The 72,089-nt window shown below is 39.0% G+C and overlaps 2 protein-coding genes across 3 annotated transcripts in view; one reads left to right on the forward strand and one right to left on the reverse strand.

Annotated features, from left to right (window-relative positions):
* The first annotated feature begins 8,431 nt into the window (after nt 1–8,431).
* Nucleotides 8,432–35,765, forward strand: RLIM (ring finger protein, LIM domain interacting). Of its 2 annotated transcripts, XM_039224371.1 has the most exons (5): nt 8,432–8,632; nt 10,434–10,497; nt 25,418–25,610; nt 27,089–27,172; nt 28,704–35,765. In XM_039224371.1, the coding sequence occupies exons 3-5, from the start codon at nt 25,442–25,444 to the stop codon at nt 30,320–30,322; spliced, it is 1,872 nt and encodes a 623-aa protein (XP_039080302.1). In that variant the 5' UTR covers nt 8,432–8,632; nt 10,434–10,497; nt 25,418–25,441; the 3' UTR covers nt 30,323–35,765. The 2 variants fall into 2 exon arrangements, with proteins under 2 accessions (XP_039080302.1, XP_039080301.1); XM_039224370.1 differs by lacking the exon at nt 10,434–10,497.
* Nucleotides 35,766–65,528: 29,763 nt separating this feature from the next.
* Nucleotides 65,529–72,089, reverse strand: part of SLC16A2 (solute carrier family 16 member 2) — a 14,861-nt gene continuing 8,300 nt past the window's right edge. The window contains exons 5-6 of the mRNA XM_039224373.1: nt 69,712–69,940; nt 65,529–68,096 (exon numbers count right to left, since the gene is read on the reverse strand). Of these exons, the coding sequence (XP_039080304.1) occupies nt 67,876–68,096; nt 69,712–69,940 (450 nt within the window). The 3' untranslated portion in view covers nt 65,529–67,875. The remainder of the gene's footprint in view (nt 68,097–69,711; nt 69,941–72,089) is intronic.

Here is a 72,089-nt window from a genome sequence, read left to right on the forward strand (position 1 = left end):
CAGATGTTTAACCGACTGAGCCACACAGGTGCCCCAATATATTTACATTTTAAAAGGTGAGTCAATTTAGAGGAGAAAATCACTGACAGCAAGGAATGTAACAGAACTTTTGAATATGGTTAGAAATAACTAAAGTTGGCTAAGCACTGACAACTTGGTGATTGGAAACCTAGTTGGGGGAGCAATGCTGAAGGGACAACCACAATCGTTTTGTCTATCTGGCAGCTTTGCTCAAGATCAGAAATAACACCAACTACATTAGTGTCTTTTAGATTCCTCACTTCATCTTGTTTTGGCTTTTACTGCATTTATTCAACTGGCATGATGAGTCAAACTATACAATTTCAACTTTACCCCAATTGGAAAGTAATCAGTCCAGCTACACTGCTATCAAAGTCTGATGTTCTATTTATGACTGAAGGCTTCTTGCTTCTTGTTGAATCAAGTTCTGGACCAGAGAAGAGAATAGGAAATCGAGTTATATGTCTTAGTATGATGATATCTACATATTTTTGTAAAAGATTTTCTTCATAAATGGATTGTAATTCAAGACTCTGGCATCCAGTACCAGAGAAATGAAGATTCCTTACTCTGCTCTTAAAGACACAGGCTCACCTTTGTCAAGAAGGAGAGTTTATAGGCATTGATAATCAGGCAGATTTAAGGAATAATTCTTCCTTTGAATGTGGATGTGTGCCTTCCAGTATGGAGATAACTAAGAGCCCCGATGGCGAAGATTGTACACTAAATGAAAAGAAACACGGGGTATTTCCTCATCTCTGCTCAGCACTCAAACCAGTGCAAGTCTGCTACCACCCAACATGAAGGGGCTCTAAGGGGAATGGGCACTTCACATGTAAGAAATGGATGCATCTGCTGGTCCAGTGCTCCATGGAGAAAACAAAAGCATCCAAAATAAAAATACTCCCTTTCACTCCTTATTCTGAATCATGTGACTGTGTCTTTAATAACTCACTTGGAGTTCTTTTTCTGTCTAAAGGTGCTATTTTTCTGAAAGGTTGGTTTGTGGAGGTTTGATAGAGGGATTAAGTAGATAACCTGGACTCTACAGTCACACAGGCTTGGTTTGTATCCCTGGCTTCTCCATTTACTAGTTGCATTACTTGATAGTTACTTTAAACTTTAATTTCCCCAGCTTTAATATAGGTATAATAAAACATACATCACAGGTTTATGGTGAACCTTAAATAAAAGGACTGCTTAGTGTTAGTCCTGACACTTTTTAAGTACACAATAAATATTTTATTATTTATTTAAATATGTAAGTAGTATGGCAAATTTTTAAACACCATTTTATTTCTCCTTGAAATACAGAGTTATGGAAGATTGATAGCAATTTTTTCACAGCTGGATTACCTTGAGTGTTTAGAAGCAGATGAGTACTGACCAGGTTTTCCTGAAGTCAGAGATTTCAACCTTTTTCTAGGTATTTCCAAGTGCTTTTGTCCTGCCGAAAAGAAAAAAAAGAAATTAACCTAGCCAAAGAAATAAGTGACTTTAGCAGAGTTTTGCAATATACACATAGAGAGAGGTAGGTAAGAAGGGAGAAACAGAGAGAACTTTTGTTTGACCAAAAATAAAAAAAATTAAAAAAAAAACTGTTCAAGATCTTTAGTATTATAAGATATATAGAATTTTTAAGAATAACATTTCTAGCAGAGCTGGGAAATACGTTTTCAATCACTTTTAAGAACATACTTTTTAAGTGGTGCCTGGGTGGCTCAGTCAGTTAAGCAACAGACTCTTGATTTTGGCTCAGGTCATAGAGATTGAGCCCCGCTGGGATTCTTTCTCTTCCTCTCTCTGCCCCTTCTCCCACTTGTGCTTTCTCTCTCAAAAAATAAACAAATAAACAAACAAACATCTTTTAAAAAATAAAATACTTTTTAAAATTTATCATTCACTTGAACCCTGGTTTAGGAGCTAGGAGATAGGGGTTGTTAGAAGCACCATGCACTTAGAGTGCAAACCTATCTCCATTATTTACAATTGTAAGATCTCATGCAAATTTTGGTTTTGCTTCTTTGAGCTTCATTTTCCTTAACTATAAAATGCTCCTAACATCTTTCAAGGGTTTTTGTGTGTGTGTATGAGAGAGTTAAATGAGGTGATGTGCATAATGTTCTTGGCACATAGTAGGGACACAGTGAAGGATAACTATTGTTGTTTTAAATAAGTCCATCTTTTAAGCACTTGTCTGCAGATAACCTGCATCTGAATCTTCTGGAGAGTCTATTTGAAATGAAGAAGATTCCTCAGTTGTACCCTAAAACGTCTGAACCAGAATGGTAGGGTGAGACCTGGGAATCTACATTTTAATTAGGTGCCCCTCCCATCTCTCCTTCTGGATTTGAGATACGAAGACTTTCCTAGGAAAAACAGTCTGCACTTGGGGTTTTTTTCCAGTGAATCTTGGGGGAGGGGAGGTCTTTTGGAAGCTGGTACTTCTAGTCAAAGTGCTAAGGATAGACCTTTCTACAGAGACTAAGAAAACAGGGGTATGTGCTAGTATTGAATGCATGGTTTCAGAGGGCTCGGTGGAAAGTGTTGAGGGGGTGCAAAACAGTGGAGATGGAGATGCAAGTGGATTTACAGCTGACCTCTATGGAGATGAAAGTTTAGGTGGGTGCGAGACCAGATGGGCTTGTGGCTTTTACGGTGACTGAGGAGGATGGAAATAAGAAGCAGGGACAGAATCATCCTGTCTCCACAGAGAAGTTGTTTGATGCCAAAGACAGTGCATAGTCGATCTTGTCTACTTTAAACAATTTATTCTTCACAGTTTAAATAATTAAATGACAACGCATTCATTAAAATAGATTGCTAATTGGGAGATAAGATGGGTATTTCTTCTCTGATCCAAGCCTTCTGTCTTCTCCCTGCTATATTGCACTTAATTTGTTAAAGAAAAATTGCATTCTGGTTGTTTTGGTATGATTTAGAAAAATGCTCTGTGCTTTCTATAACAGAGCATCTGAAACCTTCATGTTTGATACATAAGGTGCTTGATATTGCTTCCTTAGGCAGGTTGTTTTTATATTCCCAGAAAGCATAAGATGTAGAAAGATCTTTTCACTGCTGCTGTAATAGCTGGAAAAAAGGCATTAGACAAAATCTACTGAGTTCCCCTACTAGTAACATAGTTAACCGGGCATTAGTACATATTTTATATCTACTGTGTTTGAATATTTGCAATTATACTTCCTATATCTAGAGTATATTTTGCTGGAGGAGAACAACCCCAGTTAGTTCATTACAAAGCATTTGTAGGAGAAACAATATCCATCACCTTTTTCGAAGAAAGAAACTGAGTTAGAGAGGAACTAGGTTTTCAGTAGCAATACTAGTATAAACATAGCATCGTGCTGCTAGGAATGAAAACAATTGTAATCTTTTCTACAAGCCTAAGGTGAATATATAAGGTGTCATTCTTAAGTCATTTAGGTTAATAATAACTTTTACTGATGGTAAGGAATAAAGGGGCTTTTTACTTTTACACTTTCTGTGCTTCACTCCCTAATCTTTCATTTATTTTTAAGTCCTCTAACATTCTATGAATACAAATTTGTGGGTGACTTTCTAGAAAGTGTTTCCTGGGCCCCTACAGTGAAACCAACACATCAGCTTTAGCTTCTACATATTTTTACAAATTGACTGTAGATGAAACTACATCCTACCTCTTTTCTTGTGGACTGTGAATTTTCTCAGGACATGACTGTATCTTTTATATCTATAGCCCCAAGTCCTAGGGCAGTGCCATGGCACATAATAAATATTGTTGAATGAGTGACTTAACTGAGTGAATGGATGAATTACTAATTACCTTCCACTTATCCCTTCCCATCCTGCTATTCTCTTCCTCAGGGCAAGGTGAAGAAAACATTTAGAATTCATTTTATATCTTGAACCCCTGGAACCACTAAGAAGCAGACATCGGTTTCTGGTTGAATTAATGTTGGCCAGTAGTTATCGTTCAAAAGATTTTTAAAAACCTCCTTAGACACTACAGGTAGTATTTAACTAAATAAATAGATATTTTGTGGGTGTCATTTGTTTAAAACAAAATCTGTACAGTTTCTGAAAGGAATTTGGAATCTTAAAATAGTAAGTATATCCACTAGAAAGAAAATGCAATCTTGAGCATATGGTAGTCATAAAGCTCTTTAAAAATTTTTTTAAACGTTTATTTTTGAGAGAGAGACTGAGCGTGAGTGGGGGAGGGGCAGAGAGAGAGAGAGGAAACACAGAATCTGAAGCAGGCTCCAGGCTCTGAGCTGTCAGCACAGAGCCCGACGCGGGGCTCGAACCCACGAACCGTGAGATCGTGACCTGAGCCTAAGTCAGACGCTTAACCAACTGAGCCACCCAGGTGCCCCTAAAATCTTTTCTCAGATAATTTTTATTTAGTTTTTTAATGTTTTTTATTTATTTCTGAGAGAGAGAGAGAGACAGACAGACAGACAGACAGCAGGGGAGGGTCAGAGAGAGAGAGAGGGAGATACAGAATCTGAAGCAGGCTCCAGGCTCTGAGCTGGCTGTCAGCCCAGAGCCCGACACGGGGCTTGAACCCACGAACCAAGAGATCATGACCTGAGCCGAAGGCAGACGCTTAACCAACCGACTGAGCCACCCAGGCGCTCCTCAGATAATTTGTAAACGATCTGTTTTTAAAACTCTTAACAATTTCCCATTGCTCTTAAGATCGGAAATCTCTAATATGAGCTACACGCTTGATTCTTTCAAGAAATATCGATTACCTATTACATATTGCTCAGAAAATATGGCAGTGTAGTAGTGGGACAAAGCCTCAGACCCCATGGAATTTAATACTGGGGCCAGGCTAAGTGGGAAGACTGACAGGCTAGAAACATAGACATACAAATAGCAAACAACATAAACAAATAGACAAGATAAATTCTGGCATGATGAATGCTAAGAAAAAAATTACACAGAGCGATTTTTTTTTAAAGAAAATGAACTATTCTTTCAGTTCTCCATTTTCTCACCCCAGGAAATTTGTACAGATCATTCCCTCTTCCAAGGCTCCTCCTTAATCTTTTTTTCCCTCCCTAATTGTCATTCTTATTTCAGCTCAGGTCTTGGCTAAAAGTGGCAACTTCTCTAAATTAAATGTTCCTTTGTACCCACATGTCTCTTTTGTAATGTTCATTACATTTATTAGCATTTGTTCAATGTATCTTGCCACAAGGTTAAGGTCTTTCTGTCTGTGGTCTACTGATCTATTCCCAGCAACCAGCATATAGTGAATGATCAATATATTTTGTTGAATAAATGAACACAAGAAAGTTTGGGAAATTATTTTTTTTCCTGTTAATGGACATCTTACCAGGAAGGGGAAAAATCATTTGAACATCACACATTATGTAAGTAGTGCATGGGAGAGAAATGCAATTATACTGAATGGGAACTGAATGAAAATTACTCAGTTGTTTCCTTGGGTTCTTGGGTGGTGCTGAATGCCATCACAGGATAAACTGTTTTGAGAAGTCACTTCCAAGATATTGAAAGTAAGCAGCTCCTTGCTTATAAAACAGCATGGAAGAATACATGGAAGAGAGGAAGAGAAAAAGAAAAGGACAGAAGTAAAAAGAGAGAAAGGGCATATTAAATGATGCATAGGGAAAAATAGGTGGGTGGAAGATACTTTTTTTTCGGATTCAGATGTGTCTTTCAAAATGAAAATGGCTTCTTCTCCAAATACCAAGTAATACACGAACATTGCAAAATATTTAAGACAATGCGAAAAGAGGTAAAAAAGAAAGGTGACTAATAATCCCTTCTCATTTTATTTGCATGTATACACATCTAGACTTTTTAAAGTGCATATTTATACCTATTTTAATATAAAAATAGAATCATGCATGCTATTTATAAAATAAAATATAATATAAAAATGTAACCTGAACATATTTCCAGATCTAGCTAATGTTAATGGCTATGTAAAAGTCCATTATGTACATGTACTGTAAAGTATTTAACTATTATTGAATAGTTATTTTCCTGATTTTTCAGCATTTCAATATCATAAGCCTCACTATGATTAAAATCTTTGTACATTCATTATATACATCTTTGTAAATGTGTCCACTTCTTTTACTTATAATAAATTTCTGTATGTTGACTTGTTTTTCAAAGTTATCTTGAGGCTTTTGATATGTATTGCCAAGTTGCCTAAAACATCTTATACCAATTTGTACCAGCAGCATACAGGTGTGCCTATTTCATAAGATCTTCATCAACACTTAATATTATCAAATTTTTAATCTCTGACACTATAAGACGAAAAAAGAAATTACTCTTTTTATTTTCATTTTTGGTTACTAGTGAGGTTGGACCTATTATGATTTGCTTATTAGGCAAATATTTTCTCCTTTTTTGAATTGCTTATTTATTGTCCATTGCACATTTGTAAATTGGGGTATTTCTTTTTTAAAAAAAATCAATTTATGATAGCTTTGTACAGACTAGTGGTATTTGTCATATATGTTTATCATATATGTAGCATTTTACCAATTTGTCATTTGTCTTTTCGTTTTATTAAAGACTAGTATTACCCCTTAGCTGTCTTTTGTCATGTTGAAATTATTTTTTCAGTTTGTCATTTCTCTTTTAACTTGACTCACCTTGTGTTTTGACATTCAGAAGCTTTTATTATGAAGTCTTACTTAACAGCAATTCCTTTAAAAATGTTTTGTCATGTTTAGAAAGTCCTTCCACATCCCCAAAGCTGTAAACATATTTTTCACTTAACACTTTCTCTTATGATTGTAAATTTCACCTTAAGCCAGGTTTGCCTCAAGAGTATGTCAAGGAGTGTCTAATGTTATTACCAGAAGCTCAATACTGGGCTTATTAGCAATCGTAGGCCACTGAAGACTTCATTTCACATATTTTAGGTAAAAGTTCTGATACATGATTATTTAATATAAGATAAAAACTGAGTAGAGCCACAACACCTAAATTATGTACATATACATAAAAAAATGACAATGTCAAGTCCCCTGGGAAGGTAAGCAGGAAATATGAGAAGGTTTTTCTAACTGCTTGGAGTGAAATACTTATATCCCAGGCTGATAAAATAGTCATCATGCTGAGGGGGACATTCTCTCAAAAAATATTTGATGGCCTACTATGAGCTCACTCGGGTTATAACAATAAAAACAACAATGAGATTTTCTGCTCTTAAAGGGTGGAGCAAACAAATAAATAATATACTCTCATATTAAGTGCTTTAAATAAAATTAAGCAGTAAGGAGATGGTAAAACTATTTTAGATAGCATGGTTAAGGAAGTCTCCTCTGAGGAGATGACGACTGAGAACAGGCTTGGTCGAAAGAGCAAAGATATGAAGAGAAACTATTCTAGCCTATGTAAAGTTGTAGAGGTGGGAACTTTTGGTTTGTTAGAAGAGCCAGTGTAGCTAGAGTGTTAACTGGAAACAGAGAAAACAGGAAAATGGAAAAAGAAACACGGAAAAACCCTAAAAACTTGGGTAACGTCGTTTTTCTAAATTAACTGTGAAAACAGGAGTTGGATGCCTTGTGGGTGGTTCCCTAAGTTCCTTCAGGCATCACTATCTAAGAAAGGCCTTCCTTAAATGTCCTTTTACAAATTCCAACGTTATCAGATTTTCCCACTCTTTACAATCATTGTCTCTTTTTACGTATTTCAGAAAATTACCATCTCAGAGAGACCAACTCTGACCACTTTTGAAAACCACAATTCCCGTTTGCCCCCACCGGGCACGCTCCCACCCCATCCCACCCCTTTCCTCTGCATTTTCTCCCTAGCATTTATCACCAACTATATAGATATAGATATATAGTAATTATTGTCCCTCCACCAAGTAAAAAGAATCCTGAGAAAGTAGAATATAAAGAACGGTGAGAACTGGGATCTAGGGTCTGTTTTAATTTCCACTTTATCCCCTACATCGACAACAATGCTTCATATACAGTTGGCACTCAATATATGCTGAATAAAAGGTAAGATGCTGTATAAACTAGTCTGGACTAATTGTGTGAATTGACGTCAGGTTGGACTAATACCGCATTTCTCGCTCTCTGAATAAGGCTTCAAGCGGTCAGAGGGTGACGTTCTTCAGTTTTCAGAACGGGAAAGCAAAGGTTCCCACAGTTCTCAGAACGCGAATTTCTCGCCACAATTCAAAATGGCGGAGGAGGGTGGGGCCTGTCACATGGTGGGCGTCACAGCAGCTCTCCTTTTCCAGACCGCGGACCGCCTTGCCGCGTAGTCGGCTGCCCTCTTCTTCCTCCCGCCGAGCTTTTTCGAGGAATCGCCTGGGATTGGCTAATAGGCTGGGAGTACGGCTGCGGGACCGGAACGCGGCATCATCACTTCCTGTTGTGGGCAGTCGTTTCCTGTCGCTGCTTGGTAACAATGGGGAAGATAATGGCTGCCTGAGCAACGTCTCCGAGCAGGCGCTGGGCTAGAGGCGGGTCTCAACCAGCGACTCATCGGAGGCGGGCTTGAGAGCAGCGGCAGGGGAGGCGCGCAGGAGCCTCGGCGGTGGCGACGGCGACGGCGGCGGCAGCCGAACCGATAGAGTCGGACCCGACACTATAACCGAGTAAGTGAAGCCTTGGGAAACCTCTTGAGAAATGGATGGAGCGCGAGAGGAAGACAGCGGAGCTGCGGCCGGCTGCCTGGTCTCTCAAAATGGCCTGTGTGTCGTGTAGTGGCGGACGCTCAGCGCCGCCTCCGGACCCCAGGCGCTGATTGCTGCGGGGGGCTCCGTGGCGTAGTCGCCGCTGCCATTTTAGTTGGGTGTATAGTCACAGTCTCTTGAAGAAGGGGAAGGAGGTGGGTAGTACTTCCTCTTCGTGGCGGTGCAAGCTAAAGCCAGGGCCCTCCACAGTCTTAAGAATTTGGGGGAGGCGATTTTTGAGTGTTGGCCTCCGGCGTGAGAATCTTTGATCGTCTTAGGGTTTTTTCTCTTTGGTTCTCTGGAGGCGCCCCTCGCCTCCCTACCCCTCTTTTATATGGCGGGCTTGGGAAAAGGGGGAAAAAAACAGGCTGCTCCAAGTCAGATGCTGGGAACTCTTGGGCCTTTAGATTTCCCAGGATTTGCAAAATCCCATTTTGAGCTCTTCTGCTGGGCACTATCAATTAGGCGCCCCCTGGGGCCAGGATGACATCTTCCTGAGGATCTGGGGCAACTGGTTTACTCCCTTACTCGACTAACCCTGGCATATCCTTTGCCAGATATCACTGCAAGGATCCCCCGAAAAGGCAGGGAAAAGCCGTTGCTTGTTTGTTGTTTTTCCCTGGGTAAGGGTGGGAATTGGGCCAAATGATTTTTCAACTTAATTTCCGTTCAGTCCGGCAACAACCCAACCCCTCCCCCCTCAAAAAGAAAAGCCTAAGGGTCTCGGCTTCTGCGGGCGGTACCTGCCACGTACGCCATAGCTTTAGTAACTAGTATTAACCGGTTGGGCTTCTGCTTCCTGAATACTCAGTCCCTTTTTCCCTTATGCTGATTAATTTCAAGATGGAGGAGACAGCCACGTTCCTTCCCTAGACAGTTTCCCCATACTTATTCCACAGGTTAGTCCGGTAATCTGAGGCCTAGCAATCTTGTTATTTAGGTCATTCTTTTCGTTTGGGGGCAAGAGGAAGCATTTATATCAGGTTGTCATCCACCATTTGCAAGGTCCCACAGTAATTTTTTTGCTGCAAATAAGGAGCCCGCGTTTCCTGAATCAGAATTAACCGCAGTCGCTTAGGATGATTGAAGGGAGGATGAAATAATACTAGTCGTTTCTACTACTAGAATCATTTACTTGATTCTTCGTGATTAAAGACAAAATTACTCCTATCACCCCATCAAGTACATCATGTCCGTCCTGGATGACTTGAGACCAGACAGCACAATTACAGCCCCCCCCCCCCGCCAAAATCAGTTTTCTAAATTATAAAAATAAAGTACCCAGGAAGACCAATCCAAATACTTTTTAAACTGATTTTAGGAGACTGTTACACTGAAAAATATTTAATTTTTTAGCCTAAATGTCCTGATGATCTTTCATACTTTAGTTCCTGCCATTCCTTCTGTAATGTGCAAATAAGTACTTGAAAGTAACCATCAGAATCTGAAAATATTACTGGTCTCATCAGGAAAGGCCTATTTTAAGCAAGCTTATATTAAAAGTTAGATTGACTTTCAGCCTTTAAGTGAAATCTAACACAAGATTACTGGTTTCCTCTGACCTTCTCAATCTCCCCAAATGTCCTAATAGTAATACTAAATTAGGTTGGGTTATGGGGTGTGTAACTTAAAATATATAGGATGTGTTTTTTTAGGATGTGTCTATTTCAAAGAAAATGTCTATCTTATGAAAGGAAGAATAATGGATTCTTTTTTTTTCTAGAGCAGAGAGTGAAGAAAACTAAAATCCAGTTTATTGTATTACAATACTATGTCATAACAGTCAGGTAATTTATTTTTTGTTGCGTCTCCTGCTGATTTATGTGTAGAATGCATGTTTAAAAATATTTATTCTGTTTTGCAGGCCCTGTAATTGGATGGGCTCATTTGATATATGTTTATTGGTGCTGGGCATTCCTCATGATGGAAATGGGTGTTTTTCATTGAGAATTCAAAGGGTAGTGTGTCTGAGTAGCTAGAGCTCACTAGTATGTTGTCTGTGAATTTTCTTCCTTTAAAGTAATGTCTGAAGTTTACCAATACCTGTATAGAACAGAAAGAACAAAGTAGAAATTTGCTGCTTTAAATCATTGTTGGAATGGGATGGATCTAAATGAATAGTGTTTCAATGTTCATTGAATAACTAAATGAAAAATCAGTTGCGTATCTTACAGGAATATGATCTTACATTTTTTGGTTTGGTGTTCAACTTTTTTTTCCTTCAAGATCCAAAAAGTCATAATTGATATATGATACTCTGATATTAACTCCTTTTATTATCATCATTGTTAAGGTAACTACGTAATTTATTGCCTTAGCCAGGTTGCTTTTAAGAGCAAAAGGGACATTATTAATAATTATTCCTGGACAACAGGTGCAGTCCTGGATTGCCTTAGGGAAACTGGGATGGAGTTAGCCTAAATTCATAACTGATTTGTATTGAATGCTTATGTGCTGTGTCCTGTGCTGTGTACTGTGCTTTTACATGCATGACTTTGTAATCCTCATAGTAAAGCCTCATGAGGATATTAACTATTTTACAGAGGTAATCGAGATTCAAAAGAGGTTAAGCAATTCCTCCTCAATTAAATAGCTAATAAATGGTGCAGACCCCATTTTAACCCAGGTCTCTCTGAACCTGAAGTCACTAAACTTTTATGCCTATAGACTTGATTGCTCTCTAATTAGATTGGAGATGGAAAGAAAATGAAAGGTTTTAATGAAAGAAATCTATAGGTTATGTCGTATTAAAAACTTTTATTCCCACTTAAAGGGAATCTGCTTTGTGAAGCAGGTGAGACTTTTACCAATTACCTCCTCCCCTTTTTTATGTCCTGGTTCCTGTTTCAGCTATCATTGCTTGTGATATAATTTGAAAACAATTTAAAATCAGAAATTGTTTTAAGAAATAGCTTAATAAAATGATACCTAGAAATGTTAGGCTGGTTGGATATATTCTTTCAGGTTAGTGAAGATGTTATGAGGCCTTAATACAGTAGATCAAATGGGACATCTACATCTTTGGAATTATAATGTATATATTACTTTTTCCATAGACCGAGTAGATTGTGAAATAGAGCAAATCACTCACCAGCCTCTTGTCCCTTGATTTACTATAGGGCGGATAACAAATTAGAAAGCGAAAAGTCCTCTCTCAAATCCAGACCAATGAGGTGCTAGAATTTTGGGCCACTGTGTAGGACATGTTGTTCTTCTGTAAGTTTACTTCCTTAACACCTCTGTATAACACAAAGATTTCCAAAACCTTATGGCCCATTGACTTCAAAAAAATATCAGTTTATATAATCCCTTGCATTTTGATAACCAGTGTAAGAAGGCAATAATGCTTGTGTCTATTTTCTCCTTCATTATTTTTTCCCAACCTTGAAAATGGAAATTTCCTAGATAATCAAAGTTTATTTTTTCCTGTCATCAATTGAGATTTTTTTAAAATATGAAAATATTGGTAATTTTGAACAGTTCAGGAATGTATTTATGAACTTGTTTTCTTTCTGAAATATATAGTTAATCTTTTTGTTGTAGATTTTCTGACCCAAGATTTTAATTGCATTAGTGCCTACATATGTGTGAGATAAATACCTATAGACAGTTTGTGGTGTGTATATCGATTTGTGCACCTTTTGCAATGATTTCATGACTTGAGGTTGGGCTGCCATTGTAACATTTGCATGGTGATGAACATGATACTTTATGGGGGGGGAGATATTTGTGTCTAATGTTTTTAACTTTATTAATGAAAAATAGTCTCTTTCCTCTCAGTTTCCACTTAATTAAAAGCTGTAGGGAGAAAGAAGTTATTAACTCTTAATTACAGTTTTCATTTTCTTATCGGCCAAAGTTCCCATTAGTATCAGTTACATCTAAGGTGACTGACTATATTAATTTATCCAAGCTGGAACAGTTTTGAAAGTGAAAGAAGTCCATATTAATAATTACTATGGGATAAGAGGTATAGATTGCTACTTTTCTGGATAAACTGGGGATATATGGTCACTATGGTCATTGTTTCTATTGCAGAACACTTGTTCAGGAAGAACATTTTTCAGCATGTTTGGTTTTATAACACAAAAATTGTTTTCCTCAGTCATTTGTGTACATAATATTTTCTTTTTTGGTCAAAGGATTTTAATTTTAAAAACTTGCTTCACCTTTTAAAAAGTTAGATGGAAAACTCATGTTCTTAAAGATAGTATCTTAAATGGGGCACCTGGGTGGCTTAGTCGGTTAAGCGTCCGACTTTCGCTTAGGTCATGATCTCGCTGTTCGTGGGTTCAAGCCCCGCGTCGGGCTCTGTGCTGACTGCCAGCTCAGAGCCTGGAGCCTGTTTCAGTCTGGGACTCCCTCTCTCTCTGACCCTCCCCTGCTCATGCTGTCTCAGTCTCTCTCCTAGAAATAAATTAAAAAAAAATAGTATCTTAAAGGTAGTTCTTAAAGATAGTTATCAATTAACACCAAAATTGTCAGTAATCAATGATTTTACATTACATTTTTTAAGAACATGCACATTTTGAGTTTCTGAGTCATTTTTTGACTTGTTGGGGATAATGAGAAGGCGGAATTGAGTTTGCGTGGATAAGATGAAATTCTAATTTAGTGACATAGCTCAATAAAAATGTGGAATGGGTAATTGAAGATTAATTTACTATCTAAAGTACTTGAGTGAATAGAAATGTCATCATAATGGTTTATTTTTTTTAACTAACTTGTTCCTGTGAACTGGCAGCATTTGGTTTGATCTCAGTCCTCTGATTTGTTGATGTTCTTGTTAATACTCTTTCAATTTAACTGTTTTAGAGGGTTGTAATAGAACTATTTGGGAGCTGCATGTCAGTAGACTTCTTGCCAAGAGATTTAGGGACACTTCTGAATCCTTTTTCTTTCTACTGTCCTTTTCAAGTGATAAAGCTAGAAGAATATAAATGAGGCTAAAGTAACATTGCCATGCAGATAGTATTTTATAATCTTATACTGATATAATAGTATCAACAGTGGTAGAGACCTTGGTAGCATCCTCTGATAGGCCAGTGTTGGAAATAATCAACAAATTGTGTGGATGATAACAGGTATCATGCATTTGGTAAAGGCAGTGAAGCATCAGTCCTGTCATTTTTTAAAAGAGGAGTGCTTTATATTTCTGTTGAAAAAGGTAAGATAGTCACAAAAAGGAGATAGAGTGCCTGAGTGAAATGGTAGGGAGAAAAGCACAGTGTTTTAGGCTGATAGCCTGGTTACTCATGTTGTTTCTTAAGCTTTATTTTTTTGACTTACTACTGTAATGTGACCTGGGTTATGTTTTTTTTTTTTTTTTTTTACAAATAGTTTATTGTCAAATTAGTTTCTACATAACACTCAGTGCTCATCCCCAAAGTGCCCTCCTCCATGCCCATCCCCCCCTCCCCCCCCACATCCATCAGTCCTCAGTTTTTGTCAGCATTCAAGAGTCTCTCATGGTTTGCCTCTCTCCCTTTCCCCCACCATTTCCGCCCTTCTTCTCCCCCTTGTTCCTCCGTCAAGTTCCTCCTAATCCTCCTATACGTGCAAACATATGGTATTTGTCCTTCTCTGCCTGACTTATTTCGCTCAGCATAACACCCTCAAGGTCCATCCATGTTGCCTGGGTTATGTTTTATTCATAGTCACAGATTCACAGTACTAGAAGGTACCTTATGGATGGTTTTAATCCAGTGCCCTTAATATTGATGAAGATCCTGAGGCACAAGAATTTAAGTGAATTGGCCGAATTTACATAGCTGGTTAATATTGTAGCCCAAACTAGAACCCACTATCTCCTACTTTCTCCTTTTCACAGAACTGAATTCCACCCTTCCACTGATAGAATAAAAAAGCTGTCTGATTGTTAATTGTCTTTTGTCTGTTACAAATGCTATAAAACTTTAATTAAACATTCTGTATATGTAGAATTCCCAACACTTTTGGTGACTATATATACAATAGTACTTTATATCCTGACCTCAAATTCAGTGGTTCTTTGTGATTTGACTTTAAAAAAAAAACTGCATTAAGTATTTTTTATTTTGGTGATGGTATTATTGAACTATTTATTGACAAGGATTCCATATCATTAATTTTCATTTATTCTCTGAGGTTCTTAATGAAGCTCTGTTGCCAACAGAATGATACTTGTTCTTTTTCAGTATGACACATTTTTATGTTGTTACTATGATTTTTTTTAATTGGCATATTCTCATAGAACACTATTGAGTCTGGAGCTTATATGAACACAAAAGATGAAAATGCTCAAGATGCTCTGGTAGTTAGTTGATATAAGGATACTTTGATTACTCCCTCCCACTGTACCTTTTTGTTTTTAAGAAGAGATTACATCTTCCAGATTAATAGATGTGGCTTGTTTTTAAATTGATATTCACACAAGCATTTGAATTTCAGAATTCAGTTTTGTAAAATCTTTTGTTTAACAGTATATTTTTGGTGCCTTAAGTCCCCTTCATTGGGTATTCTGATGCAGTATGTCTGTTGAGTATAACGTGTGTACTTAGTACCAGGAGTGACTCATTCATACAAACAGTATGTTTTAAGTTACTTTTTGCCCTAACATAACAAAATTACATTTTTTAAAGATTGAAGAACAGAGATTAGGATAATCAAATGAAAAACTTAACAGTGGTCAGAAAGATAGTGATCTGCACTACTTGTATTAATATACAAGAAATGGAGATCACTAAGTGCTTTAAAATTCTCAAGGTGAATAAAATGTCTTAAATTCCCTAATTACAGAATAAACCTCAGTTTTGGTTTTCTTGCTAGCTATTCCTTCCTGGAATTGAATTTACCTGATACAGTCAAACATTAATTGACCAAACGAGTAGTGTTTTAAATGACTAGGCAAAATTTCTAATTTGGCTGCTTATTTCCAGGAATGGATTTCGATATATTGGCACACAATACTCTGAAAGAAATAAGGTTAATAAAATATGCTTTTTTTTTGTTTTTAAAACAAAAATACTAAATGTTGACTTATTTAGAAATAAGTCCTACTTGGTTCATACTGCTTATAAAAGGTGCTTTGTTGCTTTGCAGGTTTTCATACCAAGAGTGAACATGGTATAAAAAGCTCACAGTGAGGCTGAATACTTTAGGCATGCCTGTTGGGACTGAAGGAATGTGTTTTGTTATGTATTTTTTTATTTTTTTTAAAAAATTTTAAAGTTTTTTTTTTTTTTTTAAACCCTGAGAGAGAGAGACAGCGTGAGCAGGGGAGGGTCATAGAGAGAGGGAGACACAGAATCCGAAAGAGGCTCCAGGCTCTGAGCTAGCTAGCTGTCAGCATGGAGCCTGACGCAGGACTCGAACCCACAAACCGTGAGATCATGACCTGAGCCGAAGTCAGACACTTAACTGACTGAGCCACCCAGGCGCCCCTGAAGGAAGGTGTTTTAAAGTGTATAGTTTTGCAATATTATTGGGATTCAGTTGATGTAGTGAAAACTTGACTGGTTTGGAATTAGGAGACCTGGATTTAATTACTGGCTCCTTCCACTTTTCCACATGGCATTTGGTAAATCACTTTCTCACTCTATGCTTGTTATCTGTAAAATAAAGGTGATTATTGCTACTTCATAGGATTCTTGTGAGGATTAAATGAAATAGAAGTGAAAGGGCTGTGTCAGTACATGGTGGTGGGTATTGCTTATAATAAGGGAAAGACCTAAGTGATTTAACAATTACATATTCTCTTAAATTGTTTTATTGGTAAACTTTTCATAGAAATATTAAGTGTAAAAGTGGCTGATGCTAATCATATACTTAGTCCAAAATTCCTGACTTATGCACATAAATACTGTAACTGAGAGTAAGATAACAAAATAGATTTAAGATTCTCTCTTTTATGCTGATAGAAGGAGCCCAGGAGTGTGGGAGGATTCTTCTTTCCTCTTACTAGTTAAAATGGAAGTGTACCATGGTGTTCACCATAGTGTAGAATCTAGAGACTCATTTTGGCAACATAATTCTTAATTAAAGTTTCACACCAAATTGGAGAGAGATCTGTATTTGATCATTTGAATTGTGGTGTCTGGAATCTTTGGTGTGCTGTAACCATTAAAATGTTCATTTTCACTTACCAGTGGTGATGTTACATCTACTACCAGGTTCTGAACTTGTGATTTAGATTTACTATATTTTTTCACTTTATGCCACTTGGGTTACAAAGGGACTGTTTAAAATAAGACCAGGCTCAAGGGTGTGTGTGTAAGTGTGTAAGATTATTTTACAGGGCATTTGAGAGCATTGCTTATGTTCAGGATTTCCATTTTTCTCCAAAATGTAATTGCCTCTAGTCCAGGGGAACTCTGCAGGTTAACAGTCATAACTCACCCATTAAATGTCCCTAAAGGGTAGAGGGGTCTTCTCAGTGCTGAAACCTCTTCACCCCTATGCTCAGCCTAGGGGAAATGCCTAGTAAGTCAGAAAGGAGGCAAAAGTAGGGAATGAAGTTAGATTTTTCTCTCCCTGTCCTCTTAATCAACTACAGGAAACAAACTATTTCTTCAGTGGAAACCTATACCTTAGCAAAAACTTTGGGTGTTCTGTTAAATGAAGCCTTGCTGGTTTGGTTACAGTTTTGAAATAAAAATAAGTGTGTTGCAAGGATGTCATGTGGAGAAATTACTTTCCTTGATTTTCTCTGATGTATGTATGAGAGGTGGGAAGAGAACAGGATGTGATTATGGAAGTAAGAGTAATTTGGATGATCATGTGTTGCTTTGTGAGTGTGTCCCATTATTAAAATTGAACTTAAAGATAAAATTAAACCAAGATAAAAATTCTTGTGTGGAATAAACTAACCTCTAAGCTCACCGGGCAAGAACTGTTTAGAATTCAGCAGTCCCTAAAATCACAGTGTCAGTAGGGTTTTGAATAGAGGTATAATGTTTTGTCTCTAGTTTCCATGTAGGAAATGATAGAAATTCTAAAAGGTTAAGAATGAAATCTTGAAGATGGTGAGCATAGGAAAGAATTCTCTATTCCATGTGTATTGGTAGAATATTAAAATTGCTGTTTTATTTTAGAAAACCATAAAGAGGATGTATAAATAGTGGGTGTGTAGACCACGAACAATATATTGGGAATACCTTGAAATTCTTTGCTTATGTGGGATTTCTCTACCTTACAAGCAAATTCTTTCAGATTGCACTGTCCAGTGTGGTAGCCACTAAGCACATGTGGCTACCTGACACTCGAAATGTCACTGGTGTAACTGTGTAACTGAACTTTTAATTTTCTCTAATTGTAACTAAGTTAAATTAAAACTGTAGCATTGTAAAATATTTTCTCATTAAACACAACTTTGTTGTTTTGGTAGGACTGCATTTTAATTTAACCATTGAAAATTTAGTATCCAGCTTGAGATGTGCTGTGAATGCAGAATACCAGATTTCAAACACTTGATATTAACAACAAAGAATATAAAACATCTCATGAATTTTTTGTAGTGATAATGTGTTGAAATGATATTTTGGTTATGTTGGGTAAGTAAGATAACTAAGAATATTTCAAAAATACAAAAGAACATGTAAGGCATGAAGTGCCACTCCAGTGACACAAACACTGTGTGCAGCGATGTATGAAAAAATTTCTAGCTGAGATAGTAATAGTTTCTTATGAGGTAAGATTTCACTGAACCTTAAAAGGTGAGTGAAATGGGGAGAGACTAAGAAGTGTCTGAGGGAATAGGGTTAGTGGGAGTGTGAAGGTAGTAAAGTACAAGGTGTGTTGAAGGGCAGGGATGGAGCACCTTAAGTGGATTGGTCTTACCAAAGTGTTATAAAAAATCGTGGCAGTGGACTACGTAGCTGAATAGGACCCTAGGCCCAGAATAGAAAACTAAGAGACTTCCCCATCCATAATGACATGTTAGTCCAAAGGGTCTTTTGAAGTCAGTCTGTTCAAACTCCTACCGAGTAAGCAGTTTCCTCTTAATATCCAGCCTCTGCTTGAATATTTTGAGAGAATGGGTAGTTTGCTTGCTTTAAGAGGCTGGTTGTGTCTCCACTTTAGAACAGTTTAATTGTTAGACCATTGTATCAAAAGAAAGAAATCTCTGCTCCCATATTTCTTCAACTGTTTGCCCTAATTTGATTCTGTAGTTCTGCTCCCTTTCATGTTTTGACTCTAAGTATTTGAAAATGTGAATCAAGCCCGCTTTTAGTTTTGTCTTCATGCTAGACTTCTCCAGGTAATTCAGCCATTTCCTTTATGGTGTTCGCTGCCTTGTCTTGGTCACTCTAGATCTGACCAACAGATTGCTGTGGGTCTGTTACCACTTTTATTTGAACACTGTGGCCTATGAAAGCAGTATGAGACTGTATTAGGTTTCTTAGCCAGGTCAAACAGGCCTTTTATTGAGCTTTTTGTTAGCTTAAAAACTTGAGGTCCTTCTTCATGTGAACTGTTCTTTTCACATGAGTAGGTTTCTTCCCTATTCTGTACTCTTCATACGGATTATTTTAGTTTGATACTCCTTCATAAAGTTTTCAGGGTAGCACATTTACCATCACTTATGTTGATGTCAGCTCATCCTCACAAGTGACTGAGAATTCAAAATATTACTTATCATATACATACATCTCCATTACTGATTCCCAACTCTGAATTGCTTAGATTTGGTTAGCATGTCTTTGACGTGGTTCTTTTTTAAATGCTAAAGACAGGATTCTTTGCAGGTCTGTATTGCTCTGTAACCTTTGAGTGTGGCATTTGACAGCTCTGAATCTGTTATACTGTTGTCATCAAGCTCTTTGCTACTCAGACTGTGATTCTAGGATCAGCAGCAGCAGCACTTGGAGGCTTATTTAAAATGCAGATTCCCAGGCCCCACCCCCAAACCACTGAATCAGAATCTGTATTTTAACAGGATTTCTGGGTGATCTGTTTGTATACTGAAGTTTAAGAAGCGCTGATCTAGCTTACATTTCTCCATGATGATAAATAAGGATATAAAACCTCCTCAGACTCTGTACAGAAATCAAGCCAGACTAGTCAGCAGTGTAATTCTGACATTCCTATTAAAGAGGTTCTCAGCCCTAACTGTTTGGTAGAATTACCTGTGGAATTTTTTAAAATACTGCTATCTGGCCAACCCCAGAGAAACCTTCCCAGGTGATTCTAATGTGCAAGCCAAGGTTGGGAACCATCCCTATGTAAAGCAAATAAGGTTAATTTGGCAGTGAACCCCACTGCTGGTAAACCTATTTTTCTTCTCTGTTTTGCAATATATCTGATAGTCTATTGCAGAATTTCCCTCTAGGTTCATTGTCAGATTTTGCTGTGCTACAGTTTATAGGCTTCACTTTATTTGAAATTTAGATCATTTCTAAATGTAGTGTTTTTAACATCTCTCCTGTTCTTTGTGATTACTCAGAGATTATCGTTAGAAGTTTTGCAGTTTGGACTCTTGATTCTCTGAGAAGTTGTTTTTCCACTACTTATGGTTGGAAGGTGGTTCTCCTTGTTGAAGAAAATAGGAACAAAACAGAAGTTCAGTGCCTCTACCTTCCGTCCTTTGTTAATATACCAACTCTCCCACCCATTCAATACAAGATCCCTTTCTTGTTTGAGATTCCGTTTTTCAAAGTCATTTTAAAAATCTTCCATATTTTTGCAAGTTTCTGTTCCATATGGTCTTTAACCTCCCTGATGCAGTTCTTAAGACTTTGTGACATTCTTATAACAGCTCTTGGTATGTGAGTTTTCTATTATCTTTGGTTCATAGCCTTCAAATGTCAGAACTTATCAGACATTTTGTCTTTGAAGATTTATGTTTTAAAAGCCTTTCAACCCTACTGAGTTGTAATTTATTATAAATTATTTTTAGAACTATTTACTGATCCTTTACAAGTGGGCTTTGTCCTAACTTTCATGTTAACATTCAAAATATTAGGTGCTTAAGAACATTAACAAATGTCACCGGTAGTTTTCTTTGGTTTGAAGAGTTATGGCTCAAGTTTCTTTTTCCTTTGTGCTGTCCTGTATTTTTTTTTAAGTTAGCTGCTTACTGTTACCAATACCAAATTGCATTCCTTTGCTACATATGGAAACTTTTGGCTTCCTTCTGTTTGTTGTTGTTTGTTTTTTTTTTCCATTGCCTGGCCTATATAACTTTAAGCTGTTATATATATAAGCAATCTTAAAGTTTAAAATTATAAAAACCAGACAGGTAGAGAAGCTTCTTTATTATTATCTGAAAGAGAGTTTTTTTTTATTTTTCTCTATTTTTTTTTAATTTTTAAAAATTTTTATTTATTTTTGAGAGACAGAGCGAGCAGCAGAGGGTCAGAGACAAAGGGAGATACAGAATCTGAAGCAGGCTCCAGGTTGAGCTAGCTGTCAGCACAGATCCTGATGAGGGGCTCGAACCCACGAACCGCAAGGTCATGACCTGAGCCGAAGTCTGACGCTTAACTGACTGAGCCACCCTGCCGCCTCTATTTGTCTCTTTAGTATTGAATTATGAACATCCAGAGATTTCATGTGTTTTTCTTGGGATTAAATCTTAGTAGTGATATAGATTAACTCTTCTACAAGTCAGATTTTCATATTTTCGTGGAATTAACTTCTATATTTTCAGTGCGAATTTAAGGTCTGTCTGGTGTTGGAAGAAAAAAGGAGGATGACTTTTTTGTTTGGAGTCTTATTTTAGATTGCTTATTACTGTTGTTTTTCATTAGAGTAGTTAATTGAAAGTGGTAGAAAAAACAGGTAGCAATGTGTGTTTTGGCTTTGATCAAAAAGCAAAATTGAGCATATTTTATAGTTATTTATATAAAAAGAGAAGCCCAAATTTCCACAGAATTTTTCTTGGTAAAACTCGAAATATAATAATAATGGAGTAGTGTTTTGTAATATAGGTCTGATAATGAGAAGAGTGGCATTCTTTTTGAAGGGACATTTTGCTTAATTGGGGCTAAACATCTCAAAATTACTTGCAGATGTTCAGCTAGTGTTACTGACTTGAAATGAGATTTTCCTTAGTTAATATTTGAAAATGTCTTTCCACACACACAGGTACAAGAAAACCTAGGAGATACTTTAGGTTCAATTCCAGACTAACATAACAAAGCAAATATCACAGTAAACCTAGTCAAATGAATTTTTTGTTTTCCAGTGCATATAAAGGTTATATTTACACTGTAGTCTGTTAAGTGTGCAATAAATAGCATTTTGTCTAAAAAATGATGTGCATACGTTAATTTCAATAGGCTTTATTGCTTAAAAATGCTAACCATCATCTGAGCTTTTCAGTGAGTCGTAATCTTTTTGCTGGTAGAGAGGGTCTTGCCTCCTTGATACTGCTGCAGCTTCCACATCAGCACTTGCTGCTTCACCTTGCAGTTTTATGTTAGGAAGATGACTTCTTTCGTTAAACCTCATGAACTACCTTTCAAACATTTCTCTGGCAGCTTCCTTACCTCTCTCAGCCTTCATAGAATTAAAAAGTGTTAGGGCCTTGGTCTTGATTAGGCTTTGTCTTGAGGGAATGTTGCAGCTGGTTTGATCTATCCAGACCACTATAACTTTCTCCTTACTAGCATTAAGGCTGTTAAACTTTCTTATCAGTCACACATTCACTGGAATAGCACTTTTAATTTCCTTCAAGAACTTTTCCTTTGCATCCAGAACTTGGCTGTTTGGCACAAGGGGCCTAGGCTTTTGCCTTGTCGTGGCTTTTGACATACCTTTCTCACTAAGCTTAATCATTTCTAGCTTTTGATTTAAAGTGAGAGATGTGTGATTCTTCCTTTCATTTGTGTACTTAGAGGCCACTGTAGGGTTTAATTAATTGGCCTAATTTCAATATTGTGTCCCAGGGAAAGGGGGAGAGATGGGGAATAGGTGGTTAGTGGAGCAGTCAGAACACACGTTTATCCATTTAGTTTGCCATCTTACATAGGTATGGTGCATGGCACCTCAAAACAATTAAAACATCAAAGATCACAGATCATCTACCATAACAAATGTAATAATGAAAATTTTGAAATATCTCAAGAATCACCAAAATGTGAGACAGAGACATGAACTGAGTAATGCTGCTAGAAAAAAAAATAGCTTGTATTTTTACAATACAAATAGCAAGCAGTAGACTTGCTCCACACAGGACTGCCACAAACAAACCTTTTAGTTTATTTAAAAAAACAACAACAACAACAACAACACAGTATCTGTGAAGTTCAGTAAAACATGATATGCCTGCCTATATTGCTATCTAATCAGTCCACAAGCATGTAATTTTAATGAAGCATATTTATACCGTAGTGAAGGCATTTATAGAATTCATTTGATATTTACCTTTCAGCATATCATTACACGGCAGAATTTCACTTTTAGTTGGAAGTTAGGTGGAAGCTCCAATGAGGTCCAAAAAAATGCTTCCAGAACTGTAATCTGTGCTCAGAAAAGAAATATGTTACAAATTTGTAGCAGAATGGAACTGTTGTTTCTTTGATAGTGTAAGAAGTGCACTTGACATTGTGATTCCTGTGTTAGTTGTTGTTGAAATTATCTTACTACAGTGTAAGTTTTGCATATAAGCGCTGTTCTGGCTTGTAATTTTAGGTTGAATTCATTAAGAAATATTAGGAAGTCTACAACAAAAGCTTAATTTCTCAAGCCATTCATTGTTTGGTAATAGCGATTGAAGGTGGTTCTTCTCATTCAGAAAAAAATTCAGTCTTGGACTTGAATACAGCGAATCACACTAAAACTTTACCAAGGCTGAGCCATCAAATTAACAAGGAGTAGAGCAAGTTAGGATATTCAGCTTCTATTTATGACAAAAATTCAGAGAATTGTTGATGGTTAAATCCACAATAATGAAGTTCACTGGTAACAACACTGGTTCAGTAATATGTTAGATTCACATAGTTTCTACAAACCACCTGCTGATGAATAATATAATGAAGAACCATAGACTTAAAACACCTTACATTTTCACAAGCTTTATAAATTTGTCCAACTTGTCTTTGGTTGCTCTACACATGTATTTACCACCATTTCCATTGTAACACATCTTAGCAGATTTCACTTCAAGCTGTGCTCAATTAGTGTTTTCTCAACGTTTTGGAAATAGTTAGGGCACCAAGGTGGCACAGTCGGTTAAGACTTGGACTCTTGGCATGGCTCAGGTCATAATCTCATGGGTTAATGAGTTTGAGCCCTGCATCGGGCTATGCCTTGATGGTGTGAACCCTGCTTGGGATTCTGTCTCTCCTTTCGGCCCCTCCCCTGATTGTGCACATGCTCTCTCTCTCTTTCAAATAAAATAAACTTTAAAAAAATAGCATCACCTGTAGTTGCTCCATGCAGACTATTCATAGAGGTTACTTCTGTAGTTACTTCAAACTTGTTGAGTAATCAACACTTGACTCCTTGAATAAACAACTGAATAGTATCAGTTGCATTTGTCAACTCCTCAAGAGCCAAGAAAAATCACTCAGAATCATTTGCTGTTTCATTTTTATTGATTGTGACATATTCCAATATTCTTGAATTTTTGAGCAGCTACTCTTACCAAAAAGCTAATCATCTTGGGATGCCTGGGTGCCTCAGTAGGTTAAATGACCAACTTTGGCTCAGGCCATGATGTCATGTTCCGTGAATGAGCCCCACGTCGGGCTCTGTGTTGACAGCTTATAGCCTGTACCCTGCTTCGGATTATGTGTCTCCCTCTCTCTCTGCCCCTCCCCTACTCACACTAGGTCTCTCTCTTAAAAATAAATATTAAAAAAATAAAATGCTAGTCATCTTAAACAGGTTTATTTTCTCTGGACACATTTCTTTAGCTTCTGCAATGAAGCACAGTTTAATTAACTCACTATTATAAACAGCTTTTTTTGCTTTCGCTAACAAGCCACTTGGAAACTTATTTTGGTTGAAGACTCATTTTTTATTCTTGTGAGAAAATATTTTGTGATGAGATAGCTTTTTTAAATTTTCTAATTTTCTGGACTAGCTTTTCTGTGAATTGAGAATATCATGATGGATGCTTAGTCTGATAGTATGACCGTGTATTTTATTTTGGCACAGTTAAATAGTGCCATTGCATAATAAAATCAGTCTTTTCCATCTCACAACAAATAATCCATACTCCACTATGCCTTTAAGGGTGACATTCAAAGTGCACTTTTACTTCATTTGACATGATGAGTATGCACTGGTAATTTTTTGAAATGTTACAGTTGTGGTGATATGTATGGCACTTGAAATGCTGTCAGGTTACATCACTGCAATTTATAATGTACAGATCATCACCAATGCAAAGTGATGAGAGAGTGCCACATCCGGTCTCTCATCTGTACTTGGCTCTGCCATTATAGCACAAAAGCAGCCACAAACAATATGTAAATGAATGTAAAAGACTGTATTCCAACAAAACTTGATGAACACAAATGTAAAAAAAAAAAAAATTTACTCTTTGATCTCAGGAAAAAACCTAGGCACCAGGGCTGATTTTCATAGTTTGCTTACTCCTGACTTACTTTTTTCCTAGTATAACAGTACTTTTTGGGAGTTTTTCCTTGATGAAATTTTATTCATATGATGTCTGAAAATTCACATCTTGACCTGCATTCTGGATTTTCACATAATTAAGTGTTCTGCAGAGCACATGGTAACTTTTGTTTTCAAGATTGATCTCCTTTCTCCTTTTAGATAATTTTCCACTTGTTCATCAAGATGGAAAGCTCAGATTCTAACGATAAAGGAAGTGGTGATCAGTCTGCAGCACAGCGCAGAAGTCAAATGGACCGATTGGATCGGGAAGAAGCTTTCTATCAATTTGTAAATAACCTGAGTGAAGAAGATTATAGACTTATGAGGGATAACAATTTGCTAGGCACCCCAGGTATGCGATGTATGAAGATTTCTGGTCTTTTAAAAAAATAACTTGTTTTAAAAATCTGTTTCTACAGCCATTATAAAGTATGATTTTAATACAGGGGATACAGAATGATATTTACTACTGTACTTATTACCTGATTCTGTTAACTTATATTTGGAATTATCTACTATCACATCTTTTAATTGTCAATTATATTACGAATTTGTAGCAAGCTGAAAAGACTGGAATTGAACAATATTTTTGGTTTTAGTTAGCTTTATTTAACTTACAAGATATAAATCTGAGTGTGGAAGAGCTAATGGGAATGTTAGTTCCTAGGACAGACTTCCTTTTTTGTCATCTCTGATTCCCAGATTATAGTCTAATCATAATCCTCCAAAGACGGCTTTAGGTAAAATTGTTAATTCAGAACTTTGTGTTTGGTTATTCTCTTTTTCCCACTTAGGTCCCATTTGATCCTAAACAAAATTCATTATCTCCAGTCCTCCTCATTTCTAGTTTTTAAATTTTTTTAATGTTTTTATTTTTGAGAGAGAGAGCACAAGCAGGGGAGGGGCAGAGAGAGAGGGAGACACAGAATCCGAAGCAGGCTCCAGGCTCCAAGCTGTCAGCAGAAAGCCCAATGCGGGGCTCGAACTCACGAACTACGAGATCATGACCTGAGCTAAAGTCGGACTCTTTTTTTTTTTTTTTTTTTAATTTCTAGGATAGAGAGAGACAGCGTGAACAGGGGAGGGTCAGAGAGAGAGGGAGGCACAGACTCTGAAACAGGCTCCAGGCTCTGAGCTGGCAGTCAGCACAGAGCCCGACGTGGGGCTCGAACCCACGAACCGCGAGATCATGACCCAAGCGAAAGTCGGACGCTTAACCGACTGAGCCACCCAGGCGCCCCTCTGTTTTTCTACTAACCTTTGAGTTGTTGTTTAAATTTTAAAAGGTAAGGTGTTAGCCTGACTCTTCTGAGAAGGAATATTCTGTCCCTGCCATTTATAGATACATCAGTCTCTCACTTAGTCTCAGTTTCCTTGTTTTATTTATTTATTTTCTTAATTAAAAAAAATTAATGTTTATTTATTTGGAAGACAGAGTGTGAGTGGGGGAGGGCAGACTAAGAGAGAGGGAGACACAATCTGAAGCAGGCTCCAGGCCCTGAGCTGTCAGCTGTCAGCGCAGAGCCTGACGCGGGACTTGAACTCATGAACTGCGAGATCATGACCTGACCTGAAGTCGGACGCTCAGCTGACTGAGCCACTCAGGCGCCCCTCGGTTTCCTAGTTTTAAAATGCAGATAATGAACATTTAAACAGTTTAAAGATCTTTAAAAACAGTTTTAAAGAATGAGCTGTTCTATGCCAAAGCATTTAGTAAACTGGAAAGAAACTTGTTTAAGTTGTAATGTCATGCTTCCATACCCAGGTTCCTACTCCTTGGTTTTCATCTCAGTTTTTGTAATTTGGCAAACATTTTTAAACTATTTTCAGGTGAAAGTACCGAGGAAGAGTTGCTGAGAAGACTACAACAAATTAAAGAGGGCCCACCACCACAAAACTCAGATGAAAATAGAGGTATATTTTGCTTTGGAGGGTGGGTAGAGGATGAAATAGATTAGAAACTTCAGTAAATGTCAGCCAGAGAGTACCCAGAAATGGCACACATTAATTTAGTGCTAAGTAATTGTTAATAAAAGGATAACTGGCATTTTCTTGATACTTGGTGAGAATGTCAACATGTTTTTTTTTCTGCTTCACCTTTGGGTTGTTTGTATTAATTGAGACATAGGGAGAAATGGCTTATTTAAGTGTGATATTTTTGATTTTTCACCTCCATTGAAATTTCTTCCTTCTTACTGAATTATTTCTTTCTTATAAACATGTGAGTTCTCCACCAGGAGAAAGAAATGACTGTATTCTCTAACCTGATAGTTCTCAACAGGTTATAATTCCCACCCCACCCCACCCCCCTAGGGGACATTGGCAATATCTGGAGACATTTTTTGGTTTGTCACAGCTGGGGCTTTGCTAGTAATAGCTAGGGGGTGGAGACCAGGGATGCTGCTAAACATCCTGACATCCTAAAATTTACAACAGCACAGCCCCCAGAACAAAGAATTATCTGGCTCAAAATGGAAAAAGTGACAGTGTTGAGAAATCCTGCTTTTATGTTTTAAGTAGGACTGTAGGGAATTTGGCTATCTAACATAAGAGGCTATGATAACAGTTTGATTCTTGGGTATGCCATTATATGTACAGTGCTAGGTTCAGACTGTTCATTTGTTCTGATCTCCAGTTTCATGTTAATTTAATATCTTGGTAATATGAAGAAGCACCCAATACTTTTTTTTTTATTTTAATGTCTTATTTATTTCTGAGAGACAGAGACAGCATGAGCAGGGGAGGGTCAGAGAGAGAGGGAGACAGAATCTGAAGCTGGCTCCAGCCTCTGAGCTAGCGGTCAGCACAGAGCCTGACGTGGGGCTTGAACACACGAACCGTGAGATCATAACCTGAGCCGAAGTCAGACCCTTAACTGACTGAGCCACACAGGTGCCCCCCCCAATACTTTTAAATTAATAAACCAATTTTTGTAGTGGCTACAGTAGTCTTGTGTTTTAAAAGACCTCTAGTATCAACAGCATTTAAGTCAAGATCTTAGAAGAAATATTGTAAACTAATGACAATTTGACAAAAATGTACTTTGAACTAAAGTATTAGCCCTGTACCTTAACTGGCATTTGTCTTGTTTGATTGCATTATCATTTTGACAGTGGACTGAAAAAATGTTGTCTTCTGACAGTCCACAGTGGTATGCTCAGCTCTATACGTGAAGTATTGAAAATAAGACTTCCTAGAGATCCCGTTTAAAAAACCATTCTCTAAATTTCTCTAGGATTAGCTTGCTCTTTTGAAATGGATTAGAAACATTCTTGTCTTTACCTTGCAAATGTACCCAGTATAGCTTACAAAAATCTGTAAATGTGACATCTGTTGGGAATCTTTGTTCTTTTTTTCTAACACAGAATTTCAGAGCACTATTATATGATTGTCCTAATTTTAGTAGTTCCTTTTTCTCCCTCTCCCCTCCCTTTTTTAAAAACAGGTGGAGACTCTTCAGATGATGTGTCTAACGGTGACTCTATAATAGACTGGCTCAACTCTGTCAGACAAACTGGAAATACAACAAGAAGTGGGCAAAGAGGAAACCAATCTTGGAGAGCAGTGAGCCGGACTAATCCAAACAGTGGCGATTTCAGATTCAGTTTAGAGATCAATGTTAACCGTAATAACGGGAGCCAAAATCCAGAGAATGAAAATGAACCATCTGCAAGACGTTCTGGTGGAGAAAATACAGAGAACAACAGCCAAAGGCAAGTGGAAAATCCACGATCTGAATCAACATCTGCAAGGCCTTCCAGATCAGAACGAAATTCAACTGAAGCATTAATGGGAGAAGTCGCACCTACCAGAGGTCAGAGAAGGGCAAGAAGCAGGAGCCCAGACCATCGGAGAACCCGAGCAAGAGCTGAACGAAGTAGGTCACCTCTGCATCCAATGAGTGAAATTCCGCGAAGATCTCATCATAGTATCTCATCTCAGACTTTTGAGCATCCTTTGGTAAATGAGACTGAGGGAAGTTCTAGAACCCGGCACCATGTGACATTGAGACAGCAAATAAGTGGACCTGACTTGCTAAGTAGAGGTCTTTTTGCAGCTTCAGGAACCAGAAATGCCTCACAAGGAGCAGGTTCTTCAGATACAACCAGCAATGGTGAATCTACAGGATCAGGACAGAGACCTCCAACCATAGTCCTTGATCTTCAAGTAAGAAGAGTTCGTCCTGGAGAGTATCGGCAGAGAGATAGCATAGCTAGCAGAACTCGGTCAAGGTCTCAGACACCAAACAACACCGTCACTTATGAAAGTGAACGAGGAGGTTTTAGGCGTACGTTTTCACGTTCCGAACGGGCAGGTGTGAGAACCTATGTTAGTACCATCAGAATTCCGATTCGTAGAATCTTAAATACTGGCTTGAGTGAGACTACATCTGTTGCAATTCAGACCATGTTAAGGCAGATAATGACAGGTTTTGGTGAGTTAAGCTACTTTATGTATAGTGATAGTGATTCAGAGCCTAGTGGATCAGTCTCGAGTCGAAATGTGGAAAGAGCAGAGTCACGGAATGGAAGAGGGGGTTCTGGTGGTAGTAGCAGTTCTGGTTCCAGTTCCAGTTCCAGTTCCAGTTCCAGTTCCAGTTCCAGTTCTAGTTCCAGTCCTAGTTCCAGTTCCAGTGGTGAAAGTTCAGAGACTAGCTCAGAGGTGTTTGAAGGCAGTAATGAAGGAAGCTCATCATCAGGCTCATCAGGTGCCAGGCGAGAGGGTCGACACAGAGCCCCTGTAACATTTGATGAAAGTGGCTCTTTGCCCTTCCTTAGTCTGGCTCAGTTTTTCCTCTTAAATGAGGATGATGATGACCAACCTAGAGGACTCACCAAAGAACAGATTGACAACTTGGCAATGAGAAGTTTTGGTGAAAACGATGCATTAAAAACATGTAGTGTTTGCATTACAGAATATACAGAAGGCAACAAACTTCGTAAACTACCTTGTTCCCATGAGTACCATGTCCACTGCATCGATCGCTGGTTATCTGAGAATTCTACTTGTCCTATTTGTCGCAGAGCAGTCTTAGCGTCTGGTAACAGAGAAAGTGTTGTGTAATTAAGGCCTGAACTCTCAGCTATGTAGCTGGTATAGTGATGGGCAAACAGGAATCACTTGCTTTATGCCCACTTTTTGAGTGGTGCTTAAATGTAAAGTAGCAACCTGAATTGAGTCATTGCTTTCTGAATGCAGCATTGTCCTTTTTCCAGTTTCTGTTCCAGAATAAAAGGAAATATTTAAAAGCAATGTTTTAGGACATAAAAATCTGATTTCAGTACCAGTGATTGCTATCACTGAAGATTCATCATCTACGTTTATCAGTTTCTCCTTTGTTATCTTAAAAGATCTGCCTTAGCAATGGCTCTTTTTCCATTTCTTGTTGATCTTTAATGTTTACCACACCATAGAAGAGAGGGGCAAAGGAAATTCCCAGTTTAGACTAAGTTACAGTACATGTTTCATAAGTGATTGCTTAAAGCTATGCCATTCCCAGTTATTAGTTGGCACAAATTCAGCTACATGCTGAATGTCATTTGTTCACCTTTCAGATGAGGTGATATTGGACGTCAGTGTAAATAACACTAAGGTTAGGATCTTCTAAGTGTATAACTGTCTCCTAAGCCCATCACTGTGGCACACTGTAGAGTGAGCTTATAGTTTAATTGAGATATTTATCTTGTGGAAATATTAAAAAAAAAAGCCTATGCTTGTGTAAGTGAAAAAAAATCACATTCATTTGTTTAAAAATGTAAAGCTATTTTGTAGAGGCTCAGTACTTTTCCAATGCACCGTTGTATTAATGCATTCAAAATTGTAAAGTACCATGCTTAGAAATGAAAAAAACTGCTTTTTGTGAGCCAACATAGTAAAAAAAAACAAAACACACACACACACACCAAACAAAGTACAAAGCTGCTTTTGTAAGTGTGTAGATGTCAAGAGCAGAACATATCTATAGTATTTAATGTATGTGAACAGCTACTGTGACATGCAGAGGAAAGGATGGAGTGTAGAGCTGAACTGTGTTGAAGATACCAATGGAAATTTTGTACTTTAACCTGGATTTAGGCAGGAAATGACAAGAGGAGTAAAGAAGACTGGTCTGAGGAATTTAAGATTTTTATGAAGACAGTAACCTTACAAATGTGAACTGGTTTCACATGGAGAGATCTTGACACAGTTTTCTAATTGAGCAGATGAAATAGATTTAAATTTTTGGTAGAGTTTTGGTTTAAAGAAAACAAACCACTACCACCTAGCACAAGTTACACTGATGTTTCTACAAGTCTGCTCCTCAAAAAAAAAAAAAAAAAAAGAAAAGAAAAAAAGGTGGAGGAAAGAGACTATAAACCACGTTTATCATAAGAATTGAAGTTGCTACAGAAGTGTGTACTAATAGGAAAGTCTCCAATTTGCATTATTTTTGAGATTTGTTATTTAAGGTGCCGGGCCACACTTTTCATTACTATCTAACACACACTTTAACATACCACATTTAAAGACTAATTGAAAATTAAGGGAGTTTTTTCCTTTGTTGAAAGTTTGGTTATTTGAAATTCAAATTTTTCATTTTGCTGCCCATATTTGAAGATGAGGCTGCTAACTCACAATCAATTGGCACATGTATTTCTGTGTTGTTTTCCTTAGTAATAAGAAAAATCCCAGTACTCTTGCCGAATATCTCTAATCTTTTGAGGCCAAGGCGAGAGGGTCGAGAGGGTTAGGATTAGTCTGACTAGGGAGTACTTGTTTGTTTATCTGGAAAAAGATAGTGGACCCAAAGAGGAATTGAACACATCTTTGGTCTTCAAAGTGAAAACTACCCATGCATAGTCAGATACTCTACAAAATAAACAAGTCTGCTTCAGGAATTATCTGGCTACCTTAACTGTTTTCAGCTTAGCTGTAAAGGTTATTTCAAAGCTCATTCTTTTATATTTTCCTCTGGCTTTCCATCCTACCTAAGTATCAAGGAAATTAACTTGTAAATATGGTAGTTGTTTACTAAGGATATGTACTGCTCTTGCAAGGAAATAATGTCCAAACAAAGCTTCACTTATTTTTTTTAATATAAGCAGATTTCACTGTTTATGGCGCTTATGTAATACATTTTATCTTTTTAAAAAAATTGTCCATGTAAAAGTCAGGATTCCTTTATATTTGTGAGCCTCCTTGTCTCTTTTCCTAAGGGTGTAATCTACGGTTTTCAGATCTGCAGGATAGTCCTAATTGGCTAAAAACAAACCCATTTTCCTCTTGGTTTGAAATGTCCCATTATAAGGGTGTTTCTTTTATATAGTTTAAAAACAACTGCAGCATATTCTAAGCATAAAAGAAAGTTATTGACAACAGGTACCTCCCTAACCTTCCAAGATGTATTACTCATTTGTGAAGTATTAAAGTAAGAGGTAACTCATGCAGAATGCTGGTTGTGAATGTAGATATTGAAGCTATTCATAAACACTGGAAATAGGATTTTAAGTTTTTAGCCTTCAGTAGAATGCACATATTGGACATGTGCATGTGGACACCTTTTTCAATAGCACTCATTAATTTCCATTGGATTGTGTAGAATGGATACAAATATTTTAGTGGAATTTGCTACTTTTTTTTTTTTTTTACAAGGTCCATGACTATACTTAGTGTTGTGGACCTTTGGAAGACAAGGTCATTTGTAGGTGTCAGATGTACAATGGAGAATAAGAGCCTTTTTTCCCCACCAGCATCCAAAACACCTATTCTCTTGAGGGAGCATTTTCTTGCTAAAGACTTTACATTTCAATGTAATCTTTGCACTTTTTCTTTATTACATAAAGGTTCTGTGTTGAAGACCTAGTTTGAACTTCATGAACTTCATAGGAACAAGAAAAAACAATGTTGGGAAATAACATTGTTCAGAGCATAGGGAAAATATTAAAAACTGAGTTTCCTTGAGTATTTCAGATATTTTTAAAAATTGACTTACTGGTATGAAGCGGTTGAGGTGTTATGTTGTTTTAACTCCAAGCAGCTGACAAGGTTGAGATTTATTAGTACTAAAAACAAAATTGATCAAGTTAGGTTTTGAAGTGTGCAGACTTTATCTATAGCAACACTAGAAGATGAATCGTGTTGTTAATTTGGAATATTTGCTCTAAAAAGAACATATTAGTTATACCTCAGTGGTGTTAATGGTTAATGGAGGTGGGGATTGAGAGAAGTGTTCACATTAGTGTTGGGAGTATAGGAATTAATCAATTGTACAGTTAACAAAAAAAGTTTAGTACCAGGAGTGAGTGACTGTGTGTGTGTGTGTGTGTGTGTGTGTGTGTTTGTGTGTACGTGTACACACACAATCTCTATAAACATGATCATTGAGTTTTTCCAAACTTTAGGAAACTGCTTAGCTATAAGTGTTACCTCAAATATTTTTTTTTCCTTTGGGAAAACATGTCCTTTCTGTGCCAAGTCTTCTCTCCTAGTGTCAGTGTCTCAAATTGTATTTATGAAGGGTTATCACTTAATATGCTTTTTTATTTAACCACCTGCTTCCCAAGTGTCTATGACGTGAAGTGGGTCAGGCAACAGTCATGACTTTCAGTCATTTCCCAAAATACCCATGCAATAGGGAGGTTAATGTTGCAAAATGCCTTTCTTAAAAGGCCATTTTTACAGCTTGCTAGAATACAGTGGCACCTTGTGGTAGTTGTTGGTACTTTCCTTTTAAAAACGGAGGATATTCCCCTCCACCCCTTTTTATTCTCCTTTGTTCTTTTGTGAAGAAAAGATATTTGTAATCTGCCTTGAGCTTTTAAGTTTTACTGGCTTCCCTATCAAATGTATGGTCAATATTAAGTACATAGAAGCCATATTTGCAGGGCACTTTTTTTCTTTTATTGTCTTATGAGACTATGCTGATTGTTACTTTCTAAAGTATTCTGTATCTTAGTGATGCAAGAGATGGATAAGGCACATATGAAAGTGTCAGGCATTTTTTCCCCTTTAGTATAATTCTTCATTATGTTTAATCAATAACAGTGTGGTAATTCACTGATTTAACTGGTAAATTGTACACTTTTGAAAAACACTTGAAGGTGTAAGTCAACAGAAATAACATTTGGAAAGTTAAAAGTGCAAGGTTTGAGGAACAAGTGTTTCACATATTTTTAAATTGTATTTTTAATCAGCAACTAAGAAACAGGTACGAGTTAAGTACTTGCCCTTTAAAAATTTTGGCATCTTGAAATTGAGTTCTTAACTGGAACATTTATAAATACTGCAATATTCCCAACAGGTGAGTGATCTCACTTGCTTTAATAACTTCATTTTGTACTTAAAATTACAGCATATGATAGAGCTGGTACTCAAGTGTTGGAACTCTCAAGGGATAACAACAGTTTCTATCAGTTTCATGATGATTTACATGTCTATATAGGTGTTTTAGTTAAAATTTGAAGCAAATGAACACACTCTCCAACACTGTCATATATAATTATAGTGAAATATTTGGTTTTGATTAAGATTTGTTTACTGCTAAAGACCCACAAGCTGCTTTATAGTCACTTGGATTGAACAATACCTTAAATACATGCAATGAAAGTGAACCCCACCATACCACTGTGCCTAGTAATTTCAGGGTTCCTCTCAGTTCTTCATCTTGCAGATTTATTACAATACCAACATATGGTTGAACCAGCTGCCCAGCCTTAAACTCTGTTTAGTGGCCCTCTGCTAACATTCTTTTAACTGGTTAATTTGTATGTTTGAACTGTCAGATGTTTGTATTTTACCTTTTGTTAGCTCCATTTGTCCCTGGTGCTGCTTTTAAAAATATAGGGCCATGTGATCAGGTATCAGGTTGAGTAGGTACGCAGTTGGCCTGGTTATGTATCTGTGCCTGTTTTATCTTCTCCCATGAAGAGCTGCTTTGGTATAGATGTTTACTTGGATTCATATATAAAGAACTAACTGGGCAGCAATCTTAGAAAGCTTTCTGAAGCCAAAAGAACCTGAAGGGATTTGGAGGGGGAATAGTAAAAGCTGCCTTTATGTCTTTGAACATGAAGCACATAAATGTATGTTCTGTAAAGACTAAAGTGATTGTTATACCAGGGCTTCCTGACCTCTGGGAGAGACTTTGAAAAAAAGCAGAAAGGAGCACAAAGTGAAGTGAATTTGGTTGGCTTGCTTTATCTGATTTTCACATTTTCTTTCAATTTAAATCTGAACATAACACCCTTCTCCAATATCTATCCAGAAGACTCCTGGTTGGGAAGCCCTGTATTAAATTTTGAGAATGTACCCAGTTTCCTTTTTTTTTTTTTTTTTTTTTTTGTACAGTGCTTTACACCTGCTAAAAATTAACTTGTTTAATGCAAAACAAGACCTTGAAAGGTCAGTCATATTAAAGCTGGTTTGATTATTAATAGTTATCTTTTAGGAAGAAGCTTTTTCCCTATGTAAGATGTCATACTGCAGATTTAAAATATAGACTATCAATAAAATGCATGAAGTGATCATTTGTGCTTGATCATCTCTTGGGTTTTTCTTTAAAAAGGGGAATCTGATAAATCTGATAAAGGTTTTATTACATCGAACCAATGTCAAATAGACTTTATTTTTAGAATCAAGGGAAATTCTAGTACAATCTTGATTTTGATTTTCCTCATTACCATGAGTTTGAGTAGATACTGGTTTGTGGGATATGACCTCCGTTTTATGTTGTGTAGTTTAATGGCTTTATCCTTTATCTTCAAGTGGTAAAATAAAAGATTAAAGTATATTCTGATACAAGAATCCTGAAAAGATTTATGTAAATAAGAAACTTAAATTTGTTTTTAGTGTTTTATTTTGAGAGAGAGACAGCGTGAGCAGGGGAGGGTCAGAGAGAGAGGGAGACACAGAATCTGAAACAGGCTCCAGGCTCTGAGCTAGCTGTCAGCACAGAGCCCGACATGGGTCTCACACCCACGAACTATGAGATCATGACCTGAGCCTAAGTCGGATGCTTAACCGACTGAGCCACCCAGGCGCCCCATAAATAAGACATTTTAAGTAGGTGCATTTTTGCTGTTGCTTGTATTCTCACCATCGCCCTGCCTACTCTCTTGCTTGACCTCTATAAATACAAAAACCCATCTATATGTGCACATGTGCTCATGTAGCTTTTGTTTTCCATCCCTATATCCAACCTCTTAACACATGTTGCTTAAGCCACTAAGATGTCATGTCCTTGTTTCTTAAGTGGGTTGTCAAATTCTGATACCTGGATGAGACTTCCCCTTGGTATTGGTATTCATTCAGCTGATGGTGGTTTTTATTATAGTTTCATTTCCTCTGGTGCCACCAAGCTCTGTCATGGGCATAGGAACTCCGTTCCTCAGGGTGACTTTGGTGTGGTCAGCTCTTTGCCTTACGACCTTCCCAGGGTTTTAAGTGTTGTTCATGACTGTGCTCTTTGAAACTCAACAATACCACTGAAAAGTTGACACTGTAGACAACAAAATAAGCCAATGCACAAGCATCTTGAGGGAAATTTGGTCAAAGGGACCATTACCCAGAACAGGATCTGGTTCATCAGAGTGGAATATAAGTTATATTTTAATGGCTTTAAAAAAAAAATAGGAAATCTAGGGTCCAAGTTCTCTGAGGTCCTTGAATTCAGGCAAGATTTAAATTTAAGACATTCCAGAGGTGCCTCGGTGGCTCAGTCGGTTAAGTGTCCGACTTCGGCCCAGGTCATAATAGTACGGTTTGTGAGTCAAGCCCAGCATCGGACTCCATGCTCACAGCTCAGAGCCTGGAGCCTGCTTCAGATTCTGTGTCTCCCTCTCTCTGCCCCTCTCCCACTTGTGCTGTGTCTCTTTCATAAATAAATAAGTAAAGTTTAAGACATTCCAAATGGATTAATAATAGCTATGTTAAAAATACCTAAATGTTTTCTTATTGCTAGTAGGCATTGATTGTATCAGACACTCTATAACCCTGTAGTGACTCTGAGATGTATTATTACCACCCTGTTTTATAGGTGATGCAGACGAGAAACAGGCATTGTGTAATTTTCCGAAGGTCACATGGTAAGTGGCCAAGTATTTCCAGTCATCTCTGATTCCAGGCCTTATTTTCATTGTACTCTTGGCCCCACTTCTGTATGACTCCTAATTGATTTTCTTTCTTTTTCTTTCTTTCTTTCTTTTTTTTTTTAAGAGCACACATGCAGGGGCAAGGGGCAGAGAGAGAGAAGAGAGAATCTTAAGCAGGCTCCAGGCTCAGCACAGAGCTTGACACAGGGCTTGATCCCATGATCCTGGGATCGTAACTGGACCCAAAATCCAGAGTCAGATGCTCAACCAAATAAGCCACCCAGGTGCCCCTGATTTTCTAAGTATCCCAAGCCCGAGACTAAATTGCTTATAAAGTATGATTTCTTAGAATAAACAGGTTTGGGCTAGTTTGCCAAGGAAAACTTTTAAGAGCAAATCTGAGGAGGGTTAAAGTTTATCATAAATTCAGTAAATCACTTTGGGCATTACCAAGTAAACCTTAGTATTATGTATATCGTGTCTCATTTCAAAAATTCTGGAGGGAGGATGGAATATGTTTTCAGAATGTTACTGGTCATCTTATCACCTTGTTACATGTGGTCTTTGCCCCGATTTTCACTAGATTTGAAATATGAAAATGATTAGAAAAGATTGCAGCTTTTTAAAAGTATACCAGCTAGCTTATTGATATCCAAGTAAATGCCTTTTAAAGTTGCCTTGGGCAGCCATAGACATTCTTAAGAATATGCCTATGTCATTGCTCAGAAGATACTTGAAGCTTGTTTGAAATTGGTTTCAGGAACAGTTTTATGAACTGGGAGAAGCAGCCCTATTCAGTTTCTTCACATTTGCCATACTGAGACAAGTCTTGGCTGTTGCCAAAAAATTTATCTCAGGGGATGGAGATTTGCCACCTTTAATCATATTCAGAATAATCTATGTGGCCTAAGGGAATCACAAGGCATTTCAAAGAATAGGTGCAGTAAGTAGTAGTTAGAAAAAGTAAATGGTTGCCAAGGTAAGTACTTTGAAATGATTATTACTCCTCATTCAGCATGTGAAGTACAGGAGAAAGATACCTACTCACAAGGAGTAGGCACTTCAGTGGAGAGATGTGTAAATAGTTAATAAAGTATCACAAAAACCTTAGAAGATAGACATACTGTAAGTATCCCAGTTCAAATAATTGAGCAGTGAAAAGTAATGGGGAGAAAATGGGCTCATCTGAATTTAGTTTCCTCAGCTAATAGTTAATGTGTATTGTGCTCCCACTCCGTTCTAAGCATTGTGCTGGTCTGAGATTATTTGGTTTTGTCAGGATTGGGACCTAAAGCCTCTGAAATACTGTTGAGCTTATTAGTAGATAGTGTTGGTGACTAATGGAACTACTTTTTTTATGTTTTTATTTTTGAGAGAGAGAGACCGAGAATGAGTGGGGGAGAGGTGGAGAGAGAGAGGGAGACACAGAATCCAAAGCAGGCTCCAGACTGAGCTGTCAGCACAGAGCCCAACCATGGTGCTCAAACTCATGGATTCTGAGATCATGACCTGAGCTGAAGTTGGATGCTTAACTGACTGAGCCACCCTGATATACCTACTTTTTAAATAAATACACACGTGGTCCCCCATCTGTACCAAATGTTCTAGAATAGCACTGTTGAGTAGGCGTATAGTGCCAGTGATATGTAATTAAATTTTCTAGCAGCTACAGTACAAAAGGTAAAAAGATACAAGTTAAATTAATAATTTTAATTAACCCAATAAGATCAAAATATTATAACCTGTTTAATTCATATAAAAATAGTATTTACATTTTTCTTCAAATTGAGTCTTCAAAATCTGGTATTTTACACTTGCAGTATGTCTTTTATTTTTTTATTTTTTATTTACTTATTTATTTTTAGATTCCAATTTCTTTTTTTTTTCATTTTATTTTATTTTTTTTCCTAATAGTTTATTGTCAAATTAGTTTCCACATAACACTCAGTGCTCTTCCCCACAAGTGCCCTCCTCCATGCCCATCCCCCCTCCCCCCCACATCCATCAGTCCTCAGTTTTTGTCATCATTCAAGAGTCTCTCATGGTTTGCCTCTCTCCCTTTCCCCCACCATTTCCCCCTTCTTCTCCCCCTTGTTACTCCATCAAGTTCCTCCTAATCCTCCTATACGTGCAAACAATGGTATTTGTCCTTCTCTGCCTGACTTATTTCGCTCAGCATAACACCCTCAAGGTCCATCCATGTTGCTACATATGGCCAGATTTCATTGTTTCTCATTGCCATGTAGTAGCAGTATGTCTTTTTGAATAAAGCACATTTCTAAATGCTTCCTAGCAACAAGTGGCTAGCAGCTTCTATATTGGATAGTGCAGTTCTAGAATATGAGAGAAAGTAGAGTAGATAGGATGCAACTGGTGATGAGTTTTAAAAGTTCACCTGTAGATAAACACATCTTATGTGCTCCCCTACGCCACCCTAAAACTAAATTGGCATCATTGTTTTAATTGTGTCAAAGTTGTAGCTTAATAGCATCTATCCAAACTTATAAAACTACTATCATTCTCCCTTTTTGAGGTTAAAATACTCCCTAACAAAGCTTGAAATCTGACCATTAAGAATTAGCAAAAGACCTTAGCTGGTTGAGGGCCCAATGATTAAAAATTAGGGAAGCCCATCACAGCTTCAACATTATGAAGCAAACAAACAAATACCAGTTGTCATATTTATTTATTGCAGGAACAAGCACCCAAAGCTTTATGTGGATTCTCTTAGTTCAGTTATATTAAATAATGCAAATAGTTTCCAAGCAGTTGCCCTGTCATCTGAAATCACGGTCTTTGAATATTCTTGGCATTTGTTAGAAATGGTTAACCTAGATTTATGTTTCTACTTTGTGGTTAGGTAGTAAATGATATATTATGTTCAAATCACTTTGAGTGCAAGGGGGAAAGCTGACATGAGAATCAGGGCTACCAAATCAGACTTCAGTCCAAGTGAAAGCAATTCCTAACGCTGAATCTTTCTGATGCCATTGCTGAAAGTTAGTTTTGTTTTGTTCAGCAACATGGAGTGAAATATTAACTCCTCTGGGGGGAAAAAAAAAGCCTTTGGAATTGAGGTTTGGGGAAGATGATTCATCCAGGTTGGCTTTACTTGTATATTCTGTGTGAATATAAGGTAACATTTTCTGTGGCCTTTTTATTGAGGAATATGAAAATCTATTTAGTAATAGAGGATGGATAAAGATTTCTATCATGTGTGACTCAAACCTATCTCCAGCAGGTGAATCTGACTGCTTGCTTGGAAGAGGCCAGAGGAGCACATCACTGAGAGTTTTTCAATATTTTGGGTGTAGCTCCTCGAGATTAAAGGTGAAAATTAAGAAAGAGTTCTGTTTTGGTCTTCTCCCTGCACTTTGCTGTATAAGGAAAAGAATGGAACACAGTCTGGAGCTCTGTTAGCACAAAGATACAGGATTGTTCCTAAGGAGACCCACTCAACAACTAAGCCCAAATTCTTCCCTATTGCTCTAGTGAAAAGGAAACTCCCCTGATAATTAACGCTATCTTCTCCAGAATCTGAGTTAATCCCTTTTCTCCACATTTGGGGGACCAGTAACATCTACATTTTTAACAGCAAAATCATTCAGCCTAATCTGCTAAATAATATATTCCAAACTTCACTTTAGTGTAGATATTATCTAACAGCACTTGTACCAACATGGGCACTGACTGGGCCCTTTCCTTGTTACTTAAAAAAAATTTTTTTTAATGTTTATTTTTGAGAGAGACAAGCATGAGTGGGGGAGGGGCTGAAAGAGAGGGAGACAGAGTCTGAAGTAGGTTCCAGGCTCTGAGCTGTCAGCACAGAGCCCAATTTGGGGCTCAAACTCACCAACTGTGAGATCATAGCCTGAGTCGAAGTCGGACGATTAATCAACTGAGCCACCCAGGTGCTGCTCCTTATTACTTTTTGAAAGTCTGAGGTCAAAATCAACTGGAAAAAAAAGGCTGGAAAAGCTCTTTATTTTTTTAAAAAAAGATTTTAACATTTCTATTATTGAGAGAGAATGAGCATGGGAGGGGCAGACAGAGGGGGAGGCACAGAATCTGAAGTAGGCTTGAGGCTCTGAGCTGTCAGCACAGAGCCCAGCGCAGGGCTCGAACTCAAAAACCATGAGATCATGACCTGAGCTGAAGTCGGATGCTTAACTGACTGAGCTACCCAGGCACCCCTGGAAAAACCCTTCTTATTTCTCTCCATCCCACCCCAAGGTGTTTCCTTCAATCCATGCTACTGGTACATTTGAGTACCATAAGTTAACTTTGCAGAAAATAATAACTAAACCTATATTAGACCTTATCTCCTGTTTAAAATGCCAGTTTATAAATATGAGCCTAGAAACTCGAGTGGGCTAGATTCCTGACTGACAATTTGGTGGATGACAAATATCTATACATAACTGTTCTGAAGAGGTACTGTGTCACCCACTAGAAAGCATCTTGTGATCTACAGCATCCACCATTCAATTACCAACACTGTGTATACGTGTTAGTTCTACTGAAAGGTTAATGTGAATTGCCAGCATGGCCCTGAAAAGGAAGAGGTTGTGGAGAGATGGTTATGGATTTGTGACTAGATTAATAAATGTGTTGCTCCTGTTTATCAGCTACCAGGTTAGGGATATTCACATTTGTCCTCTTATTTGATACTCATAACAGCTGGTGGACAATTGTATATTTGCACTCTAGAACTGAAATAGATCATAGGATAAGTGACATCTTCTGGGTCCCAATACTAGTATAATCATCCAAAAATAATTTTCTTTGAATTTACATCTCAAACGCCATTTCAGGTTTAGTGGATACTGTGATAAGACAAAAGTCCTTGTGTTCATGGAGCTTACATTCTCGTAAGGAGAAGCAGATAATACCTTTGTAAATATAAATTAAAATTGTGCTTAAATGCCGGAGAGAAAATAAAATGGTCTTATGTGATTGTGACTGAGATGGAGTAGGGTGGTTAGAGAAGACCTTTCTGAGAAGGTGACACAAGCTGAGACCTGAATGAATAGGGAAGCAGAACATTCCAGCCCCAGGAAATGAGCTCAGATCATTATTTAGAGGGAGGAAAAGGAGCAATGTTGAAGGAGATGGGGGAAAAAAATGACGTTAGGGGGCCAGTCCATGAGTGTTTTATAATCTAGGGAAGGAAGATAGGATTTTATTCTGAGATGAGAAGCTGTTGGAGTCTCGATCATGGAAATGATGTGTTTGGACTTAAATGTCTACTAAGTAGCAGAATCAGAGCTACAAAACAGACCTGACTCTAGGGCTATTGCAGGTTCGATAACATCCCAGGAGACTCTTGCTTCCCTTCCCCTTCTACAAATGGAAGTGCAGGGAAGCTGGGTCCACAGAACCCAGTGGCGATGGCTCTTCAGTGCTCTAAGCTTTTGACTTCTCTTTGTAGGTTTCCTAAGAAACTTGGTTTGTGAGATTCACATAAAGGGCAAGGTGGCTCTTTATGTATTTTACACTCTAGTTCAATTTGAATGACTTTACTGTCATCGCTGAGAAATCCTCAGATACTAGGGATCCAGTGCAATAAATGCAATGGAACTAGCTTCTCACTGATAACTGGGCCAGCATTGCTCTGTTTTTCTTTGCTAATACCTGTAGGGGGCAGGGTTGCCCATATAATAAACCAAAGGAACAGCTGTTCTTAATTTTTTTTAAGAACTGATTACTAAAATACTTTTCATTGGATGCCTCTAGGTGAGTTCTTGTCAGTGATTTTACTGATGGGTAGACTAAATTCAACAAACTTAGATGAATCTAGCAAATTCAACATACATTTGTGGATTAGCTAATATGCCCTGTCATTTTATAATTGACAGTCATCCAGTTCAGTTGCCTGCATCTAAGCAGGTCTGTATTCAAACCAGCATGAGAGAAAATTGGTAGATGAAAAAATGGAAACTCCAGATTGAATACCTCCAGTTATTTAGGGGCTATGAGGCCCTAACCTAACCATGGAGTAGAGGTCCTAACCTTGATGTTGAAGTTCTTAGGAAGTTCATCGTCTGGGTTTCAGGTATAGGACCAAAGGGCCAAAGGAAAGGCAGTTCCAAAGTACAACATAGGAATCAGGACAAGCTACATGCATTTTGGCTCCTTTTCTGCTTATCATGGTGGCATATATTGCTTCCCTAGTCTAGTAGGTAGGTTCATGTTGCAGTCCTAACTTCCCTCTGCCATGCCACCACTAACTATTGTGATGGGTCTGGTGGTAATTTCATAACCACATTCCCTCTGGATTCCCCAGTCTTAAGAATTCCACGGCTTCAGGTGAGTGCACATGGAGCCTGACTCATTTGCAGAGATCCTCTCAGGCTAAGCAACAAATTTTGGGAAGAGACCCTAGTTCAGTGGGTATGGAAACTAAGGTTACTGTATTACCAAGTTATTATGACAAAGGGCTCTGCAAATAGCATATCTGATACGGATTCTATTCCTGTGTAAGACAATTGGCTCCCTCCCCTCCCCCCCCAGCCCGAAACTTCCCTCTATCTTTCCTCCTTCAAAAGAATCTATTCACCTGGAGATCCAACTGAATTAATAGAATTGTGTCTAGATAAGGACACACAGCCCTAGAAATTTTGTTTCATAAGAGGCAATATAAGGCCCAGGGCCTTAACAATAATGAGCAGCAATGATTCTATTGAGCAAATGGCCCATTGGAAAAGTTATTTAGAGACCTAAAGATACAGTGAGAAGAACATAGGTTTAAAAGCCAGACTCATATTCATAATGCCTCTTACAAGCTGTGTAGTTTTAAATGAACTTCTCTGAATCATAGTTTTACTTTTTGCAAAGCAGAGATAATAATGGCTACTTTGTTGGGAAGCTTAGAGATCACATAGGTAAATTCCCTAGTACTTTCATGAGAGAGACAGTCTATTAAGATATTAGTAAAATAAGAAAGTAGTATTGCCCAGTGTGGGAAAGGTGGCTGAACCAACTTCAATAGCTGTGAAATCTGTACATCTGATTTTGAGACATTTAAAGAACACACTGAACATGTAGTCTGGGAAACAAGCTTCAGTAAATATGAATGCATCTGAACAATGTTCTTTTGATGCCCAAGAAAGCCTACTAGGTGTGTGTGTGAAGGAGATAGGCAAGATGACAGACACAGTTGTTAGAGAATAAGTTAGGACCTGTCCATTGTGAGACAGTTAAAAAAAAAAAAAGCCCATGTAACAGGTTCCTGCTTTACCAGGTAAACTAGGATTATATTTAATTGCCTGTGAAACAACAAATAAATGGCTGAAGATTTGTTGCTATGGCAGCCTTATTCTTTTTTTCTTTTTTGTTCAGCATATAGTCAACCATTTAGAGGCTACAACAACTGTAGCTAGACAGGCAAATAATTAGATATGCCAGGTGCAGAAAAAAAAAAGCTAAACATACAAACACAAAAATAAGATAAATGCCAAAAGAAGCGTCTTACAATGGTTCTTTTAAATTTTGCATGTGGCTCAACAAAGATTCCACACATGCGGAGTGATCCTAAAAAAAATCTTTGATAGAGTTGGAAAATATTTATAAGGAAAAGAAAGAAATGTGGAAAGTGTGGATCTTAGGCCCAGGGAAAGCTTTTGTCAGAAAGCAGTGACTCCCAGAATCTTACCTAGACTTTTTCCTCTTTCTCTTATAATTTGGGGTCCTCTTCGCTAGGAACAGCAGCCTTCAGGTACCCCCTACCAACATTTTAGACACTATATCCAGCAGCCTTCTATTTGTAATCAGCATCTCCAGGTCTAAGTTGAACTGAGATTTTCCTTTGTTCTTCTGAAAGGAATGAACAGGCTGCAAAAAAAAAAAAAAAAAAAAAAAAAAAACACACACACACACACAAAGCAAAACAAAAGCCAAACCAAAACAAAACAAAAAAACCACTGAGACAATTCATCTAGAGGAAATCTGTCCTTGCATTACCCCATCCATCTCACAAAGCCCTGATACTTCGCTCAATATGCTCAGAACAGTTCAAGGCTTCAAATACCCGAGATAATTGCTCAGAGAAAAAAAGCACTATTGGATGCTTCATTCTTCTCTAGTTAATTAACACTGTTTGATATTGTCCACCCCCATGTTCTTTTATGTAAGAAACATTGTTTTTATGTTCCTTTATGTAGGAATTGTTTATCTTCCTATTACAGAAGAAATTTTCTCATGGTCTAACTATTCTCTATACCCCAACGACTCATAAATCTGTATCTCTAGGCCTGACCTCTCCTTGGAACTTTAGACACTTTTTTCTTCCAGTTTTTTGCTGGACATCTCAACCTGAATATTTACAGGTACTTTAGACTTGTGGAATATCCTTCTCCTATTTCAGTACGTGGAACCATGTAGTGATTGACAGTGGACTTGAACTGCTAGGTCTAGCTAATGGGTGGACCATTTCTCAACTGAAAAGATCATAAAATAGGCAAGAAGCTTCTAAGAAATCTTGAAAAAGATTGAGCCAGATCCTAAGGATTAGTGTAAACAGGAGTGAAGATTAGAAAATCTACCTTAGCAACGTATGGCTGTCAAAAAAAAAAATAGTTTAAGCCATCTAGACGAGAAATGCCAGTAGGCAGAAAGACTTCTAAGGGAAATCTGACCAGCAAGAAGAATTAGAAGGAATTTGGCATAAGAAAATAGGATGGATGTGTGGACAATTGACGCTGAAATATACAATGGTGAAAGTTCATGAATTTTGAGAAGTTAGGTTTCAGGACAGTAATAAAAGTAGCAATGTCTCAGTGCTGCACTGATAGCTGTGAAATACTGGGCCAGTTACCTGTCCTTTTAGCATCTCAGTTTCTTTATTTGTAAAATAAGAAATTTGGATAATCTTTCCCAGCTAGTTCAATTTTTAACTTTTTATTTTGAAATAATTATAAGTCCACAGGAAATTAGAGGTGCTCTATGCCCTTCACTCAATTTCTCCCATTGACTACATCTTAGGTAACTATAGTACAATATCAAAACCAAGAAATTTATATTGGTACAATGCACATGTGTAGTTCTATGTCTTTCTATCATATATAGATTCATATAGCCACCACAACTGTCAAGATAGAGTACTATCCCATAACCCCAAAGATCTTCCTCATACTCCCAGTTTATACTCACACCCGCTTCCCCCCCTCCCCCCGCCACACCATCTTTAATCCCTGGTAGCCAAACTCTTTTTCATCTCTATAATTTAGTCATTTGGAAAATGTTATATAAATAGAATCACATAGTATGTGACCTTTTAAAATTCGCTTTTTGTCATTCAACATAATCCTCTTGAGATCGATCTAGGTTGTCACATGTATCAGTAGTTTGTTCCTTTTTATTGTATTTTATTGCATGGATGTGCCACAGTTTGTTTGACCACTCATCTATTGTAGGACATTTTGGTTGCTTTCAGATTTGGGCTATTACAAATATGCTGTGAACAATTGTGTAGAGATTTTGTGTGGACATAAATCTTCATTTCTCGGGGATAAATATCCAAGAGTAATTGTTGGATCTCATGGTAAATGTATGATTCGCTTTTAAAGAAACTGCCAACTTATTTTCTAGAGTGGCTGTACATTTTACATTCCCATAGCAATGTATGAGAGATTGATTTTCTCTACATCCTTCCAGCTTTTGGCATTGTCACTATTTGTTATTTTAGCTGTTATGATAAATATACAATGACATCTCATTGTGATCTTAGTTTGCATTTCCCTAATTCAAGTCATGTTGAACGTATTTTCATGTGATTATTTTCCATACATATATCCTTTTTGGTGAAATGTCTCTTCATATATTTTGCCCATTTTCTAACTGGATTGTTTTTTTTTTCTGTTGAGTTTAATTTATATATTCTAGATATCAGTCCTTTGTTGGATATGTGGTTTGTAAATATTTTCTCCCAGTGTGTAGCTTCTCATTTCATCCTATTAACAGTCTTTTGCAGAGCAAATTTTTTAGTTTGATGACACCCAATTTATTGACTGAATTTTCCCCCCATGGAGTGTGTTTTTGGTGTCATATCTAAAACACTCCTCTCTAAACCCTAAGTCCTGAAGATTTTCTCCTATTTTCTTTTAAACGTGTTACACTTTTACATTTTACATTTAAATCAGGGTCGCCTGGGTGGCTCAGTCAGTTAAGCGTCCGACTTTAGCTCAGGTCATGATCTCATGGTTGGTGGGTTCGAGCCCCGTGTTGGGCTCTGTACTGACAGCTAGCTCAGACACTGAAGCCTGCTTCAGAGTCTGTGTCTCCCTCTCTCTCTGACCCTCCCCTGCTCATGCTGTCTCTATCTCTCAAAAATAAATGAAACATTTTAAAAAATTTTTAAAAATCTATAACATTTTGAGTTTTTTCCTTTTAGCTTATGAATATCCAATTGCTCCAGCACTATTTGTTAAAAAGATTATAATTTCTCCCTTAAATTGCTTTTGTACCTTTGTAAAAAAAAAAAAAAAGTCGATTTTACTTGTATGGAACTATGTCAAGGTTCTCTATTCTGTTCCATTTTCTATATATCTATCATTCTACCAATACCACAGTCTTGATTACTATCGCTATATAATAAGTCTTCAAATCAGATGGAGTGATTCCTCTCATTTATTCTTATTAAAAATTGTTTCAGTTATTCTAATTTCTTTATCTTTCCATGTAACTTTTAGAATAATCTTGTCCATATTTATAACAAAAAAAACCCCAAAAACCTTAGGGTGCCTGGGTGGCTCAGTTGGTTAAGCGTCCAACTTCAATTCAGGTCATAATCTCATGATTCGTGGGTTTGAGCCCTTCATCAGGCTCTTTGCTGACAGCTCAGAAGCTCAGAGCCTGGAGCCTGCTTCGTATTCTGTGTCTCCCTCTCTCTCTCTGCCCCTCCCCCACTCATGCTCTGTCTCTCTCTCTCTCTCTCAAAAATAAACATTAAAAAAATTTAAAACCTTGTTAGGATTTTGATAGGAATTGAGTTAAAACTGTTATCAGTTGGGGGTGGGGGAATAGACATCTTTACCATGTTGAGTCTTCTAGTCCATGAAGACAGCATGTCTTTCCACTTATTTAGATCTTCCTTGGTTTCTTTCACCAGCACTTTGACATTTTTAGCATACAGATATAGTACATGTTTTTAAAAGTGTATACCTAAGTATTTCATTTTCTTTGTAATGATTGTAAATGTTACTGTATTTTCAACTTCAGTTTCTTCATGTTTGTTGATAGTATATAGAAATGTGTTTGATTTTTGTGTGTTCATCTTGTATAATACAATGTTGCTAAACTCACTTATTAGTTTTATAAAATTTTTATAGATTCTTTGGGATTTTTTTAAGCTTTTTTGTTTTTTTAAGAAGTTATTTTATTTTTAATGTTTTATTTCTGAGAGAGAGAGAGAATGAGACAGTGTGAACAGGGGAGGGTCAGAGAGAGAGGGAGACACAGAATCTGAAACAGGCTCCAGGCTCTGAGATGGCAGTCAGCACAGAGCTCGACGCGGGGCTCGAACCCACGAACCATGAGATCGTGACCTGAGCTGAAGTCAGACGCTTAACCGACTGAGCCACCTAGGCGCCCCGATCCTTTGGGATTTTCTATATAGACAATTCTGGCATCTACAATTAGAGATAGTTTTATTTTTTCCATTCCAATATATATACATTTTATTTATTTTCCTTAGCTTATTGCAGTGGCTAGAATTTCCAATAGTATTTTAAATAAGAATGGTGAAAATGGGCATCTTTGCCTTGTCCCTGATCTTAGTAAGAAAATGGAGTATTTCCCCAGAAAGTATGACATTAGATGTAGATGCTATTGATGTTCTTTATCAAGTTAAAGTAGTTGTCCTCTATTCCTAACTTGCCAAGTGTTTTTAATCATAAATAGTATTAGATTTTGTCAAATGTTCTTTCTGAACCAATTCATAGTATCATATGATTTTTCATCTTTAACTTGTTGATGTGGACATTACATTGATGGAATTTCAAATATTGAAACAGCCTCACATAGCTGGAATAAATCTCATTTTGGCATGGTGCATAATTCTTTTTATACATTATTGGATTTGGTTTGATAATATTTTTGAGGGATTTTGCATCTAAATTCATATGGGATATTGGTCTATAATTTCCTTTTTTTTTTTACTCTTTGCATTGTGTTTGGTTTTACTATCACAGTAATCAGTTGGGAAGTGTTTCTTCATCTTGGGTTTTCTGGAAACAATTGGGTAAAATTGCTGTTAATTCTTCTTTTGAAAAATGTTTGGTAAAATTTTCCAGTGAATCCATATAGGCTTTTCTTTGGGTGAAGCTTTTAAATTATAAATTCAATTTCTTTAGTGGTTATAGGGCGATTCATGTAATGTGTTTCTTCTTGACTGAGTTTTTGTAGTTTGTGGGTTTTGATGAATTTATCCAATTTTTCTTTAGTTATTAAAGTTATGTTTGTAAAGTTATTCATAGTATTCTATTATTATATTTTTAGTTGCTGCAGGATATGTAACATTATCTCCTGTTTCATTCCAGCTATTGGTGCTTTGGGTCTTCTCTATTTTTATTCAGTCTTACAAAAAGTTTATAAATATTACTGTTTTTTTCAAAGAACTGACTTTCAGGAGTGCCTGTGTGCCTCAGTTGGTTAAGCATCCAACTTCAGCTCAGGTCATGATCTCACAGTTCGTGAGTTTGATCTCCATGGCAGGCTCTGTGCTGACAGCTCAGAGCCTGGAGCTTGCTTAGGATTCTGTGTCTCCCTCCCTCTCTGCCCCTCCCCTGCTCACTCTGTCTCTCTCTCTCCAAAATAAATAACATTAAAAAGAAAAAACAAAGGACTAACTTTGTATTTCATTGATTCTTTGTATTATTTTCTTATTTTTTATTTCATTGATTAATGCCTTTTATTATTTGTTTTCTTCTGCTTGCTTTGAGTTTATTTTGCTCCATTTTTCTGGTTTCTTGAAGTAGGAACTTAGATTATTGATTTGAAATCATTCCTAATCTATAATGTAAGCATTTAGTTTTGTAAACTTCCTTCTCAATATTGGTTTAGCTCTGTCCCACGTATTTTGGTATGTTGCATTTTGGTTTTCATTCAGTTGCCTGTATTTTTGTGGTTTTGTTTGTTTGTTCATTAGAGAGCAAGTGTGAAGGAGTATGAGAAGGGAAACGGGAAGAGAGAGAATATTAAGCAGGCTCCATGCTCAGCACAGAGCCTGACATGGGGCTCAATCCCATGACCCTGGGATCATGACTTGAATAGAAATCAAGAGTTGGACCCTCAACCAACTGAGCCATCCAGGCATCCCAGCTGCCTATATTTTTAAAGTTCCTTTGAGACTCTCTCTTTGATCTATGCATTGTTTTTTTTTTCTTAAATAGTTTATTGACAAGTTGTTTTCCATATAACACCCAGTGCTCATCCCAATAACTGCCCTCTTCCATGCCCATCACCCCCCTTCCCCTCTCCTACCCATCAGTCCTCAGTTTGTTCTCAGCATTCAAGAGTCTCTCATGGTTTGCCTCCCTCTGTTTCTCCAACTATTTTTCCCCTTCTCCTCCCCCATGGCCCTCCATTAAGTTCCTCCTAATCCTTCTATACGTGCAAACATATGGTATCTGTCCTCTACCTGACTTATTTCTCTCAGGATAACACCCTCTAGTTCAGTCCATGTTGCTACTAACGGCTATATTTCATTCTTTCTCATTACCATGTAGTATTCCATTGTATAGATAAATCACATCTTCTTGACCCATTCATCTGTTGATGGACACTTTGGCTCTTTCCATGATTTCCCTATGTTTGAGAGTGCTGCTATGAACATTGGGGTACATGTGCTCCTATGCATCAGCACTCCTGTATCCATTGGGTAAATTCCTAGCAGTGCTATTGCTGGGTCATAGGAGAGTTCTAGTGTTAATTTTTTGAGGACCCTCCACACAGTTTTCCAGAGGGGCTACACCAGTTTACATTCCCACCAATAGTGTAGGAGGGTGACCGTTTCTCCACATCCTCCCCAACATCTAGAGACTCCGGATTTGTTCATTTTAGCCACTCTGACCAGCGTGAGGTGGTATCTCATTGTGGTTTTGATGTGTATTTCCGTGATGATGAGTGACGCTGAGCAATGTTTCATGTGTCTGTTGGCCATCTGGATGTCCTCTTTGGAGAAGAGTCTGTTCATGTCTTCTGCCCGTTTCTTCACTGGATTGTTTGTTTGTCATCTGTGGAGTTTGGTGAATTCCTTATAGATTTTGGATACTAGCCCTTTATCTGATATGTCATTTGCAAATATCTTTTAACATTCCGTCAGTTACCTATTAGTTTTATTGATTGCTTCCTTTGCCGTGCAGAAGCCTTTTATCGTTATGAGGTCCCAATAGTTCATTTTTGCTCTTGATTCCCTTGCCTTTGGGGATGTGTCAGGTAGGAAATTGCTGGAGTTGAGGTCAAGGAGGTTGTTTCCTGCTTTCTCCTCTAGGGTTTTGATGGATTCCTGTCTCACATTCAGGTCCTTTTTTTTTTTTGAGTTTATTTTTGTGAATGGTGTGAGAAAATGATCTAGTTTCATTCCTCTGCATGTTGCTGTCCAGTTCTCCCAGCACCATCTGTTAAAGAGGCTGTCTTTTTTCCATTGGATATTCTTTCCTGCTTTGTCAAAGATTACTTGGCTGTACATTTTTGGGTCCAAATCTGAGTTCTTTATTCTATTCCACCGGCCTATGTGCCTGGTTTTATGCCAATACCATACTGTCTTGATGATTACAGCTTTGTAGTAGAGGCTAAAGTCTATGATGGTGATACTTTCCATTTTGGTTTTCTTCTTCAATATTACTTTGCCTATTCGGGGTCTTTTGTGGTTCCATACATATTTTAGGGTAGTGTCTTCTAGTTTTGAGAAGAATGCTGGTGCAATTTTGATTGGGATTGCATTAAATGTGTAGATTGCTTCGGGTAGTAATGACTTTTTAACTATATTTATTCTTCCGACCCATGAGCATGGAATGTTTTTCCGTTTCTTTGTATCTACTTCAATTTCCTTCATAAGTTTTCATAATACAGATCTCTTATATCTTTGGTTTGGCTTATTCCTAGGTATTTTATGTTTTTTTGTGCACTTGTGAATGGAAACAGTTTCTTGATTTTTCTTTCTGTTGCTTCATTATTGGTGTATAAAAATACAACTGATTTCTGTACATTGATTTTGTACCCTGTGTTTTTGCTGAATTCATAGATCAGTTCTCCTAGGCTTCTGGTGAAATCTTTCGGGTTTTCTATGTAGAGTATCATGTCATCTGCGAAAAGTGAAAGTTTGACTTCTTCTTTGCCAATTCTGATGCCTTTTTTTTCCTTTTGTTGTCTGATGGCTGATGCTAGGACCTCCAGCACTTTGTTAAACAACAGTGATGAGACTGGACATTTCTGTTATGTTCCTGATCACAGGGTGAAAGCTCTCAGTTTTTCCCCATTGAGGATGATGTTAGCTGAGGGCTTTTTATAGATGGCTTTTATGATGTTTAAGTAAGTTCCTTCTATCAGGACTTTCCCGAGGGTCTTTATTAAGAAGGGATGCTGTATCCTGTCAAATGTTTTTTCTTATCTATCCACAGGATCATATGTTTTTTATCTTTTCTTTTGTTAATGTGATGTATCCCATTGATTGATTTGAGAATATTGAACCAGCCCTGTAACCCAGGAATGAGTCCCACTTGATCATGGTGGAAAATTCCTTTTATGTGCTGTTGAATTTGATTTGCAAGTATGTTGTTGAGGATTTTTGCACCCATATTCATCACGGATTTTGGCCTGTAGTTCTCTTTTTTTTGCTGGGTCTCTGTCTGGCATGGGAATCAACGTGATCCTGGCTTTGTAAAATGAGTCCAGAAGTTTTCCTTTGATTTCTATTTTTTGGAATAGCATGAGAAGAATGAGTTTTAATTCTGTTTTAAATGTCTGGTAGAATTCCCCAGGGAAGCCATCTGGCCCAGTGCTCTTATTTGTTGGGAAATTTTTGATTACTGATTCACTTGCTTCACTAGTTATGGGCCTGTTCAGATTTTCTATCTCTTCCCATGTGAATTTGGTAGTGAGTGTGTGTTTAGGAATTTGTCCATTTCTTCTAAGTTGTCCAATTTGTTGGCATGTAATTTTTCATAGTATTCCCTGCTAATTGCTTGTATTTCTGAGGGATTGTTTGTAATAAGTCCATTTTCATTCATGATTTTGTCCACTTGAGTGCTCTCTCTTTTCTGTTTGAGAAGCCTGGCTGGAGGTTTGTCAATTTTATTTTTTTTTTAAAAAAACCCAACTCTTGGTTTCATTGATCTGTTCAACTGCTTTTTTGGTCTCTATATTGTTTATTTCTGTCCTTATTTTTATTATTTGTCTTCTCCTAGTGGGTTTGGGGTGCTCTTTTTGCTCTCCTTCCATTTCCTTTAGGTGCGCTGTTACATTTTGTACTTGCGCTTTTTCTAATTTCTTGAAATAGGCCTGGAGTGCAATGTACTTCCCTCTTAGGACTGCCTTTGTCGCATCCCCTAGAGTTTGGATTGTTGTACCTTCATTTTCATTTGTTTCCATATATTTTTTCATTTCTTCTCTAATTGGCTGATTAGGCTATTCCTTCTTTAGTAGGGTGTTCTTTAACCACCATGTTTTTGGAGGTTTTCCAGACTTTTTTTCTGTGAATGATTTCAGTTTCATCGCATTGTGATCTGAAAGGTGTGGATGGTATGATCTCAATTCTTTTATATTTATTGAGGGCTGCTTCATGTCCAAATATGTGGTCTGCCATGGAGAATGTGCCATGCGCACTTGAGAAGAAAGTAAATTCCATAGCTTCATGATGTAGAGTTCTAAATATATCTGTCAAATCCATCTGGTCCAATGTGTCCTTCAAGTCCATTGTTTCTTTAGTAATTTTCTTTCTAGTTGATCTATCCATTGCTATAAGGGGAGTATTAAAGTCCCCTACTATTAGCACATTCTTAACCATAAGATTGTTTCTGTTTGTAATTAATTGTTTTATGTATTTGGCTACTCCTGTATTCAGTGTTTAGACATTTATAATTGTTAGCTCTTCCTGATGGATAGACCCTGCAGTTATTATATAATGCCCTTCTTCATCCCTTGTTACTGCCTTTAAAGTCCAGTTTGTCTGATATAAGTATAGCTACTCCATCTTTCTTTTGACTTCTAGTAGCATGATATACATTTCTCCATCCCCTTACTTTCAATATGAGGGTGTCCTTAGGTCTTATACGAATTTCTTGTAAACAGTAAATAGATGGATTTTTTTAATCCATTCTGCTACCCTATGTCTTTTGATTGGAGCCTTTAGTCCACTTGCATTCAGTGCTATTATTGATAAATATGGGTTTAGAGTCATTGTATTCTTGGGGCGCCTGGGTGGCTTAGTCGGTTGGGCGTCCGACTTTCGCTTAGGTCATGATCTCGCGGTTCGTGGGTTCGAGCCCCGTGTCGGGCTCTGTGCTGACTGCCAGCTCAGAGTCTGGAGCCTGTTTCAGTCTGTGACTCCCTCTTTCTCTGACCCTCCCCTGCTCACACTGTCTCTCTCTCTCTCTCCTAGAAATAAATAAAACATTAAAAAAAATTTAGAGTCATTGTATTCTTTGTAGGATTCATGCTTGTTGTGGTGTCTCTGGTACCATGTGTTCCTTGCAACATTTCTCTCATAGATTCCCCCTTAGGATTTCTTGTAGGGCTGGTTTAGTGGTGATGAATTCTTTCAATTTTTGTTTATTTGGGAAGACCTTTATCTCTCCTTCTATTCTGAATGACAGGCTTGCTGGATAGAGGATTCTTAGCTGCATATTTTTTTTGTTCATCAAGTGGAAGATTTCCTGCCTTTCCATTCCTGCCTGCCACATTTCAGTAGATAGGTCTGTAACCACTCTGATAAGTCTCCCTTTGTATGTTAGGGCCCTTTTATCCCTAGCTGCCTTCAGAATTCTCTCTTTGTCCTTATCTTTTGCCAGTTTCACTATGATATGTCGCTCAGAAGATCAATTCATGTTACATCTGAGGGGAGTTCTCTGTACCTCTTGGATTTCAATGTCTGTTTCTTCCCCAGATTGGAGAAGTTCTCAGCTCTACTTTGTTCAGGTACTCCTTCAGCACCTTTCCCTCTCTCTTTCTATTTTGGAATTCCTATGATATAGATATTGTTCTGTTAGATTGTGTCATTCAATTCTCGAACTCTCCTTTCGTGTTCCTGGATCAGTTTATCTCTCTTGTTCTTGGCTTCCTCTTTTTCTATAATTGTCTTCTACTTCACCTATTCTCTGTCTCTTCAATCCGTGCATTGGACGCCTCCATTTTATTATGCATCTCATTTATAGCATTTTTAAATTCATCACAACTATTTTTATGCTCCATAGTCTTTGTTGCAATAGTTTCTCTGATGTCTTCCATGTCCTTTTCAAGCCCAGTGGTTAATTTTATGACTATTGTTTTAAATTCTTGGTCACTTATGTTGCTTATATCTGTTTTGAGCATTTCTTTAGCTGTCATTTCCTCCTAGAATTTCTTTAGAGGAGAGTTCTTCTGTTTCATCATTTTGGCTAGCTTTCTGTCTCTTGTTAGTTTTAAAATCTTGTTATGCACTCTGCACCTGCTAGTACTGCTGTATTGACTGCTCATTGACTGTCCCAGGCCTGTCCGTTCTGGAAGTGTTCTTTGAATGGTGTCTCTTGGTCTCTCTTGTTGAGACTTTGGTTATTTTATTTCCATACTTGTAGTCGTATTTTGGACTCTCTACCATGTGTACTTTGGCTTGTGTCTTTAGATAGCACAATTAAAGAAAACAGACAGACAAACACACAGGGAACAAAGGCACGCAAATATACAGACTAATCCAACAAAGAAGCCAATCGAAAGGGAATAAGGAAGAGAAAATAAAGAAAAAAATAAAAATTAAAAATTAAGGAAAGAAGAAAAGAAAAGAAAAAATTAAAAATCCCAAAAGACAATCTAAAAGCATAAAACCAGGATTTCCAGCTACAAATAAAGAGTTGGGTGTATACAGTGTTGAAGGAAGAGCATATAGAAAGAGAGAAATGACAGGGTGGGGAGAAAGCAAAATTGGACAATGACCAGGCAGAGAGACTAAGAGGCTTAATTCAGAGAGAGAGAACAAGGAGAATATGGTAGGAGGCAAGGAGAAGGAAACGAAGATAATGTTACTCAGGGAGCCAAATAGTCTTATTACTCCAGAGAGAGAGAGATAGAAAGGTAGCAGTGGAGGTGTAGAATATACATCTAGAGAATGTATTAAGTGTGACTGTGTAAGCAAACCAATGACCAGAGTGCCCAGTCCAGCAAAGGGGAGGGATACAAATGAGACAAGGGAAAATATATCTGAATAGAAAAAATTGATCTAGAATTAATCACAGCAGTACATCCATGTTTGTCTTGCTAGGGGCTCCATTAAAAAAAGAAAAAGCAGCTCTCTAGCAGGGATGGGCATGGTTTGGTGTAGGCAGGTCTTAGCCTCCACTGCTGTCCATGGGCCACTCTTTGAGGTCCCACCTTGGTGGTTGTGGGGAGAAAAATGTCAGCACCCTAGTCCCTTCTTGAACCAAACTTTGCAAATTACTCTTTTGGGTCCCATCTCCCTGTGCCGTGGGTGTAGCCAATGTGGGCCTTGTTCTATGTCCCAAGCCACACCTCGTTTCAAGATCTTAGTCCCCGTGCTTCATTGATAATGCCTGAAATATAAACCCACAGGCCAACTCCTTCCCAGCCAGGAATCTAGCCGGGAGAGTAGTGGAGCAGTTTCAAGCCGGCCGGTTCTCTGCTGGATTGAGCCTGGAGAGCAGTGGAGCTGTTTCTCCTGGCGCCTCCTGGGACCGAGCCACTCAGCCCAAAGTCAGCATCACAGCTGGAAACTGGATCACTCTCTGTTCCAAGCTGAGGTTTTTCTCTTCTCCAGGGACAGTTCTATGAGCACTTTCAGCCACTCTTTCTTTTCCCCTCGACTCACCTCGGCTCCCCGTGAAGGGGGTTCCCTCTTTTCCCTCCATGTCTCCAGGTCCCTGCCCGTTTTTATCTTCCCCAGTTCGCACTCACGCACCTATGAGGTTGTCCCCTCAGTGGACTCTGTCTCTTTTCCTCCCAAACTCCTGTGGTTCAGTGTCTTTGGCTTCAGGCCTTCTCCGTCTGAGAGATGGGGGCAAGTGAAATGTAGGGAGCTCCCTACTTCTCTGCCATCTTGCCTCCTGATCTATGCATTGTTAAGAAATGTGACTTGTTTAGAGACTTTGCTGTTGTCTTTCTGGTTTTGATTTTTCATTTGATTCCATTATATGAGGAAACACATTATTTGTGATTTCAATTATTTTAAATTTGTTTAAGTTGGTTTTATAGTTAAGGATATGACCCATCTTGGTATATATTTCATGGGTGCTTGAAAAGAATGTTTATTCCGCTGTTGTGAGGTAGAGTGCTCCTTAAGTGTTAATTAGATCTTAGTGGTTGGTAGTGTTTTTAGTTTTACGTCCTTACTTTTTTATTTCTCTCTAGTTTTTCCATCAGCTTTTAAAGTCTCTAACTATATTGTGGAATTGTCTATTTCCCCTTTGTTTTCTGTTTTTGCTTCAACTATTGTGAAGCACTGTTTAAGATTGCTATATCTTCCTGGTAACCTAAAGATTTTATCATTATGTTTTGTCTTTTTCTCTTTCTGGTAGTTTTCTTTGCTCTGAAGTCTAGTGTGTCAAAAATTAATACAGCCACTCTTATTTATTTGTATTAATGTATATATGGCATGCTTTTCCCATCCTTTTACTTTCCACTTACCTGTCACTATATATTCGAGGTGAATTTACCATAAACAACATATACTTGTGTAATTTGTTAAACCACTCTGCTAATCTCTGTAATTAATATATTTATATCATTTACATTTAATGTAATTATTGATATGTTAGAGCCTCAGTCTGACATTTTATTATTTGTTTTCTGTTTGTTTCCTTTGTTCTTCATTTCTAGCTTTATTCCTGCCTTCCTGTAGGTTTTCTTTTTTTAACCTTTTAGAATTCTATTTTATTTATCTATAGGGTTTTTGAGGGTATCTTTTTACATAGCTTCTCTAATGGTTGATCTAAGTGTTACATTTTATGTACAGAACTTACTGCAGTCTAGTGGTGGTGATATTTTACCAGCCTCAGTGAAGTATAGAAACCTTACTCCTTTATTGTCACTTCACTGTCCCACACTTATAATATTTCCTTAAATGATTCCTCTACATACATTGAAAGCCACAGGGACATTGTTATAATGTTTGCTTCAACTGTTAAACATACCATAGAAAACTAAAGAGGATAAGGAAAAGATGTTTTTACTCATATTTCTACTCTTTTCATTGTATTTTCTTCTTTCCTAATGTTCTAAGATTCCTTCTTTTGTCATTTCTTTACTGTTTGCAGAACTTACTTTAGCCATTACTTTAGGGTAGGTGCGCTGGCAACAAATTCTCTTAGTTTCCCATTATCTGAGAATGTCTTGATTTCCTCTTCATTCCTTAAGGATATTTTCACTGGATACACAATTCTGAGATAACAGTTCTTTTCTTTCAGTACTTGAAAAATTTGTGCTTTCTCCCTTTTTTCTTCCATGGTTTCTGATGAGAAATCCATTATCATTCTAATTGCTTTTTCCCTATAATTAAGGTATTATTTCTTTCTCACTGGTTTCAAGATCTTTTTGCCATTGTTTCTTTGAATATGTTCTCACCACACTTTCTTCTCTCCTTGTGGAACTTGGTGACATGATTATTAATTTTTTTCTGTTGTAGTCCCACAGTTCCCTGAGGTTCTGTTAATTTTTTTTAAGTTTATTTCCTTTCTCTTGTTTATTTTTTAAGTAGGTTCCACACACAATGTGGGGCTTGAACTTATGACCCCGAGATCAAGAGTTGCATGCTCTACGGACTAAGCCAGACAGGCACCCCGCCTTTCTATTGTTTAGTCAAGATAATTTACATTGGTCTTTTTTCAAGTTCTTTGATTATTTCCTCTTTCTTCATTCTGCTGTGGTGTCTCTCCATTGAATTTTTATTTCAGTTATTGTATTTTTCAGTTCCAAAATTTCCATTTGGTCTTCCTTTATATCTTCTATTTATTTGCTGAGACTTTCTAATTTTTTAATTATTTCAAGCATGTTCATAAAAATTGAGGCATTTTTATGATGACTGCTTCAAGTTCTTTGTCAGATGATGCTAACATCTGTGCGATCTTGTTATTGTCATTATTGTTTTTTTTTTTTAACTCAAATTGATATTTTCTTGGGTCTAGTATGATGTCCTTTATCATGAATGATTTTTTATAGAAACCTGGATATTTTTTAGTCGTATATAATGAAACTGTGGGTTTTTAAAAAATCTGTTTTAGTAGGCCTCCTCTGACAGCATGCCAGTGGAAGAAAGGGTACACTACCTCATTACTCTTTACTGTCAAGTCAAGATTCCTCACCAGTCCACCATTGACACCCCAATGTTGAGGAGCTCCTCGTTACTGCTTTGTGGAGTGGGAGATCAGGCACCCCACTAGATTTCCTCTGATACTACTAGGGATGCAAGGGACAGGGGTATCATGTATTTCTGCCTGACTGGGATGAAAGTCTGGGATCCATACTTGGCCTTCTGTGACAGCACCATGGTGATGAAGGGAGGAGAGGTTAATTGCTACAGCATGATGAAAGTGGAAATCTAAGCTCTTCACTTTGCTTTACTGGCTGGGGTGGGGCTGGGACCACAGTTGTTTACATGGCATTTGAATGAAGTAAAATGTTTATTGTGTAAAAGTTTTCTGTCTGTCTAGGCTGACCCTTTCCTTTTTTTTTTTTTAATGTTTTATTTATTTATTTATTTATTTATTTATTTATTTATTTATTTATTTATTTATGAGAGAGAGACAGTGTGAGCAGGGGAGGGTCAGAGAGAGAGGGAGACACAGAATTAGAAGTAGGCTTCAGGCTCTGAGCTAGCTGTCAGCACAGAGCCTGATGCAGGGCTCGAACCCACGAACCATGAGATTCCGACCTGAGCTGAAGTTGGACGCTTAACTGACTGAACCACCCAGGCGCTCCAAAGCTGACTCTTTCCTAATTGGGTAGAGAGGAAAAGATTTTCTTTGGCTTTTTATGTCAGTATCCATTGGCATTTTTGTGTTTCTGGCTTCTCCAGCACCAAATCTGGGATATACAAGGCAAAAAGAAAACCTAGAGCACTCACCTCTAGTGAGTCACTCCTCAGGTTCTGAGGTCCCTAGCTGGTATGTCTTCTTATCTCCACCTTTCAGAGTCTTTTAAATTTTGTTTTACATATAATATTTTTATCTGTTTTTCATGCAAATTTTGAATAGGGAAACACCAGTCCCAGAAATTTCAATCAATTTGAGGTACTTCTGTGAATCCCCTAAAGATATGGGATCAGGGAATTTAGAGCCTACCAAACAATGTGGTACTGAGAGGTGGTGGCTGCTAGATGACCAAGCACCCCTGTAAGTATAGGAAATCTCTCACCTGGGAGCAGGGGGAATGAAGAGGAAGGCAATGGCCACAACTGCTAAGAGTCACAGACAGGAAAGGTCTACCTCACTAAGGTGTATAGGCAGAAGTTTGGGCATGTTCTCCGTTTTTCCTTTCCACCACTGCTGCCTTAGGAACTCCCCTACCTTTAATTGTATATTTGCTACTCTTTCCCATCTCCTCTTTGAAACTTAGCAACACACTAGAAGTCTAAAAGAGAGAAACCCTTTTTGCTAGCTATGTTGACCACTTGGACACACAAATCCTTTCCCATTAAAAGTAGGGCTGCTCAGGAACTGTTCTTTCTCCACCCAATAACCAAATTAGAAAGAGGGGCCTTTGGGGGTCTCTGGGCATTAAACGAGGACCTGGAAATTAGCCCTCAGTGGTAATAATTTTATTGAATAATAAGAGGACTGAGGGAGTAAGGCACAGGAAAACTCATTTTGGAGTTTTACCTCCATTTCAAGGCACAGAGGAACCCAGAAGACAGTGTTGTGTATTCCCAGGGAAAGGCAGATTAGGGACTCCTAATTACTCTTCCATACTCCCCTCCTCATCCCTCTCTTCCCATAGGAGAGCCTGGGTTGGGTGGATGGGGGGTGTACAAGGACTCTGGCTCAGCTTTTGCAGCCTCCATGCCTCTATCTTGGGGCTGTGGTGCCACTTACTACCCAGTTTTCCTTGGGGGACAGAGTGGGCCTGGGAGCAGCAGGCACTGACTCCAGGAGCAGCAAGCAGACTTTCTGAGAAGTCAGGGGAAAACCAGAGATTCACTTATCTCTCTACTTTCTGTAAGGAAGGGTGGAAAGAGCCTTGGAGAAGGGCTTGAAAACTGGCGTTTAGTTCCTGTATGGGCCTCACTTTCCCCATCTGTAAGACAGGTATAAAAGCAGCCGCCTCTCAGAGTTGCACGGGATGGATCAAATGTGATGAGGGATATGGGAGCCCCTGTGAACTCTAAGTTGCCCACCCAAAGGTGAGGGCAACTGTTATCACTGAAGGGAGCCTCTGTGTCCAGATATGCTGGGGGGAAGACCCTTGTGTTCATGGAGCCAAAGGAAGAAGGAAGTGTGTCTGTGCTGGGGGAGGGGGGGCGAATGAGGAGGCAAATAGCTGAACGATGTCCCACTGACAGGAGGAAACTCTGGCCTTTGCAAGGCTTTGAGGCAGGTGGAACTGCAGGGCTGAGCTTCCCAGAAGACTTCACCCTAGGGGAGGAAGAGCATATGTGGGTGTGTGGGGGAGGCGAGTGGAAGTGATTACCCTCTCCCTCTCACTCCCACTTAGGCAAATGGCTGAAGGTTGATGGAGAGGAAGCAGGTTGATGGAGAGTAGGGTGGAGGAGTGTCGGATGGGGAGCAAATTGAGGAGGGGGCTCTTAGAGTCAATCTGGTCCGTTCACGTTTGGGGGAGGTTTCTCAAGCCTAGGAAATCCCACTAGTTCACCTGTGTGAACCTAGGGCAGCTGGTGGGGGCTCACCTTCACCCTGAGTGGTATCCCGGGACCATGTGGTGGGTGTGTGAGCAGACCTGAGCTGAGAGCTATCACCTGCGTGGTAGCCCATTCCCCCCCCCCAGGAATTCTGGGGACAGTTATTATGGGAGGAGTGGGCCAATTCTTTGGAAGATGCAGCCCCATCGTACTGACTTGCGTGGAGGAGGTGCCCCGCAGGCCCTGCCCAGGGTTGGAGGTTGGAGAGGCAGGAGGAGGAGGATGGCTGCTCTGGACCTGAACGTTTCCTGGAGGCTGTTCCCACCCCCCAGTCCCCGCATGTCCAAGAGCCCCCTGCCCAGAACCAACTAGATCCTTCGCCAGCTGCAGGTTGACTCTAACCTTGGGGCCTTGGGGCCAGATCAAGTAGGGGGGAAGACAGAAGAAGGCCTCAGGTAGGAAGGAGTTGTCGCTGGTCCAGCCCGGATCGCCTCCAGGGCTCTGGACCAAGTGGTCGGTAGGGGTGGCGGCGACACAGCAGTCCCTGGTGGTGGTGGTGGCGTGGGCGGAGCAGTGGGAGCGGGTTGGGGCGGGGGGGGATCGAGGAGGAGCACAGCCCGGGACACGCACGCGGCAGCTGCAGTTTATTCATCTGGCTCTCTGACCAGTTGGCAGGACCTGGGGCTGGATTCTCCTGACTTCCTTCCCGCCCCCTTCCCCTGAGCGGGCCTGATTCCCATGTGAGTATAGCAGGATCAGATTCATCTCTGTGTCACAGTTCCCGGGGTTCTTACCCTCCCCAGGCGCGGAAGTGGATGGAGGGCCCCGGGGGATGTGCGGGGGCAGGAACCTTGCCCTTTCCCACCCAAGGTAGCCAGAGGACAGTGGCAGAACCAAGAGATGCTGCAGCCAGGGCCGCGGGGACAACAGCCCCATCTCCATCTCCAGGCACTCCCTGAGTATAGCGTAGGCATGGAGACCTGGTGGGAAGTGGTACTTGTAGCACTCCCATCTCAGGATCCCAGGGCCTAGTCGTTTTGAAGGCAGTGTAGCGCAGTTGCGCAGTGGGAAAAGGAAGGTAGCAATTGCCTGTCTCTAGTCTCTCATCCCTGAAGTAGGTATGGCTGGGAGCACTCTATAGATACTGTCAGTCTATGAGTCCTACTGGCCAGGCAAGAAGGCTGCTGGGCTAAGCTCTGACACTTGTTGGATGTGAGCAATGGGCTAATTTTATCTGGCTGGACCTCCTTATCAGCAGGAAACCAAAGCTGAGGAGCGCATAGTTCTTCCAGGTGGCTTTGGCCAGGGGAAGGCCTGGTAGTAAGGTGGAAATGCTGGGGCCTCCATCCTGGAATGGCCATGGTGGTTCCTATTCCTATCCCAAAGGCTCTGAGGTCAGTAAACTGTGGGCTGCTGGGATCTAGAAGAGAAAAATGTATCTCAGAAAAAAAGATAGTATAAATTCCTTCTTGTATTTTTCTCTTTGTTTTCTCCACCTCTGCTTTCATTCTAAAATCCCTGAGCTTCTAGCAGAATGCCTTACACATAGCAGGTCCCATAGAAAACATTTCTGAATGACTTGAAAATCAGTCAAGGAACTCTGCTTCTGGTGACCACTAGGGAGAGCTGGAAGGCAGGAATTGAAGGGCCTTCTGCTGCAAAACCTCAACCCTTGCAGGAGTTGGGTATCTAATCCCTTTCCTTGTGCCTCTGAAGTCTCCCATACATTTCAACTCATTAAAATTTCAGAACTCCCTTCAAGGGTTCTGGTTCAAACCAGCGTCCACCCTATCTAGGTGTCAGCTGTCAGACATCAGGGATTTGCTGGGGGCACCTGTAATCCCTGTCAGCTGGCCTGCTCTGTTGCTGTGGAGAAGTTGCTTCTCCACAGCTGCTGGCTCCCTCTTCAGACCTGAAAAGGCCCTCAAGGAAAGCATGTGCTCATAAAATTTATGGGATCCCACAGCTTTGAAATCTAATGATCTGAGTGATCAAACACAGACTGGAGCCTTGGGGCTACTGGAGGAGGTGATAGAGGAAGCAGCATAACTTGGGTGGGAGAGCCTGGGGCTAGGCAACAGGACAGAGTAATTAGTCTCAGTGGGAGGAGATGAGGAGGCTGTCAGCCTGTGGATGTATGCACTGAGGGGAGAAAAAACAATCACCAAGAGTTGAGTGGTAAACCACCCTCTCTCAAAGGAAACCAGCCCCCTCTCATTTCCCCTCCTCTGTTCAGTGAATGACCACAGAGAGATGGACTTTATTTATGCCTCTTGGGTTACTGGAGATGGAAGAGCAGTAAGTGGTGCCAGCTTTCCAATGCCAAGGCTGCATGAAGGTCTTGAGTGTTTGGGAAGAGAGAACACCAAAAGTATGTGTTGGTTGGGAGTGAGAATAATATTGAAAAGATGGGATATGCTAAAATCAAACTTTTTCAGATTTCATTTTTGCTTGGACCTGGTCCTTTTGACACCATTTTGGAAATAAGCTCACTATATAAGTTGTTAACTGAAGTACACAAGGTATTTCCCCCTTCTTGAGTTCATTTCCTCATCTGTAAAATAAGGGGTTTGGACTGGACTGGAAGTCAACTACCTGAGTCCAAGTCTCAGTATGCTCTGTCACTGATGAACTATGTGAACCTGCTCAGTCCCTTACTATCTCTAGGCCTCAGTTTTCCTCACTTAAATTCAATGCAGAACGTGGACAAGGGAGACTCAAATTACTCCCAGCTTTGTCATTGTTGTAGGTTTCTCTTTTGCATCGCCCTCAATTCCAGAGTCTGTTGCTGTTCTGGCTGTGTAACCCAGCTATACCAGTCCCTTCAGGTTCTCCTGTCAATAGTAAGGGAGAGGATTAAATTGAATTGTTGCTAAGGTCTGTGTCCATTTTCAACATGGCATGTATATAGCAAAGTGGTGGCCTTCGTGGGGCCTTCACTGTACCTCAGCCACTAATTGTGTTCTCATTTTGTAAAGTGACTGATTTTCCACTTTAGAGCCCCTAAAAATCTAATCCTGAATAGATTAGATCAGAAGCCACCAAGCTCCAAACCCTCTGTATAGCTCCTTTTCCAATTTCTGCTCTCACAGAGAGTATAGAACCTGGCAGAAATTTTATTTGAAATGAGATTTCAGTTCTGAAGCCAAACATCTTGCTGTTAACTAGGTTAAGACTGTTTCACCCTTGCAGACAATACACATACCAAATCTAGATTTTTAGATCTGTTTATTTTGTTCCAAACCTTCTGAGGATTTAAATGTCCCAGATCTCAAGCTCCCAAATTTTGTTCGTTTTCCTAGACTTAACTGTGGTGCATTAGAGGCTGCATCCTACCCTAAATATTAATACTGAGCTGCTTTTACCAACCAACATTCTCTCCAAAAGCACACAAGCTCACACATGTACATGCATATATGTGGAAGAAATAAACTAATATCCCACTATGTTATGTGACAACTGATAGGGCAGATTTGGGACCTGTGAATGTCTTTCCTTCATCTGGAGAGAAGTGGTTGGCAGCCTGATTTTTAAGAGCTATCTTCACCTTGAGCAACAAAGGGGACCCTGCAAAACTGCCCTTCAGTGACTTGGTGGGGAAGGGACAGGAAGAATGGGAGCAGGGCCTTTGTTGCTCCAACATTTTCAATGTTCAATTACAAGGCTCCTGGGGCCTGGCTCCCCCGTTTCACTGCTGCTGGAGCCAACAGGATAGTAATTAGGCCCCTTCCTATCCACAGTGATAAGAGCCAGTGGATTTTCCTTTGGAGAGTTGATAAAAGCTGGACTAGGACCAATGGAGGGGGTGCAGGACTTTGGCCTTGAATGAGGCCACGAGAAGCCAACCATGCCCCAGCTGCCTGTTTGTAACAGAAAATGTTATGGGTGAGAACCACTGTATTCTTTGAAGCTCCTCACAGGCAACTTCGTCCTTCTGGCCCTGGGATGTCCCTGTCTTAGGATGGCAAGTCACCATTAGTTCCAAGTAATGGCCTAGGATGCCTGAAAAGAAGGTGATGAAAGATTAGGGTAACAGGAGCATAACAGACAGCGGCCCATAATAGGAAGAAAGGGACACAAAGAGACCAAGAAAGGAGAGAAGCTGAGCTCCTAAGGAGGTGGGTTGTGCTAGCTTGGACACAGCCTAGCTGGCAATGCTCTTCAGCAAGAGTGTTGCCCATAATCCAGATTATGGCAACATAATGGCAACATAGGGGAATATCTGGCACCTATTTCAGAGGGATTAAGATGGTCCAGACTCTACCTTTCCTGGCACCTTTAATGTCTGCTAAGTAGAATGGCTCAGGATGCTCAGCATGGGAGACACATTGGGTGGTAAAGGCTAGAATGGTTCCCTCTTCCTAAAAGAAATTGTTCAACACTATATGCAGCTGCTGCCTTTATCTGTAGGGGATCCAGGTTAGGAATGGAATTTTCCCTAAAACAGTCCCTTTCCTGCCCTGCCCCAGCTGGTAATATTAACCTATCATGAATAATGAGGGATGGAGGAGTTGGTCCTTTGCCAGGTCAATAACTATTGCCCCTCCCTCAACCAAGCCCTTCCCCATCATCAGTCCTCCTCTGCATGCTGAGATGAAAGGGATTTCTTCACATTTTGACAGATGACTACAAGGATGGGGAGCTAGGAGTGCCTGCAAGTTAGCACACTAGCCTGGGAAATCTGTAAAAATCAGTGAGTGGAACTTTATGGTGTTTAATATCCCTTCCCTATGTGATATTCTACTCTTCCAGATTATAATTATAGCAGCTTGAGCCAAAAAGTAAGATGTGGCTCAGACTGAGATGAGTGGAATTGATGATTTGGTAGGGATGGGCTGGGCCAAGAGAAGCTGATTGGCCCAAGCTCTAGGTCCCTCCTAGAGTGTCAAACACCCATGCATCTATGATAGTCTTAAAAAGAAATAGAGGGGGAAGAGAAGGGAAAAGCAGTAAAGGAAAGAAATGAAGGGAAGAAGGAAGCAGACTGTTAACCAACTCTATGTTGGGGAAACTATTTGTACTCTTGTAAAGTGATGTCACCCACAGCTCTTGGGAAGCCACAGCCCTCAGAGGCTCTGAGACTAAGCAAGACTCTTGTCTGATTTTACCTCTCTTCCCTTTCTCTGCCTCCTTACCAAAGGCTCCAAGGACAGATGGCAAGGAAATTCTGAGCACACAGAGGCTTGGATCTTCCCACCAGGCTTCTAGGGACACAGTAGCACCTTTGGAAGTTGCTTTTAGTGGGTGACTAGCAATCTGGGGCCAGGGGGTACTATCTCCAAGTGTTAGAAAGTATATGGACATGTTCCAAACACCAGAGAGATACTAAGCTTTTCTAGTTCCTGGGAGAAGGACCCTGGCAAGTTTAAAGGCATTCACAGGGAGCATTTAGTTAATGAGTTTAACAGGAGCTTTGGCTCCAACGGGATGGTCAGGTGTCTGAACTGCTGTGTGTGCATGTTTGAGAACAAATGTGCTGATGGCAAAAATGTAAATGCTGAGCAGGTGGAGTGAAAGGAAAGGGTTGAGGAGGAGCACACAATGACTAGGAAAACACATTAGATTGGTTCCTCAGGGATGGGGGAGCCCGGCAGCAGCTCCCCATTAGGGTCTGCATCAGGGGCCAACATCTTATCCTTGCTGGAATCCCTTTGCTCTTTCTTGAACATCCTTTGATGCATCAGAGGGACGAAGAAGAGGATTATAGCCCCAATGATTGGGGGCACACCAGCAAAGTAGAAGGCCACATGGTAGTCCCCAAAACAGTTGCGGAGGAGGCCTGAAATAGTTAAGAGAGACAAGTCAAGTTCAGCTTTGCCCTCCTGCCCAAAGATGCTCTCTGCCTCTTTTAGGGGCCATCACAATGCCTATCCAGAGAATCTTGCCTGCACTATCTTTACCCAGGACCTACTCAATGTAAACATTCCTAATGAAAACAATAAAACCTCTATTACAAAGTCAGGTGGCTCCTCCCTGAGGTAATGGGGCTGCAGGCCCTTGAGGTTAATGCTTATTATAAAAGAGGCTAATGAAGCTTCTCTTAAAGTTCTCCAGTTTTTACTTTCATGAAGGTACAGCTTAACTTCCAGTCACTCCTAGGTAGGGAGTTAGGAGGGGAGCTAGTTCAAAAGAGTTCCATAGAAGATGACCAAGTCTTGTCTTGATTCAGTGATATACCCTTCACCCCCCAACTTTGGCTAGAGTGTTCTTGTGAAACAATTCAGCTAAGTTCCTATTTTATCTTTCTCTGAAGTGCCCTTTCTCTGAAGTTCCTATTCACCCTAAGGGAATGCTGTTTGTATATCCTTCATCCAGTTACAGATATGGTTGGCCCCTCTGGGTTTGTATAGATTGCTAATAACATGGATATGTTTGGCATGGTACGCAAGGATTCCCTGCTTACCTTCAGAAACAAAATGAGGACACCTCACAGGAAAGATGATCCCATAAACACCACTGAGGAAAGGCAAGTAGGCCCTTGGGCTGTTTAGATGGTAAGCGAAATGGAAAGAGATGTGGATTCTGGGATCCACCTCTGGGATCAGGGGCTGGATAGAGGCTCCCTCCTTCAGTGAGCAACATGGCTGTTGCACAGGGTCTGGGTTGAAGTTTTTGTCACTGTCACACAGCATGACATGCCCTTACAAGGCCTTGCACAGAATTGGTGTTCAAAGGATATTTGTTGAGTTAGCCCTGTTGGCCAGCCTAGGAAGGCTAACCCACGAATCAATATTTACATTAAATCTTAAAGAAAAGAAATGGAGTTCTATTTTCATTGGTTTTCCTTGTTTCCTATGTCCCTTGGGGTATCAACAATGCTCTTCTTGGAGAGTGGAGAAGGAAACTGAGAATACTGAAAGACAGGAAGCCAACACTTTGCCTACTACCTGCTAGAAGTAGAAGCCTCACTGCCCAGTCCTAGGATTTGGCTTTAATCAAAATCTCTTCTACAGGCTCAGTTCAGAAGCCAATAGAGAAGTGGGGGGCATCTCTAAGTCTTAATAAAGCCAGGGTCCACTTTATCTTCTCTTCCTGCCCAACTACCTTGCAAATAATTACTTGCTTATAAAGAGAAAGAGAGAAGATACTGGACCAATAGAATGATCAAGAAAGCCAAACCCATTTCTCTCTTTACCCTCCTGGAATCATCCAGCTGTCTAAAATAAACCCCACTGAAACATAGGGCCATGAAAAGCCCATTCCCAAAAAATGAATCCATGCACATATACTATACTTAGCCTCTTCCACCAATAAGGGTAAGAGGTTTCATACCCTCTGACAAGGTGGCTTAAATAGAGAATAAAAGGGACTTGAAGCAGAGGTGCTCAGAATTGCTAGTGCCCAGGGAAGACAGGACTCCCCCACTCATGCCCTCCCTGTAATATCAACCTCACCTGCAATGGGGGGCCCAGCAATCATCGGCAGGGCCATCATGCCAAGGAGGTAGCCAATTGCCTGTGAGGCCTGCATTGGGCCCACCAGCTCAAATGCGATGGGGGCCATGATGGTGATGAAGAAGCCATCACACAGACCCAGGAAGAGGCAGACAACGATGAGGCCCCCGAAGCCCCGGCACAGGGGAATCATCATGGACATCAGGCCCAGGAGCAGGAAGGAGATGACCTAGAGGAGCAAGGGCCTTAGTTCATGTTGTGCTTGTCAGTCAAGACCACATAGCAAAGCATATCTCCTTTATCAGGGTTTCATGTCTATCATCTATAAATTAGAGCAGGGAGTGTCAACAGAGAGAGCAGTTGGGCTAAATAATTACTTAGGCCCTTTTTAAGTCTTGCACTGAAAGATTCAAAGTTTTTAAGAAAGTCCCTACTTAACTTTTATTCCTTCAACATTTTTTAAAAAGGTAAGGGGCATGGCCCCTCCATAAAAAGTTGTCTTTTCACTGGACTCTAAGCTAAAGGAAATTGCTGTTGTTCTGATCTTGTGTTTGGCTGCCCAGGCATTAGGATCTGGGATCGGATCATGCTAGTGTTCTCAGGTCCAGGTAAGGTATGAGAAGAGGAAGGGAAATAAGTGAGGATAACTTGGATGATGATTAGATGGGGGCATGTATGGAAGGCACAGCTTTCTGAAATGAAGAAGGACCCAGTGCCCATTTATGTGGGTGTCTGCTTTTAGAAAACACCTTGGGATGAAGGAGACCATTGGGAGGTTCACCCAGGTTCCTTATGATTTAGAAGATTCATGCACAACTATAAGATAAAACCAGATCTACCTATCAACCAAGCCATAATGGTGTGGCAATTAAGGGTTAACAGCATTATACAACACAGAGGACCCCATTAACTGATTTCCATCATCTCCAATTACTACCTATTGTATCTAGCTGCCATTTAACATCCTCCATGAGGCCTTGCAAAGTTCAGAAATTTAAAGTCTCTCTTTGAACTGAGAATCAGACCTCAAGAAGTGGCCTAAAGTAAGGCTGTCCTACAGGCTGTCACCATTTCTTTTCTAACAGACTGTCCAGGGGTGGTCTGTATACCAGATACATGCACCTGTCTTTTCCAATAGTAGGAACTACAGGGTCTAGTGGGTATCTCTTCAGAACCTGAAGTTGTGTACACTCCTTTCCTCTCTCCCAGTCCTATACTCCTGTATCCGACCCAGGGAGAAAGAGGCAAATTCCTGTGATGGAGTATCTTGAGAAGCTCAAGAAAAAGAAGTTTATCCATTGTCTTGTGTTCTCAGCCTGCAACATTTGCCAGCAAGATGAGTTTGGACTCATCTTTCTCTATCTAGGCCTCAGTTTCTCAATTTATAAAATGAGGTAGTTGTACTATAATCGATAAAGATGTATTTCAGCTATAACATTCTAAGATTATTTTATATTACTCTAAGTGGTAAAGCTGGGTCATGTAGGACTGAAAAAGGGGAAAGAATGTTGGGTAAGTAGGGGAAGTGATCAGCAGAAGCACTGGGCCCTAAGCCTAGTTCTGCTTCTGATTAGTTAATGCCTACACCTCCCTTGGAACTTTCTCTACACAACAGAAAGCGAAAGCTGCTTGGGTCTTACTTCTCTCCTAAGGACTGTGGTGAGAAATGAGCTGTATGGATAGGCAGGGGATGCTGTTTTTGCTCAAGATAAAGTCTTGGCCCAATGCTAGCTTACCCTGATTTCTAGCACCATTAGCATCTTGGAGCTGCTCATACTGACAGGGAAGACCTACAGGGGTGGCATGTGGAAGAGGCTGAAAAAGTCATACATTCTCCTATTCAAAAAGCCACCCAGATAAGGCACTTGCTGATATTTGCCCTGGAATTTCAAAATTTCATAACTGGTTTATCTCAATCACAGTCTTTTGAGTTGACTTTGGTCAAGTTACTTATCTCTGGGACATGGCTCTGTCATCCATCACTTAGTATAAAGTGAAGTATGAGAAAAGTGCTACATATGAATTCAACTTTGCCATGACTGTCTGTATGAGTATTTCCCTCAGTTTCTATGTAATGAGAGGTTGGACTAGATGAACCATAAGGGCACCTCTAACTCTGACAAAGCAGATTCACCAGCTTTTGCAAATCTAACACAGAGTTAAACACAACAAAAATCCTTAATCACTCTTGAATGCTGACAAAAACTGAGGACTGATGGATGTGGGGGGGAGGGGGGATGGGCATGGAGGAGGGCACTTGTGGGGATGAGCACTGGGTGTTATGTGGAAACTAATTTGACAATAAACTATTTGAAAAAAAAATCCTTAATCATATTCTTGTCTAAGACACCTTAGAATATTTAGGAAAACACAGGGCT

The sequence above is a fragment of the Hyaena hyaena genome, unplaced genomic scaffold (assembly GCF_003009895.1).
Source record: "Hyaena hyaena isolate Hyena2069 unplaced genomic scaffold, ASM300989v1 scaffold_1640, whole genome shotgun sequence".
In the NCBI taxonomy this organism is placed as follows: domain Eukaryota; kingdom Metazoa; phylum Chordata; class Mammalia; order Carnivora; family Hyaenidae; genus Hyaena; species Hyaena hyaena.

Bases quoted from the DNA above. Each gene is read 5' to 3' on its own strand.
- RLIM (XM_039224371.1), top strand. From the start codon at position 25,442: ATGGAAAGCTCAGATTCTAACGATAAAGGAAGTGGTGATCAGTCTGCA. The intron at 25,611-27,088 runs GTATGCGATGTA...AACTATTTTCAG, and splicing joins CAATTTGCTAGGCACCCCAG to GTGAAAGTACCGAGGAAGAG. The intron at 27,173-28,703 runs GTATATTTTGCT...TTTTAAAAACAG, and splicing joins AAACTCAGATGAAAATAGAG to GTGGAGACTCTTCAGATGAT.